Source organism: Ammospiza caudacuta, chromosome 1 (assembly GCF_027887145.1).
Source record: "Ammospiza caudacuta isolate bAmmCau1 chromosome 1, bAmmCau1.pri, whole genome shotgun sequence".
Taxonomy (NCBI): Eukaryota; Metazoa; Chordata; class Aves; order Passeriformes; family Passerellidae; genus Ammospiza; species Ammospiza caudacuta.
In genome coordinates, this window is record NC_080593.1 from 151,728,685 (window position 1) to 151,800,773 (window position 72,089).

The window sequence follows — 72,089 nt, forward strand, 5'->3', positions numbered from 1 at the left end:
CACATTCTTTTTGTGACACAGAAAAGGACAATTCACCAGCCAGAGTAACTGAACCAGTCCTGACAGAATTCATCCCACGTGACTCTGCACATCTTTGGAGAAAGTGTTTGACTTTGTGTCACCAACAGAGATAAGAGAGAGTGGCACTTGCAGGTAGCACGGACATCGGGGACAGCAGAGGTGGCTGTTCCTTCTCCCCTGCCAAGACTTGCCTCTGTGTTCTTCCTATTCCCCTGAGAGATACAGAATTCTGCTGACATTTCCTAGGAGGAAATCCTCCTCTTTTTGCTTTTTGCTGACAGCATCACATCAAGGCAAATCAGAACAGATCATGCTTTGTGGCAGAAAGATAAAAAGAGAAAAGGCTTCAATTAATGTTAAGATAGTTCAGAGAAGAGAAAAAGTGTGAGACTGTAGATGAAAACTCAGTATGTCAGTCATGGTGTGGTTTATGCATTGGTGCCACAACCCTTCTCTGATCTGGGATTTTGATTCAGTTAGCAGGTCATAGGTTTCTCTGATGAGGATGACTTTTAATTGTCACCCTGGATCAAATTCAAGATCTAGCAAAAACATTGTCTGTCTCCAGTTAACCTGACAGCAAAGAAAGTGTAGAAAATCCTCAGTGGATATTGATACAAGACTTCTGTGGTCAGGCACGGAGTTTTTTTCTGAGCAGCTAGAGTATAGTTTGACTTGAAGCCTGCAGGCTTTTATTTAGGCTAACGTTCTTTTTTATGTTTTTGGTTTTCATCTCAAAACTTTGGCTATTTTCCTTATCCATGAAAAATTATTTTAACTGGGGTTTACATCTGCCCACTTCTTACTTCAGTGGTGTCTTGTGAGAATCTCTTCCACTGTGGCAAGTGGTTCATTGTCTGAGAAAGCTTTTATTTCCTCTTACATTTTATTTTCCCTTTGCCTATATCAGATATCCTTTTGTTATGCAAAGGTCAGCAGAAAAACTCCCTGTTACCTTCATATCCCAGTTGGTTTTGAATAGGAATATTTAAGTGCTAAAATGAGGAGGAACAGAGAACTCAACACCTTCTACAGCAAACCCTGAACACTCTTTCAAGCTAAACTACATCTTGTGCTTCTTGAAAATCCTCTTTCTTTCTGCTGATCATGTCTGGTTCCCTCCCACTGGGATTTAAGCTCAATAATTTTGTTTTCTACAGTTGCTCCACCATCTGGTGCATTTGTACCATGCATTTATTGGTCTGATTGAAAGAACTTTGGGAAATTTGTTTCAAACTGCGCCTACCTTGAATAAGCTTCATTTAAACCATTTTTTAATATGTTTACAGGTACCTGCAGTTTCCTCTCCTTGTCAACCTGAAAGATTTGCACATCAAAGCAAGAGATAGGTACTCTGTTTACTGTGCTGTTTTGGACTATTAGCAGATCTTTAAAGGGATATATCTTCAAAAATGTATATAGTTATGCACTTACAGCTACTTCTGAAGTTTCCAGAGATTCACTTCACATTTTCACCTCAGGAAGATTCTGGAGTCAAAACTAACTACAGAACTTGATGAACTTGATGTCACTTGATTCATAACTCCCAGAATCACTGGGTTTTGCAGTTGTGATAGACTAATGTTAAATGCCAAAGCTCCCCCCCAAAAAAGTAAAATTTGGATCAGGTCTCCTCTGTGTGCTCTGTGCTGTCTGATAACCCAGATGACTTTTGTGTCTGTATCACAGTGGATGGAAGGACAGAGGTCTCAAAGATATTAATTTCCTGATATTTTATTAAAATAAGGGGAAGAGTAGAGATGTTCCTGAGCCGTTAGACTGAGCAGAGAAGTTCCATGAGTGTCCCTCCTAAAGTGAACACTGTCAGAAGAGCCCAGCCCTCAAAACTCATAACAGGACCTGCACAAACAATGCTCTGCTGGTTCCTCTGCTCACGCAACACACCATGAAACTTCTGGTTTAGAGAGTGGCTCACAAGCAGCCCAAACTCTAAATATGTAAAAATTTCAGACATGAGATGGCAAACAAGAAAAACCAACCCTCAGAAATCCAGTGTGTTTACCATTCATTTAAAGTCTCACGTTTTTTAGCCAGACCTGTGATTTGAGCTGGACTTTGATGATCCTAGTGGGTTCCTTCGAACTCAGGATATTCTAGGATTCTCTGATTTTGTGGGGAGGATGGGAAAAACTGATGGCTGGATGTTGAATTATGGGAATCTGTGTCATCAAATCTCTTTAACCGAACATGGAAATGCAATGCTGCATTAGTGTACTTTATGGCTGAGGCAGCCTAAAAATAGAATGTTTTGGGGAGAAAAGGGAAGGAAGACATCTCTGAAAGAAGAAGAAAAATGATGTAATAGTCCCAGGGCTACCCAGGGGCTCTTCAAATTAATCTGACAAATAATCCTACGTAAGGGCAAGATATTATTGCCACAGTGTGTAACAGAAAGTCTCTTGCTAAGATTTGCACAACTCACTGCCTGATCCCGGCAAAATGCTCTCCTACATGCCAGGAAATCAACAGGTATTCAGCAATGACTATCAACAATTTTTTTTCTTTCCCCAGCAGCACAATTAGAGGCTCATTATATTCTTTCCACTCCACTAATGAAGCAACCAAAGAGTTTGATCTAGTTACAGAAGGGCAGTCACATAAGCAGCTAAGTTAGGCAAAGTCCAATTCAGACTAAATTCCCAATTTATTTATTTGACTTCAGAGATCCCCCATGAGACATTTCCATGCCAAGAGTTCATCTCTTGGTATGACAGATGCTAGTCCATGGTGTTTTTTATATCCCTAGGATGCTGCTCTGTAAACTTGTGTTTTCAGTGGAAGCTAAACATTTAAGGAGAATTCTGTAGGGAATAGACTTTGGCTATTCTTCCACAGCTGCCCTGTGGAGCTGGGGAAATATTTGCAAGGTTAACTTCAGTAAAGATTGGAAAGCATTCAGATGGTGCAGGGATGGGAAATAGATAAATAAACTGTATAGAGAGTTGCACAAATTGCATTTAACAGCTGAGCCAATGAATCAGCGTTGTTAGAATACATTTGATTTTCTGTGTGCACAGCAATTAAAGGAAATAGCTTGCAGGTGAATATAGAGAGGATAGATTCAGGTCTCTGCACAACAATGATGGCTGATATAATGAAGATCTAATGAGAACAAAATTGAGATTCAGAGTTACAGATGGTGTTCCTTTCCATCACTATCTGAGACATTATTTTCTTCAAGGATCTCTGGTATCATTTTTCTGTGGTGCTTTAGAGCAGACCCAGCTGTCAGCAGAACTGGATGTATAAAATGGCTGGGGAGTGTGTTAGGTGGTTATATCACCCAATTTGAGCAGCCTAAAAGCTAAGAGATTTTCTAAGTCAGCTGCCTGGTCTCCCTGTAGGTTTGGTGGAAATAAAGATGCCTCAAGAAGACAATAATTTCATCTACTCTTAACACCCAAGTCACAGTTTTAGGTCCTGAAAACCCTACAGAATTTTTGCACAGCTTTGGAGACTCTAAACCACCAAGCTATCCCAGATTTTGTTAACAGTGTGTCCCATTTGTTTTATTTCTGTAAATGGGCACTTGGGATAATTTCTACAGGAAATCTAAAAAAGGACAGGACAAGAGAAAATGGCCTTCGGTTGCACCAGAGGAGATTTAGATTTGAGATAAGGAAAAATCTCTTCACAGAAAGGGCTGTCAAGCACTGAACAGGCTGTCCAGGGAAGCAGTGGAGTGACCATGCCTGGAAGTTTTCCAAAAGTGCGTGGATGTGGCACTGGGGGACAGAGGTCAAGGGGATACGTGGTGTGGTGCTGGGTTGGAATCTGGACTGGGTGATGATCTCAGAGATATTTTCCAACCTTAAAAATTTATGAATTGTTCAAGAGGATGAAGAAACTGGAGATTCTTTCAGCTGTCCTCTCTGTTGTCATTTATCTCAGAACATAGCTAAGCAAGTTAGAATAATTATTTTCTAACTCAGGGCAATGGTTGGATTATTTCCATGAGATGTCAGAGACAGGCTAAAAATTTATGTTTTTATAAAAATGTTATTATTTCCAGAGATCACAAACCTTGTGCCACTCTGATCAACAACAGACCTAAGCAAATACAAACTTTGGGTGGCTTCCTGTGTCTTTGCTATTAAGCTAAATTCTTCCTTGGCCAAGTACCTTTTCCTCACAAGATGTCTCCTCCTGGCCTGGTGTTGAGAAAGAACCAGCTTTCACTTTTATGAGTGAAAAGCTGTCTAAAACCCTGTGGAGATGCTGAACTCAACAGCTGTTTTGTGGTGGCCACTGTTTTCACCTTCTTGTAGCTGCTGCTCCTTGTTTTTCCTTGGGTCTTTTGGGCACTGCCATGCTGCTGAAGAGCTCAGAGATGCAAAGAGCAAGGTCTTGAACATCTCAGTCTACTTCAGTTACCACCTGGAGCTTCATTTTGGCTCCTTCTGCCTGATGGGAGGCTGTGGGTCCCAACCACATGCTGTGCACTGTCTGAATGGTGTCTCTGTACTGGTTCTTGTTGACTCAGCTGGTGGGAGTACATGTTTGGATCAGGGTGAAAAGCTGCTGTTGTTTCCTTTCTGGCATTGCAGGCATCAGTTTATTTTAAATTTTTTTTCTTTTTAAATATTTTAATTCCTTACAATGACGTCTCAGCAGATGCCAAATGAAGCACTGCAACATTTTCTGCCTCTCTCCTCCTCTGTGTATGTTCTCACTGTGGTGTTTTGGGTTCCTACCACGGCTCTGCCTCCCCCTCTCCCCTTCAGAGCTGCGAAAACATTTTTGCTGCTCAAGCCATAGCAGCAGATGGTTCTTTACTTTCATCATCATTGTTGTAGTGTGGTCTCTTTCCCTGATTCTGGAACTGTCAATTTCACACATCTTGTCCTCAATGTTAGGATGCAAAACCAGCAGCAGGTCTGAAAACTGTTTATGTCTTACCCATGCAGAGCTCACTGCCAAACTCAGTGCAAACCCTGGTAGGGTACTTCTCCTGAATTTTCATGTATGCTCCAAAAATATCTCCAAAACCTGTGAGGTCCAACCTTCTAATCATCAGTGTTTGGAAAACAATGCAGAATCCAATTGTATTTTCTTTTTTTTCTTTTAAGATTATAATCTTAAACCACATATTTTTTTCCTGTTTCTTATTTCTTTCTGCTCTGCCCCCAGCCTGTCCTTGTGCACACCCACTGATGTTCCAAGGTCTGTGTGATGCAGCATTGACTTGGCCTGGGGCCTCAAACCCTTCAGATGGATGCCTGCAGCACAGACATAGCCACAGCCACTTTGAGATGTACCTGCTCTGGTTGATCTGATTCATGGCCATGGACATTTCAGGGTGCTCTACTCTCATGTGGACTCATCCCAAAGGTCCCTGTCCCTTTGACTCCTCCACAGGTCACTGTCCCTCCAACTCCAGTTCATGCTGGAGCTCCAGCCTGTCCAGTGAAGCAGCACAGGAACAGCAGTGACTCCATGGCCACCTGCCTCTTATCAGGCCTGTTATCCACTCCCTGCTGCTGTTATCAGAGCATTGCCAGCACAGTCAGATGAGGAGCAGAGCAGCAACACAGCAAGCGGTGGAAGAAAAGAGCAGCCACTAATGAGGACTGGGCTCAAAGAGACAGGCAAACGAGTCCCATGACAAGCACAGGAGCTGTCAATTAACAGCTAAACAGAAATAACAGCTCGATCCAGCATATGCCAATCAAGGCTGTTGCTATCTGGAACCCTCCAAGTCCTGTGTTGGGTGCCAAGAAGGGCTGTTGTAGATTAACCCCAGGCAGCAACGCAGCCGCACACAGCCACTCGCTCATTCCCTGCTGGAGGGATGGGAAAAAGAGCTGGATGAAAAGTGGGAAAACTCATAGGTTGACACAAAGACAGTTTAATAGGTAAAGCAAAAGCAAGTGCAAGCAAAGAAAAACAAGGAATTAATTCACTGCTTCCCCTGGGCAGGCAGGTGTTCAGCCATCCCCACCTGGGATCCATCACACATAGCAGTGACTTGGGAAGACAAATTCCGTCACTCCAAGCATGCCCCCTATTGCCGTGCCTGAGTGGGTGCAGCTGGTGAGAGAGAGACGGTGAATCTTGTTTCTTGAATCAGAAGGCTGAATTTATTAATATAAGATATAATACATTATAGTTATACTGTAAAGAATAAGGAGAGAGGTTTTGCAGAGCAACTAGGCTAGGCTAGGAAGAGATAGAAAAAAAATCACAACAAAGCTGTGGCCAAGGACTCAGTCCCCCTGGCTTGCACTGGTGATTGGCCCTTAATTATAAACATAAAACATGAACCAATCACCAATCAAAATAGGTGCCCCTGTTGCATTCCCCAGCAGCTGATAATAATTGTTTACCTTGTCTTTGGAGGCCTCTGGCCTCCCGAAGACACAGAAATCTGAAAGAAAGGATTTCTGTGGAGAAATGTCTGCGACATGCCCCTATCCTGCTTCTCCCCTAGATTTACAGTCCAACGTGGTGCAGTGTGGTCTGGAATATCCCCTGAGTCACTGAGGGTCAGCTCCCAGCTCCCTGTGCACCCCCAGCCCACTCACCAGTGGGGTGAGGAGCAGAAAAGGCCTTGACCCTGTGCTCAAGAGCAAAACCAACTCTGTCTTATCAAAATTGTCATCAAAAATCCCTAACACAGTGTAGCCATGATATTTTCTGAAAAATCCTTTCCTTAGGATTTTTTCTCCTGAGAAGCTGAAAGACCTCAGGAACAAAATGTAAACAATGGTTATCTGCTGCTGTGGAATGCAACAGGTGGATCTGTGATTGGTCTCATGTGGTTGTTTCTAATTAATGGTCAATCACAGTCCAGCTATCCAGACTGTCTTGGTCAGTCACAAGCCTTTGTTATTCATTCCTTTTCTATTCTTTGCTAGCCTTCTGATGAAATCCTTTCTTCTATTCTTTTAGTATATTTTTAATATAATATATATAAGAAAATATTAAATCAAACCTTCTGAAACATGGAGTCAACATTCTTGTCTCTTCCCTCATCCTAAGGCCCCTGTGAACACCATCACAACATAGCTCCATACTATATGCTGTGAAAAAAATTAACCCTAGCCCAGCCCAAACTAGCTCAGGTTTGGGTTTCTCTGTCCAGGTTCTGATCTTCCCACAGCAGAACTGTCCTTCCCGAGGAGTTGGGTACCTGGCAGGCAGGAGAAAATCTCAGCTGCACTCCACTAATTGAAGGATGATCAATGGCCTGTGAACATGAGCCTTACAGAGATTTAATAACCTGCTAAAAGCTTGTACAGCTCACGGGAACCACCTCAAGGGTTTAGGATGCTGCCATAACATTTCTTTCCCAGGGAGGGATTTTTGCTCTCCCTTGTCCCATTCAACGATCCTTTATTTCTGGTTCTGGGCTCCCACCCACTGTGTGAAGGGGGTTGGCATCATCTCTATCTTCCCTCCTGGAAAGGTTTTCCCCTCTGTAGTTCCCTAATACCAATTATAGCTGCATCAAGTCTGATTTAGCTTTCAGCCTCGCTGTTCTGCTTCTTTTGGGGCAATGAGCTTTGCAATCTGTGAGCAAATAGCTGCCGTATGGAGAAGTATCATTTATTTAGAATAAAGAGTCTTCAGATAAAGCAGATGCTAAAGAACCTCAGTGAAGTGAACTGTTAAGTAGAGCTACCTTCCTTGGCAGGTTTATCAATCGCTGGTGGTGAGAAAACCCACCTCCATCAGATCAACCCACATTGTTGCTTTTTCCCTTTAACATCCTCCCCTTTAAAACAGATTTTCAGCTCAATATGTCACTTTTTTATTCCTTTGCTCACTGCTAATTTCAGGTTCTCAGGAGGGGTAACTACCAGGAATTCAACTTCATATATACTTGTTAAAATTCTTTTGCATTATGTGCTGTTTCCTTCCTGGTGCTGTAGGGATGGTAGTCTTATTTCAGTACTTTCAGTTTAAAAATACATCCAAAATTTAGACTTAGAAAACACCCAGGCCAAAATCACAGAGATTTTTCTAGAATATGTATGCGCTTTTCAAGGGGGTCAGGACTAAATCCAAACCTGTTAATACTGAGCATTTTTTACCTGTCTTAAATACCAACTTGTTCCTCATTGCCCTGTGTGAAGAGAGAGGATTTGCTTTTTGTCTGCTGTTTTCTATAGCTGGAGATTCTGGTAATACTGTTATCCTTAAAAAACCAGATTTACTCCTGATTTACACCAAGGTAACAGAGATCAGAATCAAGCTCCAAGTCTCCAGTGCTGGGAAAAACAAGCTAAAAAAATGAGCTTTGCATGGGAAAACAAGTGTTTAAGGGTTTTATCCACAAGCTCAGGAAAAAGCAGTGGGTGGAAATGTTGAATGTGGCAAGCTCCCTGCAGACCACTTCCAACACTGGGAGACCCTCTGGAGGAGGAACAAGCTGTCATGCAATTATTTACTCTGCTATTTGAGGAACAAACCACACACATTTTCCTCCCATAGCAACTGGTGCAGCACTTGGTGTTTGCAATGTGTACCCAAATCCTATGAATCATCATTAAAATAATAATCTTTGTGACCAGTGGACTCTAGCAAGTGACTCATTAAGAGAACCACTGGAAAATAATTAGCACACAAACTTGTTTATATGACTGCATCTCCACAGAGGTCTCATTCTTGTTGAGGCTTGCTTTAATTCCAGGGGAATTTTGCTTTCAGTGTAAAAACACTTGTTTCAATCAAGGTAATTACCTAGCAGTACAGTTTTGTGTACAGTGTTTCCATTAAACCACCCTATTTATCACAAGAGCAAATGGAACGCTTAGAGTCAGTTCTGGAGCAGCTTTTGGCAGTGGTCCAGGCCAGGTTTTTTTTTTGGAAAATGTCTATGCTGTTTTCAGCTTGAGCATCTAAAATTGTATCTCTGTAGAAGCCTCATTACCAAATACTTCAGGTGTAGAACTTGCTGCCTCAAGTGCTCAGCAGTTCTTTGAGGTCACAGCCATCTATGACTTACTATGGAATTCTTTTGTAAAGGAGCCCCTGACTGTTCCCATGCTGACAAACATGGGAATGGATCAAAGTGCTTCTTGTTTGTGTGTACAAATGCCAGTTTGGCAAATGATCTTTTTTTTTTTTTCTGCCACGTTTCAAACATTTTTTTTATCTGGATCCATTGGTAACTCCTCAGCCTGCTGTTTTCCAGGGTTTGCTTAAGAAATATTTGTTGTTTCTAGGAGGTATTTTTTTTGAGGAATTGGAAAACTCTTTGTATCTTCTGTGCAATGAAAAATCAAAGAGAGGAGCAGGATTCAGTTGTTGAAATATAAGTATTGGGTGTTGTTTGGGCTTTTGCAAGGTAAACTCCAGAAAAGTCTGACTTTCCCTTTGTCCAATATTTTGACTGTCAGCCCCAAATCCATGTTGGGTTCCTTACCCATGTGAACTGGGGCAGCTTCAGATCTCCACTAACTATGAAGAGAGTTCAGATGGCAAATACAGGAATCACTTACTCCTGTGGGCATCCAGTACCAGTTGAGTTTTTATTATCTCCTTTCTGGCCACTGGAAGCTTCAGAAGGGCTTCTGCCTCTGTGTGTCCTGTGAGATGTCTGCCAGCACTAGATCAGTGTTTAGGCTATCTTATTACAACTCAAATAGAATCCCAGACTCACAGAATGGTTTGGATTAAAAGGGACCTTCAAGATCATCTCATTCCATGGTCAGGGACACCTTCTATCAGACCAGGTTGCTCCAAGCCCTATCCAACCTGGCCTTGGACACTTCCAGGGGTCAGGAGTCCACAGCTTCTCTGGGTAACCCATGCCAGGGCCTCACCATGCTTATCATAAAGACTTTTATCCTAATATCTAATCTAAATCTACTCTCTTGTCAGCTTAATTTTATTCCCCTTTTATCACCATTTACCCTTAGAAAAAGTCTTTCTCCAGTTCTCTCATAGGCACTGGAAAGAGCTCTGAGGTCTCTGGAGCATTTTCTTCTCCAGGATGAACATCCCCAGCTGTCCCAGCCTCTCTCCATATCAGAGGTGTTCCAGCCCCCAGAGAACCTTCATGGCCTCCTGTGGATTTTCCCCAATAGGTCCATGTCCTTGTGCTGCGAGTCCCAGAGCTGGACACAGAGCTCCAGGTGGGACCTGATGACTCCAGATTTTTGCATTTAGGTGGCCGGATCACAACTGTACAGGGACCTTTCTTCACACACCTGAACTTAGGTGTCTCCTTCCTTCATGTAGGGTTTCTCCTTGGCTCTCTCTGTTACTTGACTGAGTGTTCCATTTTTTTTAATTTCATGTAATTTTCATGGTACAATGCTGATTTCTTCAGGGATGAATATTTTTTATGTGTAGAGGAGAAATTCCTGAGTACAGCATGAACACCCCACCTTCCCAGCATTGCTGAGGAGTTAATTCAGATACTGTGATCTGCATACAGAATTCTTTCAATTAAGAGAAAAAAGTATGCCTGTTATCTGTAATGAATTTGTGCAGACTCAAAACCATCCAGTTGCACTCAGTCTGTTTGATACTGGTCAAAGAAGTGACATAAATGCCTCAGAAATACAATTTCTCCTTTCAGCTGTACTTCTAGAACACCAGAGAGCTGCAGAATGTCTCTTGTAAGGTGTTAATTATTAGACTAATGAGCTAGATGGTCTCATTCTTTTGAAATACTCATGGGACACCCATGTTTGAAGGGATTTACAGACTAAGAAATGTCCAACTCTTCTACTTAAAGATCTGTTCCATGAACTGACCACATTTGCTGGTAATGGCTGGAACTGAGTGTGTTGATGAAATAATGGACCAGTTAAGTACTTAATGCAGACATGATGTAAGATAATAACCCCAGGAAGAGCAAATGATGTACAAATGATCAATTTTTCTCAGATTGAAGCTGCCATTAATTAGGACCTCTTAATTTGGATCTCAAATTGCTCCATTCAGGCACCTCTGCGCAGTGGAACTGCTCTAATCTACCAAACTGCCTTGAAAGAATTTTCTGGCTGATAAATCTGGTGTTAAATCAAGTCACTCAAGAGCCTGAAAGAGTTCTTTCTTTGTGAAAGATCTGAAGTATCTAGGGACAAAATATATGTTCTAGAGATCATAAAAATACTCTATAAAAAAGTAGTTGACACCAACAAGAGACCATGTCTATCCAGACACCAGTAGTGGGTTGAGGTCCTGCTTGTGCTGAGATTTCTAATGGTGGCCACTTGAATAATGGGAAGGGCAGAGAGGGTGAAAATTGTTTGGACAATTATTTCTTTTTTTTCAGCATGAACAACAAAAAATATTGATACATGAGAACATCCAAGTCTATCGACATTTTTTTTTGTTGTTCTTACCCCATTTAATGCTGTCTTTAGTCCTGGGAAATTTGACCCAGACAAAAACTGAACTTTTTTATTTTTTGTCATTTGCCATTTATTGCCACTTCTATAAATTACTCTACTGCTAAATGTATCCTTTTGGGCCATCCGAAAAGTGCATTTATTGGCAGATAATATTTTCAACAAGGAGCATTCCTTCATTCTGATTACAGCTCTAAAGCTCAAGGAGAAGAATCATCTCACAAATGGACAATAAATAGTGGCATCAGTCACTACAGAAATCAAACTTTGTGTTTTATGAAATATAGACCTATTACAGTCCTGCAGGAGATAACCTGAGATAAAATAATGTGTGAGATATCAGGACTAGAATAGGCTGAGTGACTGTCTAAAAACATAAACTTTCAGGAGCTGATGTCTTTCCCAAATCGTGTCCTGAAGGAGACACTGGATTTTATGTTTCCAAACTGAAAAATTGTGTAGAGCAGAGATAAAAACATAGTTTCCCAATACAGAAAACTTATCCCTCAGGAGCTCAGAACCAACATAAGTCTTGGTAGCTTGTTGTTTCTCAGCTGCACCTTATTGTGGAGGATGCAAATAAATATTTGTAGAGGCATTTTTATTTGGAAGAGGTGATAAAATTTACTTTTTACTACAGCTGCAAAATGCTGTTAACTAGCACCCTGAGACTGAAAAAACCCCAAACTTCAATTATGAGTTTAGATTTCAAATGGTCAGCAGATATTGGAATGATGCTGCATGAGAAGTAAGTGACCAAATATTGTTTGCATTTGTAAGCAAGAGATAAATCAAACTACTGAGCTCAGTATGTCAAAATTGAAACTCAGTTGTAGATTACTCTATTCAATAGTGAAAGATTGTGTTGACCTTAAGGAGTGAAAGATTGCCTTGACCTTAAAATTAGTAATTTCTTTTGGTTAACTCAACATCAGTTCCAAGACAAGCACTTTTAGTCACAAATAGTCTTCCCGCATAACCATAACTTGAACTAAATGTAATTTGTTCTGGGGTCAGGGGATGCAGTTGCTTTACAGGCAGCCAGGTTCGGTTCCTGGAAAATTATATTTGAAAAAAAAATAAATTAGAGCTTCAATTCACCTTTCTATTCTGTTTTCTACACTTGTCATTTCTGCTGTAGTCACTGTTTAAAGCATAAGCTGAGTGAAACCCACAACTTATTTCAAGCAGCAAAGCAGCAATATTTTATTTCATAATGTTTATGTTCTGATTTATGCTGGTGCCATAATGTTACACTCAGTTGCATATCCAATTCCACTCTTTATGTTGCTTCTACGATTTACAATGTTGGCATCTGAAGATGTAAATTTTGGACTCCTGCTCATTTGTCCTGTGGTAGATTCTGCTCATGGTGAAGCTTTGCCTTTATGTGAAAAAATTTTTGGAGATTTTCATCAAAGTCCATGAACTAAATGCTATGAGATTACCAGCTGGAAGTTGTTGACAGAGAACTAAACAGCTTTAAGGAAGAAAAGATTGCTTTTGGAACAGCAGAATCTTTTATTACATTACTGTTCTTGTTAATATTTTGTTCGGTTAATTGAAGCCAAAATCTTCCTAGAATCACAGAATGGTTTGGAAAAGACATTAAAGATCCTCTACTTCCAAACCTGAACATCAAAACCATGAGCACCTTTGTTCAAATTTATGCCTGCTATGGTTTAGCTCTGAAGAAATTAGGAGTTTAGTCAAAGTTCTTTGTCTGGGATCTCTTTACGCTCTGCAAAAAGAGAAATGTACTTCCACAGCCAGATCTATTCATGCACATCAGGAACACTGGGGAAGGATTCAGCCCCCTGATTAAATAAGTGATGACAAATAAAATGTCTGAAATCTCATTATAAGCAATGGGCATTACAAACAATGAGTATTATAAACAATGAGTATTATAAACAAATAGTATTAGTGCAGTTAATGAAATAGGAAAAGCTGTTCTGCTGACCAGGACATTGGTGAATTATTCAGTTCCCTGAGCATGGACCTCTGGTGCCATTCAGGTGCCCTATGGTGACACATGGGCTGGGAAATATGACTTGATCAGAGGAGATCACACCCTTCTGAAAGCTGTGTGGGATGTCATGTAATGCCTGGAACACCAGTAAGTTCCCATGATTGGGGAACTAAATTTGCCACAGACCCCTCCAGAGTGAAATGAGCCCACTGCACATGAAAACATCTCCATTTAGGCCTTTCCCCTGGAGCTGATTCTCATCCTGGTTTACGATTGCAGGAATGGTGCCCTGAAGATGCTCCATTCCTTGCATCAGATAAAACACAGATGACTATCTTAGATTACGTGGCTAATTTTTAGATAGCTGAGATTAGGTGACATAAATTTCTCTTTCCCTTTAGGGCTTAAGGGAAAAACTTTGCTTTGAATGTTGGAAAGACTGTGGAGCTATTACATTTTACGAGCCAGGCACTAAGCAAGGAAATGTGATGCACCCTTAATAGCAGTTTATATTTGCGTGTTTAAAAGCCTGAAAAGCCTGGTTGTAGTCTCACATATTTTTGTGTGACCAGTGCACAAACAGGCAGAGGAATGAAATCATATTATGTGATTTTCATGCTCAGGGAAGGAGACAGCAGTTCAGTATGTCTTGAAATAAAGTGGTTTTGTGAAACGTGACTTGGATGGGAATTGTGACATTCATAATACACAAAGTGATAGAAAGGTTAGAGCTGATCCTGCTGAAATTTCAGCTCCAGCCCCATCACTGTGCTGAAGACCTTCTCTGTGTTCATACAATCACATAATAATTTGGGCTCGATAGGATCTTAAAGATCATCCAGTTCCAACCCTCTGCCATGGGCAGGGACACCTTCCTCCAGACCAGGTTGCTCCAAGCTCCATTCAGCCTGGCCTCAAACACTTCCAGGGATGGGGAGTCCACAACCTTCCAGGTCAACCTGTACTAGTGCCTCACCACTCTCACTATAAAGATATTTTTCATAATATCTAATCTTATCTTGCTGAAGGCTCAGATCCTTTCTAGATCTGGTGGCTGCTCCAACCCACCTATGCCCTGGAATAGCTTTATTTTGATTTAGTAATTATGTCTTTAATTCAAAATACACTGAAATCTTTCCATCAAACATGTAGGACCATGGAGTAAGTGCAGGGTGATCAGTTCCACCATACATGCTGCTTTGGTGATATTTCCATGACTTCTGGTGACTTTTTTCCCAAGTTAAAAGTCTTCCAAGAATTGCCTCAATAAGTGAAAATGATGGTGGCAGAGACCCTCAAGGTTCTTCAGGCACCATCATTAAGGGTGGGAATATCCATTTGCATAAGTGAAGGCATCAGGCTCCATTTGACTTTGGGAGCAATGGAGTTGTCTGTGATTGGGCCACAGAGATTTACATTAAATTTCTTATGGTTCCTTGCTCAGTATCCAACTGCACCCCCCTGTAAATGTGCTTGTTTGTTCTTTTTATTGCAGCCATCTCCTGCAGACATGGAAATGGCTGTGATCAAACACCCCATTGTACTCTGGCTGGCCAGATGGCTAAAGGGGCATTACTGCTCACTCCCATAAACTGCGTGCTTTGCTGCAGGCATTAACAAGGCAATATATTTTTTAGGAACCATTAAATACTTGAGGTTTAGGTAGTAGCAGGTATTGCAGTCGTGGGCTTAAAGATGCTTTTAAAGTCCTCCGCTTTGTCCTTAAAACTCAGCTCAAATGAGGCTGCCTCGGGAGACAAATTAAAATAAAAATAACCCTCCAAATACAAAATTTGGTGGTGCTGCTGAGATTAGCTCCTGTTACGCATGGAATTGTGCAAGTTGTGAAATGCCTTTGAGCTTTCCTTGTGAGATGCAGATCTGGATTTCCACGGGCACAGTAACGATGACTCCGTTGAAATTGTTATGCTGCTTCCTCCACCCCTGTGTCTGTTCCTAGCACCTCAGAAAATCCAGTTACTTGGAGCCCAGAAAATCCAATTATTGAAACAAAGCAAAGAAACCTGTGACCCTGTCATATTTTTTGTGAGAGAGGCCAGGCTGCCAAATCTTTACTGAACGTTTTACTCCATCACATACTCTGTGCTGGGTAATAACAGAAGAGGACTCTGTGCCTGTAAAACTAAACTGTTCTGTAGTTAGAGAGCCATTTATAGCTGCACCTTCCAGCCCTTTCCACTTGTACTATCAGCTCCAAAACCTTCTCCCCTTTCCCTCCTCCCTATTTTCTTTTGTCCTTCCAAGTGGTGCTGTGTTTCTCCTGAAGATTTTTTCCATGAATTGCAGTGTCCACCCCCAAAGAACCTACCTGATTTAATATGCATAGGTGACAAAATTTTCAAGTAAATTGCTACAAAATATGAAGATTTCATAGAATAATAAAATCATTAAGGTTGGAAAATACATCTAAAATCATCAAATCCAACCTTTGACTGAATAACAACATGCCCATAATATTGCAAAATGTCATGTCTCCTCAGTTTTTGAACACTTCCAGGGATGTCGACTCTACCAGTTCCCTGAGGAGCCTTACCCAATACTTAATCACTCTTTAAGAAAAGGTATTTTTTCCCAATATCCATATTCTGTTTGTTAGTGTTATGTGTCCCACTCACAGCTTTCCTCTGAGGAAAATAACATTATCCCCATTGGACCAAAGAGACACTGGAGCAATTAAATAATTATCTCTATGACACCTAGTGCTTTCTTCACATGCCTGTGAATCAGCCTTGGGTTTGTTTCCAAAACCTGTAAAGACTATGCCAAACCCATCAGGCTGTCAGAAAGCTTCTTTCCTTGAAACCATGAGGCCAATGATGCTTTTGCTGGCTGATTTTTAGGTTCCTTGAAGGCAGCTTTTTATCTGCTTCCAAATGTCTCACCCTTGGAGGGAGATGTCTGTAAAATAACCATGGAGCCACCTTGCTCTTCTTTTCTAATCCTTTTGATTCACAATTGGATGATGGCAGTGAGGCTACTGAGGAGTGAATTTGGAAAAACCAGGGATATTCCTTCCTCACTTCTATGGATATTAGGAAGAAATTCTTTACTGTGAGGATGGTGAGGCACAAGAAATGTTGCCCAGAAAATCTGTGGCTGCCCCATCCCTGAAAGTGTTCAAGGCCAGGCTGGATGAGGCTTTGAGCAGCCTGGTCTACTGGAAGGTGTCCCTTCCCATGGCAGAAAGTTGGAATGAAATCATCTTTAAGGTCCCTTCCAACCCAAACCATTCCATGAGTCTATGATCCTGCAGCACCCACCTTTTGTGGCTTGTATGTTAATTTGCTTGGGGAAGTGCCTGCACATTGTCTTTGTTTGGATTTCTGCAGCTGGCGAGTCTGCAGGAATGGGGACCATGATTAATGATGAAGTGTTGACGCAGGATAATGATAAAAATATCAGCCCTAATGAATTTCTGATGCTGTGACTCCACCACATCCCCCTGCTCTGTTACCCTTTGCAGACTATCAGGATTCTTACATTCAGGCCTGGGTGGATATGAAATCTGGTATTTTTCAACTGGAGAAGGATAAAGTGAGTCCAGGGGTTTGTTCACCACCCTGTGCCCTGAGTGGCCTGGTCTCATCTCACTGACAGACATCTTGAGCATTCCCTGCCCACCTCACCTCCTGCCGGCTCTGCTGGGATGCCTGCACTGCTGTGCATTGGAGTAATGAGGAGAAAAATAAAGATTTTGGACAACATTAATCAGGGAGCCAGAAAGAAACTGCTTTAGCTCACTTTTAGTGCCTGTCACCTCCTTTGTGCTACTGACATGTCCAATCCCTAATCTGCTGCCCCCTGATGATGGCTTTCCTACCCTCATTGCCTAATTTTCAACAGCTTCTCTGCAGTTTCTTTGCTCATATGAAGTTGTTATCATCAAGCAACCAAAAAAACCCTGAACTGTACTTCAAATCCTCCTGAAGATTCTCTTTTTTACCTAGATCTACATAAAATGTTCTGCAGTCAGCTTGTTGGGGTCACTTACCATATTTGTGACTGCATTTTCACTCCTTTTGTATTTGGAGTAGGCACCAGGGCAGATTTTTATTCTTCTGCATCCTGGACAGCACACCAAGCAGAGTGAAGTTTCCATGCTTACTTTTTGATATAATAAATCAATCACAGGAATTAGATTATATAGAGATAACAACACTTGCTGTGCCTACCATGGCCCATCTCACATTTTATGCCTGTCCATTTAGACAGGAAATATTTGCAAAGCAAACTTGAAAGTTTCACAGTCATCATAAGCACTGCCAAAGAATGTGTGTTGACCAAATGCACAATGAAATAAGTAAATTTACTAAATTCAAGGTCATTACTGGTTTCTGAGAAGTCTGCCAGAGCCTATTAGTCCATATTTGGATCAAATAATTTTGAGTTACAAAGAAATTTGAAAAAATCAAAAGCTGTTAAATGCAGTTTGCAGATATGAAGAAGTTAAATCCTTTTAATGAATTACTTAAGAAATACTTTGCTTGGCCTTTTCCCACAATTTTAACAATAGAAACAGGAAAATTTGCAGGCAAATTTAATCAATTTCTCTAAGATATAGTCATTCTAGTTTGAGATTATGCAAATTCAGAATTATTTTTCTTTTCAAAACCAAATTAATGTTTGGATTTTGATAGCTTCTGTTGTCTTTGCTTCTCAGCATGACATTGATTTCACCTTATTTCCTTGATATGAATATTTTCTGTTCACTTGGGCAACTCAATCAAAATGTGGATTTTGGTCTTAGACTTTCCTTGAGCCTGACAAAAGCAAGAGGGTCAAGTCAGGGCATCAGAGCATTAGAGAAGAGTGATAATTATTGTCTGTAATGCTTAGAGTTCATTTTTATCCAGTGGATCTGTTTTCACAATGCTTAATGATTTCTCAGTTCTATTTTCTATTTCATCTAGTGTTTGTTGTTACAGTGGTGATATTGCTTTTGGCTGATGATGTTTTATTATAATTTTTTTCTTTCAAACTGTTGGTAATTTACAGACTTCTGCATGTCTTTAGACCAAACCTTAATGAGTCAACATATTCATACTCCTAAAAATTTGTCTGTCTGCTCTCAGAAGTGTTTCTGTCTGCAGAGGTGGCATTGACTGAAGGCGGCTTTGAGCCTCATACACAAAAAAGAAATTTTGTGAATTCTGACCCCATGAGCTTTCATCCCTTATGGAAACATCTTGTTCATCCTCTTTTGTGGAGACACTTTCTGCGAGTGGTGCAACTTCACCCCTTGGTTTCTCCTGATCAACACAAATGGTGACTCTCAGGCTGCACTGCTGATATAATTCTGGACTTTATCTGTCTGTTCTAAGTTATCTTTAAGGAAAAAAAGTATTTTTTATAATGCAGAAATATGCCTTTATATTGTTATCTCACTCCATTGGAAGTTTTTCTAGGGCAGAATGGAAAGGGGACAGAGAAAAAGAGGGCTCAGGGAAATGATTTAACTTGGGCATGGACCAGAGCATCCTCCTCTAGTCCTGACCCCCCTGAGCCAGCTTAGCCCTTGCCTTGTGTGGAGCTGCACTGAATGAGGGAGATAAACCTTCTCCACCTCTGATCTGGCTCACAGATGTACTTCAGACCTTAAGGAGCTCACTCCATCACTGCTGTAAATAGTGCAGCTATATTTCATTTTAAGGCTTTTCCCTGAAGAGCCTCTGCTTAGACAGGGTCCACAGTGAATATTTCAGCCAGATATCATTTATTTATCAATCTCCATCCAGAAATTTTCATCAAAAGTAATTGTGATGTGAGAAGAAGAGAGTAATTCCAAGTAAGGCTGAAAAACTGATGTTCTCTGATTGTTTTTTGTAGAATCAGTTTGTTTTTCAAAGGTGGCAGGTCTAGGGGGATGTAATAAACTAAGTTTATTTTTGTTTCGACACAAGAAAACTGTGAAATAACAAAATATAGTTAAATCTTCAAAACAGGTATTCCATGTTAAAACAGAGGACTTTTTTCCAATTAAATGATTTCTTTTTTCTGTGCTATAGTGACAGCAGAGTGCAGACAGAAAGCAATAGTAGAAAAGATGTTCATAATGAATTTCAAATATTTGTCTCCATATAAAGAAACCTTGTTGGAATTGTCACTTTCCTTAATTCTGAGATGTTTTTTTAAATAAATGAAGCTCTTTCACATGAAAAACCATAGAATGGTTTGAGTTCAATGTCAACTTAAAGATCATCCAGGTTCCACCCTGCTGCCATGGGCAAGAGCAACTTCCACTAAAGCTAAAGGTCAAAGACCTGCCTTGAGCACCTTTGGCTGTGATGACCAGATCTCCTTGAGTTATGAAAGCTCCATACAGAGATCTCCTGAAATTTCCACACTTTAGACAGCACGGGATGCTGTGCTGCTGCAGCCAAAGTGCGAGACGTGAAATTGAAACAACCAAAATGAGAACACTCCCCATCCCACTCTGATATTCCTCTCTTTGCCCCAGCTGCATTCCAAAATCATCCTGACTGCCAGAGCTGTGAGATCCACGTTCAAAGTACTCCTTGCAAGATGACTCTGTAGAGGAACAGGCCAATACTTTTCTCTCTGCTCCTGGAGAAATTTTTAAATGGCTCCTGGAGCAATTTCTGAAACCTGATATTCCATGAACACTTTTAGTGACAGGGACTTATGGTTTACCATTCATGAGGTGTAAGAGGAAATGGTTGTAAAGAGGTTCAGGTCAAATCAAAAAGGTTAGAAGAATTTACTTTCAATTTAATGAATAAAAAACCTAATCAAAATGTTTATATCTGACAGCAGAGATTTTTTAATATATTAAAAAAAAGAATAATCAAATGAGTAATTATGACCTGCACTGTTCATGATGTCCATATTTAAACAAATATTGCTTGTGTTTTTTAAGTCCAACACTGAGGCAGAAAAAACCATTAAAAATGCTCAGTACTGCAGAAATCTCATTTTTTTATCCATTCTAGTTATAAATCTTACTATCCACAAATAGTTTCATAGTATATAAACATTTTTTCACACTTTTGGACTACTTACCTCTCTTCAATGGATTATTTACTTACAATCAAGTTAAGTAACTCTCAGTCTGTAAAAAAAAGAGCTAGAAAATAATAGGTAAAGCCTTATTTTTTTTCCACTTGTGGTTGCCAACAGCTTTGTCAAAAGATAACATTTTTTGTTGTGAGGTGCCTGGAATGACGCATGAGGTGGCCATTAATGGTAATTATGACCTGGCATCTGTTTAGGGAGCTGTTATTTTTCTAATCTTCCACGGAAGCTCCTCCAGTCAAGGTCAAATTCCTTCAATGTTTTCATCTTCAAGGAGCATGGACAATGTGCCTCCTCTCCCCTCTGACAATTGATATTGTGACTTTTCTGAGCAACCTCCTGCAATGTGTGTGTGTGGTGGAAGGAAACAACCACAAAGAAAAGAACTTTTAACATTCAGAGGAGAACAACATGTCAAAATTCCTTAAACCATGATAAATGTACCAAAATCATCCAGCTCTTTCCAAACAGTGGTGAGTGATGGTGATTTATGACTGTGGAGATTTTTCTTAAACTGGTAGTTTTTGCAGAAGAAAGGAAGGTCACTGAGTTAGGGTGTGCCTAGTTTATCTTGTTCTCTGCAGTCTGGTGCTCCCTTTGAAGGGGGCTGTGCCAGATTAGAGTCCTGCTCTGGGGAAGCTCCATCAATAATCATCATTATTATCCTAACCTAAAGGAAAGGGACACATACACACACACAAATCTTAACAAGCTTTGTATTTGTGAACTCTTTGACACTACCACATAAATAAATTTAGTAATTCATAGATGAGAAAAGCAAATCCCAACAGGAGAAAGAATAACTGATCCCTAAATTGAGCAAGAAAAAAACTGCATCAAAGAAGCTGAATGAAAAAAAAAACTGAACACAGTAATTTGCACTGTGCCAAAGAGACTGGGCAATCTTTTATGGGTAATAAACAGCAGTGCAAGACCCCTCAAAAAAGGAAAAAAAAAATCATGGAAATTGTACATGAGTAGGAAAATGGGAAAGCATATTATTCAGCAATTATTCTCTATTTTCTACAGGAAACAACACAGCAAGCTTTGTTTTTCCACTGCTTACCTTGGGGAATTCTTATCTGCACCAAGCAGTGGGAAAAACCGTTCTTAAGGTCTGGGGCTGAGACTTTGTTCCACAAAGAGCTTCACAGAAAACCTTACCATCTGCAGATGGTGCAGAAATTAAATACAAAGACCATCAAAGCACCATAGGTCAGTCCAGCCCCTTGTTTTGCTTTTGACAGGTCAGTAATAAGAAAAGTTAAATGACCAGAAAAATGTGATTTTCCTGAGAAAACTCACTTCCCAGTAATTTCCAAATTCCTAAGCAAGAGGTAATTTCAGGTGGACGTTTCAGTGAGAATTTAGTGCAATTTCCTTTGCTGCCATCCTACTGACAGATGGAAAGATAGTCCTGGCTTAAACAGAGGTAGAGGGCCAAGGAGAGATTTAAAAGATGGTTTTATGGAGGCTGGGAGGGGTGGCTGGTAGAGATCTATAAACCTCTGGCTAAGCCCTGAGTACACAAATCTTGTTAACTTTAAAGGTAAGTGAATGACCAGAGATTTGAGGTTATTTGGAAAAAGAATCACTGTGTGAGTTTTAAGTCACACAAACAAGTAAATAACTACTAAGAAATTGTAAATACTTTCTAGATTCAGAATTAAATCAACTAAAAAACTTAGTGCATTATCTGCTGGCCCAAGCTTTGTTACTGCCTTTTAGCTCACATACAAACCTAATTAAGATATTGCACAGAATGGACTCAAAATTTACTTAAGGATTTTGGGAATAAATTAAATTTCTTTGCCTGAGGATGTGTGTCTTGTGGTAGATTGGCTTTGGCTTTAAGCAAGGTTTAAACTATGACTGAAGATTTTCTTGTGCTTGGGGCATCTGTAAAAGGCTCTCTCCCATGTGGATTTTCCCATCTATGCCAAGATTTACGCTTGTTTATTTTCCTGCAGTGGAAATGCCTGTAAGATCTGTCTTCTGCCTTCATGAAATGTAATTATCTATGAGGCTTCAGGCTTTTCTATCATTTTGTTTAATGAGGTCAGAAGTTATTGGCAGTGTACATACAGAAATGCACAGTAGGAGTGAGACCATCTAGGCTTCATTTCCATGGGAAAACAGGGTAATAATTGAACAGTTAACCAGAAAACACACAGAAGGGTCCTCTACTCTGAGAAAAGCCAGGAGATTGGTTTGAAAAGGTTGGTTTAAAAGGATGTTTTCAAAGAGAAAGTGAGAACTTCAAGGCAGAGTTAAAGGCAAAATATTTCCTATTAGGAAGGAAGGAAGGAAGGAAGGAAGGAAGGAAGGAAGGAAGGAAGGAAGGAAGGAAGGAAGGAAGGAAGGAAGGAAGTGACGGAAGGAAGGAAAAGAAAGAAAGAAAGAAAGAAAGAAAGAAAGAAAGAAAGAAAGAAAGAAAGAAAGAAAGAAAGAAAGAAAGAAAGAAAGAAAGAAAGAAAGAAAGAAAGAAAGAAAGAAAGAAAGAAAGAAAGAAAGAAAGAAAGAAAGAAAGAAAGAAAGAAAGAAAGAAAGAAAGAAAGAAAGAAAGAAAGAAAGAAAGAAAGAAAGAAAGAAAGAAAGAAAGAAAGAAAGAAAGAAAGAAAGAAAGAAAGAAAGAAAGAAAGAAAGAAAGAAAGAAAGAAAGAAAGAAAGAAAGAAAGAAAGAAAGAAAGAAAGAAACCCATGAAAACCTTCAGTTCCAATATACTGGAGAAACTAATGAACTAATGTAAAGAAGTAAGTTTCCCCCATCTTTTCTCTGCTAGAAGCAATTCTAACCCAATCAGTTTTTCAAAAGTATAAACAAAGCCATGGACAGCTCACCAAACTCATCCAGCTTTTGTACATTTTGCTCATGAGAATTCTGGCCACACATACATAAGTAAATTTTTAAATTAGAATCTGAACTCCAGAATCTCATGAGGAGAAGGCAGTACTTGACATGCATTAAAAAATCATAGAAAGTTTGGGTTGGAAGAGACCTTAAGGATCCTCCAGTTCCCACCCCTAAGCCATGGGCAGGGACAGCTTCTACTATCCCAGGGTGCTCCAAGCCCCATCCAACCTGGCCTTGGACACTTCCAGGGAAGGGGCAACCACAGCTTCTCTGTGTAACCTCTGCCAGTACCTCAGCATCCTCAAAGGCAAGGATTTATTCCTAATATCCAATCTAAATCTACTCTCATTTTATAGCCCCATAATCTCTGGACACAATTGTGACTATGAAAATAATTTCCTCACATCCACAAATTCATGCCCTTAATCAGCCTTGTGCAAGGATAGGATCAATGAAAGCACTGTCCAGGCTCAGAACTACTTTTGACAGAAAAGAATGAGATAAAGTCAGTATTATTTCAAGACTGTGATTTTCAGAGCAGTCTGCAGATGACATGAGCACAGAGGAATCAGTCAGTCTGCATTTAAATAGTAATTACAGATATTAATGTCTACTTAGCTGCATAAGGAAAACAAATGTAATGGCTTTTCCTGCCAGGAGGATGCTTCACATGATGGATCACTTTGCTGATGTGACTAAAATACCTTTCTGGTATTGACTGGCAAAGAGAAGGAGACAAAACATAAGGAAACTCTTCAGGCTGCTGTAAAACATCCAGAGAGAGAGTTCAAGGGATGTGGAAACACAGAGCAGAATTTGAACCTTCAGAACTGACACAAAGAGCACTTGTGAAATGGCCAAGCCTTGTCAGCAAGAGCTGGCAGACAAAGAAAAGGAGTTGCTTCTTTGTCTTGCAGGTGTCTGCGGGTCCACATGTCCTTCTGGAACAGACAGATGCAGGAGTGGGATAAATTTAATTTCATTGTTTTCTGCAATATACTGGATTTCCAAATGTGCTTCATCTCACTCTGAAATAGATGGGTACATTTTTCTGCTCTAAGATCCTCAACCTTATTAACCAGATCTTAATTACTGCCAAGGAACCCTGGGGTGACTTAATGAGAAGTTTACCCTGAAGTCACCTAAAGCTGGATAAGGTGACTCCTGCCATAGGCTACAAATGCATTTAGTGTCTGAACAAAGGTTTATTATCCTTGGTTAATCTCTGTCCATGGATTGACAATACAAAATAGGTTTGCAGGAAAAGCAGAGTGGGAGTATCTAGGGCTCTGCTTTTGTGTTTTTTGCTTTGTTTTGTGGGGGTTTATTCATCAGATGACGCTGTTTCTGGTCCTGTTGATGTCTCTGCTTAAAAACTGTGTCTTGCTGTTTTCTGTACATCTTTATGCCTGAGACTCCTCACTCCACCACCTTTCCACTGTTTAAACTACAAACCTGGCAAACTAAGAATATTTTGCAGAGCAAAATCCTCATTCATCATCTGATGCTTTAATAACAAGCTTATTTTATACTCTTTATGACTTTCTTCTGGTGAGTTGCCCTGCAGGTGATTTTTTTTTTAGTGACTAATTGTGATCCCCTTAGAGCAAATTGTGCCCTGGGTGGTGGAATTAAGGAAGCCCTGATTTGATTATCAGAGAACAGGGTTGGGAGCTCCTGCTTTTGCATTCTCAGATGTTTAACACGAAGCTACAACTTCTGAAGCTTTAGGAACCTTTATAACATCTCTTTCTTGTGTAGGTTCCATGTGTCTGAGAGGTGATGAGCTCATATCACAGATCCTGGTTTCTATTAAACTTCTGACAACTTGATAACTTTGAGACCTCTCCCTCTGTATCAGATTGGATGGATTCTGTCCAAAAAGGGGAAAGATCAGCAGAGACACACAGAGCATGGAACATAAACTTTGCTTCTTAAAGAAACCATGCAAAAACTCTCAGTCCCTTTCAGAAATATTCTTGGTCAGTGCCCAGCCCAGTCTTTTTCTCTTTCATACTTTTTCTGGTTTAAAACAACAAATCCTTATGAAATTACACTGAAGAGGTCTGGAAAACTCTGTTTCCCTGAGCAAAAGAAGTTGCTATAATTTATAATCCTCTCAGGATCATAATTCCAGTCTTTTAGATGCACAGAAGAAGGTGCCTTGCCTCTCAGGTGGAGAATACATTAACTATTATCATCCCTCTGGCTTTAGAACAGTCAGACTTCAATTAAAACCAGTGCAGGATATAGAAATTAGCATTTCCTTTTTAGCTTGTTTTAGCTTCTATCAGGCAAAGCTCTTGGATGCTTGGAGAATATTTGCCAAGATGTCTCTTGGGGACCAATTTGCAAATCAATGGGGATGCTGGTGGCACACACCTGTGTGCTTTTATTATCCAGCCCCTACAGCACAGGTCTGCCTGGCAGAATGTAATTTGAGCTCCACAGGTTTGCTATGAATCAACAGGATGAAATGGATTGTGATGCACTAATTCTTCAGGTCCCAATTATCTGACCCTAGTGCTCTGAAAAAATGGGGAAAACAGAAGACTGAGACAGACACACACGGAGATGTAGGGGGAATAAATGAATTTGTACAAAAGTGTTGTTTTATATAAGGTATGAAATTAGGTGGTTGTAGTGATGGGGTTTGGAAGGTGGAAGCTTTGTTACCAGTTAGAGGATGATGATAATGTGTCTTTCATCCCCATAATGATTCAGTCAGCTGCCCATCTTCTGAGACCCTGATTTCAGGATTGAATTTATATTTTATCCTATAGAAGGCCTAGGGAAAAGGCTGGCTAAAAATTACATGGAAGTTGAATCTTAAATTCTCCTATTCTCTGTGAATAGTAAGGAAGATTTGCTTTCCCACCTGCCCTAGTATTCCTAAATTTTTGTAATACTTGGGAAGACTCATTTCCAGTGGGAATAAATATGACTGAAGTTTTACTGAGCTAGCTGAACAGTGGAGATGTCACACAAGATTAGTTTTGATATTGTCCTTTTTTATCCAGGTTCCCTATTTTCTCTCACTGAACACCTCTTAAAAATGTTGTTGCTTTTCAACCTACTGTGAGTCAGGTATAGAGATTTCAGGGGTAATTAAATTCCTCCATCATTTCTAAGAGCCCATTAGAGATGCTCAAACTGATGTTTTCCCTGGAAGTCTGGTAGAGCTCAGTGCTGCATCGTGTCCTGCCAGGACAAATGATGGGAGCATATGTTAAGAAGACAGAATTCCTTATTTTCACTTCTCTCCTCACAGGTTGTTCATGCTGCTGGTGGAGGTGCTCCACAGAGGCCTCATCCTGCACATGCTGTGGAGCAGTCAGGAAAGTACAATTATTGGGTTATTAAGAATACTTTTTTCTCCATAGAAATACCCACATGAAATCCAACTGACCTTTTTTCACCATCACAATCACTCTTCATGGTGTTGTTTATATGGATGTCCTTCAGCTTGGGACCCAACTATTCTGGGCAATGCTTCAACAAAAAAACCAGAGACTCCAACCTCCTGGCCTCGGTAGTTCTGCCCATATTCTTCAAAGGCACCCTCTTAACATATAACTCCCTTCTAAAATTATGTTTCTTACCCCCTTTTCAAAGATAGTTGTTCAATGACCGTGGTTGACTTAGGAGGATTAAAGAAAATTTTATATATGCATCTGAAACTCTCTGACATAGCTGCTTATCACCACTCAGAGACCAGCCATCCACAAAGATAATTTTGGAGTGACTGAGAAATATTTTAGCTTTGTAAGGAATAGCTGATCCTTGTTGCTTACTTTATGTTTCTTTGATCATATAATGTCTGTGGCCAGAGCTTGTTAAAAATATTCAGAAGTCTGCATTCATAGAAGCCAAGCCTATTATTCATATTTTCAAGTCTCTGAATTATCTCTCCACAAAGTGTAGATACAGAGTCTAAGGTTTTTTGTTCACATTCAAACACTGGAACCACTGTGGTTCTTGGAGATTTTAATTCCTTTTATGTTCTTGGATGAATAATCCACTCTAAATCAATGTGTTTGCTCCAAACCAGAAACCAGTGAGAGAAAGTCTCTTTCTGTGAGACAACCTCAGCTGTGCAGTGTGGCAGCCAAATTCCATTAGATATGCTCTGTGTAGCCTCTCCCATTAAACAGAGCCAATGGAATGGGAATTATCTCCCCAGCTAAGGGTTAAAACCTACCGTTGGGTGAAGATACCAGGGACTCAAGAACTCCTGGACACTTTTTCCTGGAACCTTTCCAGAGGAAATGTAGTGATACCTCAGTCACCAGGCTATGAAAGTAGAGGATGTGGATGTACAGATAGGACAGCAATCAACAGCCTAAATCCTGGGTTCTGCTGCAACTTGAGGATCATTGGAGGATCCACTCTAATTTTAAACACTCTCTATTACATAAACTCAACTATTTAAGATGGGCCTGACAGATATGCCAGAGGACATGAGAGATGTGGTTTTCTGGAATAAGAGGTGGAAAGAGGAATTAATCCCTTACAGCATCTACAATGGCACTGCACATGTGTGTGTAAGGCCACTGAATTCCATGCACTGGAGCTAGGCAGGTTATTCTGGATGTGGAATCAAACTCAAACTCCTCCAACATCTGGCAGCTGGTTTAGGTCAACTTTGCTGAAGATTTTTACCAGTCTGTGCTTGGAAGATGTCAGCAGGTTAAATGTGTCTCCCTGCCTTCTGTGGGCAGGGGTGCCAGGAAAGTCTCACCTGACTCTGTGTCATGGGTTGTGAGATGTGTGTAAATTGCCATCTGTTAGAGGTGGGGCGGTTATCTTCTGCTCATTGGGAAGTCTTCTTTATCTATTCCACAACCAATCCTCCCTTCAGGAGATCTCTGCTGTTCATGGGCCAATGAATATCCCTGTATGGCTGATAAAATTCCATCATCCCACTGGGAGATGCACTGCCCAGGGGGAGGAGCCAAACATTCCTTACTGGATATAACCTGAGCTTTTTGGACACCAGGGCAGCCTTTTTCCCCCCTGGATTTCTGGAGGAACAGCTGCCTTTTCCACTGGATTCTCAGAGGAAGACCAGGCCCATCTACACTACCCCTGGACCTCCAGAGGAAAACTCCACCCTTCTCCAGGATCCCTGCTCCTACAGAACCACAGCTGCACTGCAGGAGGGCTGAGCCACCATGGAATGGAACTGCTGCCACCACCCTGACCCACAGGGTGTCAGCTCCTATTCTGACTCTGTCAGTGTTGCTTTGTATTAGTGTATTTTAATTTTATTTTTATTTTCTTCCCTAGTAAAGAACTGTTATTCCTACAGCCATATCTTTGCCTGAGAGCCAGGCAAAACTTAACTTCAAAATTATAATAATTCAGAGGGAGGGGTTTATATTTTTCCATTTCTGGAGAAGTTCCTGCCTTCCTTAGCAGACACCTGTCTGTTCAAACCAAGACACCCTGGAATATATTTTAACTCCCAAAGATCTTTAACATGATTTTTATTAACTTCAACGTTTACAAAGATTTCTGTTTTCATTATAGACTATTCCCTAATGGATGATGTAATAGCAATATTATGGACAGGCCTGATCTTATGCAACACAGACCATTCCAAAATATTGGCAGATGACAGGAGAAATTAAAGAGCACTGAGAGAAGCCCACATGATGCTTAGAAGAACAGACTGTGAGACTAAAGAATTTGCCCACAGAAATGGTGTAGAAATGAGTGAAATCTTAATGTATCAGGAATTTAGATACCAGGGTGGTAAGTGCAGTGTAAAAATGGAGCCAGAGCACACAAAACTGTAGCTTTTCATGAATCTCTGAAGTCTTCTACTAGACTTGCAAGCAAAACACATACTAAACTGCATTTCAAAATTGTTATTTACAGTAAAAAGTACCAGAGGAATTTGGCTGTTAGTTGTTGTAGATGCACTATGCTGTGCCAATTTTCCATATTTTTTTGAAAATAAAGAAAACTTAACCTTTGACTCCTGACATTTTTATGCTGTATCTTGCCAGATGTGTGACTTATACATTCATTTTTACCTCCCACCATCAATAACACAAGACTGTGACCTCCTCAGATGAGAATTATATATTTTTAATTTTTTTTTCTGCTGTGGAAGGATTTTTCTTGTTTTCCTTCCATGAAGGTTGTAGTTATAGCTTAGTCCTTTCATGCTAGTGCTGGCACTTGTAATGTGTGTCCCCTGAATTTATGTGGATCTAAATGAACAATTGCACTGAAGCATCTCATAAGCTTCTATATTTTCATTTCAGATTTACTACTGGTAATTACATGCCATGCATATAACAGAGGATCTAAAATCAATTGTGCGCTTTACATTTTACTGGGTACTTATTAATTTCAATATCTATCTCAATTTAATCAACATTTCCTGCATAAATAAATGAGCTTATTTTTTTAGGATGCAGCAATAATCCATTAGTGACATTTATGAATATTTTTAAATGACTGGTGGTGCCATGAAGTGAAAATATAAGGAAATATGGAATGATTGATGAGGCACTCATTGCCTTTGAGAATTGACCTGTCCCCTAAATTTCTTACTTCCACTATTTTTGCGTTATGAGTCACAGAACACATGAAATGCATAAATGATGTTTTTTTTATCAGGGTGTGGAGTCCCCCCCTTTGCTTTCCTTTTGCTGTGTCTGAAGAGTTTTTCTTGATGCTACAGTGGCATTGCTGAAGGTCCTGATAAGTCAGGAGGAGGATAATGTGTTTCACCACAAGGCCAGGTGCTTTCTGTGCAGTGCATGGGACGTCTGGGGATGTCACACACACTGGTGACCACTGTCCTGCACAGGACACCCCAGCAATCCCACCCTGTGCCTGAGAGCACTGTCCAAACACTTCTTGAGCTCTGCTGGGCTTGGTGCTGTGATCACTGCCCTGGAAATTGTTCCAGTGCCCAACACCATCGGGATGAGGAAATTTTTCCTAATATCCAACCTGAACCTCCCCTGGCACAACTTCAGGGCTTTCCCTTGAGTCCTGCCACTGTCACTTCAGAGAACAGATGAGTGTCTGCCCCTCCTCTTCTTCTTCTGAGGATGTTGAAAACCACAATGAGGTCTCCCCTCAGTCTCCTCCAGGCTGAACACTCCAAGTGATTTCAGCTTCTCCTTGTCCAGTTTCCCCTCCAGACGCAATTCTGAGTCTGCTCAAAGTTTAACTCAGTGCCAATATCAGTTGCCAGCAGTAGATGGGGGTGGCATTCCTCATTTCATTGTTGAGGTGTGTGCCTGTTTGCTGCCTTGGGAGGATGGATGGATCCATCTGAACATAGGTTTGGATTTGTGTTCAATTGACATTGAGAATATAAATGTGATTCTTTAAGTCTCAGTTAGAAGAGAAGCATTACAGTGTAGTAGGAATTGTAAATCATTAATAACAATTGACTCCAAGAGCCCCTGAGTGAAGTGTGTATTTCTTTCTGGGCACATTTTTTTTTCATAGATTCAGAGAACCATAGAATAATTTGGGTTGGGAAGAACCTTCAAGATCATTCTGTTCCACCCCCTGCCATGGGCAGGGGCCCCTTCCACTAGACCAGGTTGCTCAGATCCCCATCCAACCCAGCCCTAAACACTTCCAGGGATGTGGAATCCACAGCCTCTATTGGCAATCTCTTCCAGGGCTTCACCATGCTTATAGTAAAGATTTTTTCCCTAATATCTAATTTAAATCTCCCATCTGTTAGTTTAAAACTGTTTTCCTTTGTCCTATCACTCTCTGCCCATGTGAAAAATTGCCCATATGAAAGTTGCCCATATTTTTCCTAGGAACTCTTCAGCTATGGCCAAGGAATGCTATTACTCTTGCCAAGGTCTTCCCCCAAGTCTCCCCTGTTTTTCAGAGACCACCACACCACTGAAACATGAGCAATATCCAGCCATGTGGCACCTGAGAGACTGGTGTGTCATGGGAAACTGTGCCATTCACATTCTCTGAAAAAATCCCTTCGCCCAGGATTTTTCTCCTGGGAAGCTGAGACGCCTCAGTGAAAAAGGAAAACAATTCTTATCTCATTTGCTTCTCCTGTGATGTGCTCATGTGGAGAATGTGTTTGGAGATTGTTTATCCACAGGTGATTGTTTCATTGGATTCTGGTGTGAGGAGTTTTGACTCATTGCCCAATTATGGTCAAGCTGTGTTGAGACTCTGGAAAGAGTCGTGAGTTTTCATTATTATTTTTTTAACATTCAGTAAGTATCCTTTCTGTATTCTTTAGCATAGTTTAGTATAGTATTCTTTAATATAATGTAGTATAATAAAGTAATAAATTAGCCTTCTGATAAGATGGAGTCAGATGCATCATTCCTGCCTTCATCAGGACATTCCCAGCAAATACAATAGGAAATCATAGTGGGCTTGTCACACTGAGTAACCAATTATCCCCTCTCCTCAAGTGTGTAGATGTAGGACCACTGGATGTGGCTTATCTGCTTTAGCACAAATACAGTGTGGAAACGGAGTCTTATCACACTCCCCTTCTAAACACTTGTGAGGAAAAACTCTCCAAGGTCCATTTTAGACATCTCCTCTTGATAAAAAGCTGAATGGTGCTGTTGAGACACCTGAAGGAAGAGATGCCACCCTGAGGGACCTGGACAAGCTGGAGAAATGGGCCCATGGGAATCTCATGGGGTTGCCTTCTGTTCGCTTGTCTGCAAAGATGGTCTGTGCAGGTAAGTCAGGTATAGACATCCATATTTAGCAGACAAATCCTGGTCTAAATGATGTAAGCAAGGGCACCCCTAATCCTGTAACAGAGTCAGAAACTGAAATAATTTGTTCCACTGTCTAGATCTGGAAAGTTACAAAAATAATTATTTTATGTTTTATTCCCATGTCAGTAATTAAGAAATACATCAAATATGTGAATAATACCTGCTTTTCTAATTAAGTTGTCACAGATGGCTTTAACTCTACCCTCTCTACTCTTACACAAGATCAGTGAGATGATCTTTCACTCTTTTCCTAAGTTATAGCTGTTCAGACTTTCACCTGCTGTTACCAGGAGCAAGGGCTAGAACCTGTGAATTTTGTGGGGGGTGGAAATTCAAGCACTCAGATTTTGGAGTGGTTATTCTCAGCCAATTATAATTTTTGGCTCTTATTTCTTGTGGTTTTGTATTTTAATTTTTCAAATATTTGAACTCAGTTGCTTTAATGGCTGCAGAACACTTGCCACATACATTCTGACGTCTGGTCTCCCTACAGAAAATTCAGTAATGGCTGGCAATCCAAGCAAGCTCAGCTGAGGAATTATTAAGTTACATCTCAATTAGTCATTCATTAAAAAGCTGTCCTTGCCTCTCACATAGCAGAATTTACAGAAGTCATTAGTTTCTTTCAGCTGTGGCCATATTTCCCAGCATATGTGGATGATACACAGTTGGTTTCAGAGGGAGCTCAGCAATATGAAAGTCAAGAGAAGGAAAATTTTTCCTGCAAAAATGGGGCAGCATCACACACCAGACAGGTCACATTTCCACTGACAGCAGAGAAGAGACTGAGAGAAATGGGGAATTTGTGGGTGTTAACCCTTATCTGCAAATTCCCCCTTCCCATGTCCTGTTCTACCTGTTCTTTTTCCAGCCAAAGTTTGGGAAATCTTCACTCAGGGGGCTGAGGTGGGGAGCAGCAGCACTTCAAACACAACAGGGATAGCACCAATGCCTGTCTCAGCTGCTGGCCCTGCTTTGTGGGGTGCCCTGCATGGGCCAGAGGGGTGGCAGGACATGTGTGAGCCTCAAGGCCAGGTACAGGGAGCAGGTTACTGCCACATCTGCTTGCTGGAAGGAGGGAAACCCACAGGGAATGCTACATCCTGAAAACCATCGCTGCCTGGGCCACATGGACTGCCCATGTGGTAATCTCAGACACTTCAGCAATTTGTGTGTGCGAAGTTCAGGAACCCAACTTGGAAGGCATTATGGTTCTCTAGACAAAGCCTCAATTTTTTTTTTTTTTTTGGTGAGGGGGATTAAGCTCTCAAATCTGTATGATGCTTTAGACAACTCCTTAAAATTGCTCCTCCCACGCCTTAATCTCAGCTGAAACAGCTCAATATTGTGATCAAAAAAAGCCATAATCAAGAATGTTTCACTCCAAACCAAGATGTCAAAGCCTGGTCATTCACAGGTAGTCTCCAGACAGTACCAGGGAGCTTCTTGGAGTATGACAAATACCACTGTGATTTCAGGAGCTGAGATCTCATTTATTTCAATTTACTGCCCAGCTCCTGAAGATCAGACACTGCTTGACTCTCCTCACTTTGTCAGGCAGCTTCTCTACTTGAAATTGTCCAGTGAGGCTTACCACAGGTTATCCAAAAGTCACTCTCTGAGGCTTTCATTTTAATCTTGATTTAGACAGAGAGAGCATTGTCTGTGACCCACTTTGCTGAGTGGAGAGAGCTGGAGTACCCTTCATTGTGGAGGGAAGTGCAAACGGAATTGGGGACAGAGAATGGTTTCAAATTGAAAGAGAGTAGGGTTAGATTAGATATTAGGAAGCAATTTTTCCATGTGAGGGTGGTGAGGCCCTGGCAGAGGTAGCCCAGAGAAGCTGTGGATGCCCCATCCCTGAAGCTGTTCATGGCTGGATAGGGCTTGGAGCAACCTGGGATAGTGGAAAGTGTCCCTGCCCATGGTAGGGGGCTAGAATTGGATGATCTTGATGGTCTGTTCCTACCCAAACCATTCTGTGATTCTGTGATTTTGTGTTTCTGTGATTATGTGTTTCTGTGATATAGACCTACACACAAATATGTTTATATATAAATATACAGACATATTGCTCTGCTGCAGGCCTGAAAAGTGAATGACACTGGTTTAAAGCTGTCACTGTTGCAACTCGAAGCTGTCACTGATTAGGAAGTTCTTTTCTACTCAGAGAGAGCAGAATGACTTCTTACTGGAAAAACAGGGCACCAAAATGAGGCCTTTCCCTGTGTATAATGACTTTTGTCTCTGTAAAGCAGGTTGCTATTTCTGTCCTCCTGCTACATTGGAAGCCAAAAGTATTGCCAGGCATTGGGCTTGGTGTTTTTTGTGTGTCCCCTCCAACTGTGGATATTCTATCCTCTGATTAAATGATCTTCTCTTTTGGAAGGCTGACAAGTGGAGCATCACAAAACCCAGAGAAAGATATACAGCCAAGGGTCAGACACCAGAACACAAGATATTTGCTGCGCTCTGGAAGCAGAACACAGAGAAAACCAGCCAAGTCATTGAGGGAAGGACTTTGTCATGGCTTGAGATGTTGAACTGGTGGTTCCTCCATTTTAGTCTTATTTAGCTGTGCAAGAGCATGTCACAATTGCCAATGGATGCAAAAATTACAAAAAGAATGTAGAATCACAATGGAGGTTGCCCTGGTGCTGTTTCTGTTGGTGGGTACCTCATACTTTTTCCTTTAGGACTTGCCACCAGTTTTCACATTTTTATTTCCCTCCTGGGGCACAACCCCAAACTTTTGCTGCCACCAGATCCAGGTTTGTTTGTGCTGCTGAGCAACTCTGATCTGTAAACAGCTCAGTCTGGGGAGAATCCAAGCTCAGCTGTGGTACCAGGCAGCCAAACCTCCACCAGAGGAACATGGCAGGTCGTGGTGGAAGATCTCAAGAGCAGGACAGGGCAGGGAAGTGAAGCAGTGGCTTTGAGTAGGCCAGCACTGCAGGACTGACAGACCTTTGGGAATATGCTGACTCACAGGATTGTGGTTTTACAAGGTCTTTTAGTTGCTCTCATCACTCTCACTTCCAGGAGATTCATGGATTTGTCCTCACAAACTCTCAGTGAAGGCTGTGGCATGTGCTGCTACCCCTATTCAGCAGGGGCACCAGGAGAGGCATTTTGTGGTGGAGAGATTTAACTGAGGTCACAAAATTCATTAAAGCCAAGCCCTGAGATAGAAGATGACGTTTTTGCATCCTTTTAAAATGATTCCTATAGGCTGACCCTGCAGAATGTGTTATCAAGGTTGTAAAATTATATATTTAAACTTTGTACTGAAATGTTCCTTAAAAAAGAGAATTGTCACCAATAAATAAATCATCTTTCACATCAAGACATGCACGGCTGAAGACACGGAGCTAGTGCAAACATCAGGTGCCCAGAATTTTGCAAATATAGGTACTTTAATAAACTGAAAAATATGTTCTCATTATAAACCTAGGTGTCTAAGAGTTTCAATGTACAAAATATTTCCTTTTGGGCAAAAAGAAATTTTATGAACAAAACCCCTTCCATTTTCAAGGCAGAATCTGATAGAGTTATGAGCAGGACAAAATGACCTGATGGCAGATTCAGTGGGCAAGGAGAACATTTCCACTTGGAATGATTCCTGTATCTGTGCATGCCTCCTACTGTTTCTGTGATTTGCAGAAAAATAAGGAGAGGTACTTATCCATTGGCACCCCAGTGCCTCCATTCTTAAAGATGAAAAAAAGAAAAAAATTTTGGAACCTTTAAAAAATGTATTGTGAAAAGTTGAGATTCACTTCTGTCTATTTTTTCATTCAGCTAATTTAGATGTTGGAAATTTCTGAGAAAAAAGCAGTTGTATGTGAATCCTATTCTAAAATAAAAATAAAAATAAAAATTTTAAAAGTACAGAATAGTGCACTTATTTCACTAGAAAAACACAAATTGTTTTAAAAGTAGTACTTTTTTTGAGTGTGTGTCAGCTTGAAGATGAGAAATGGAGAAATCTTTCCTCTTTCTTCTTTTGGGTAGCATGGAAAGCTCAACTCAACAAGACTGAGTGCAGTTCCCAGCTTTGTGCATCTTTTGACTCATCCCTTAGCACTTCTGGGTGTCTTTTCCCATCTAGGGAATTAGAAAAATACCCCCTACCCTTCTTTCCTTGATGTATTTTATCTGTAACCTCCTCCAGGCAGGAATTTTTCTTACTTCTGTGGTTAAGTAGGAAATGGGTGGAGTTGCTTTCCCAAAGAGACATTTTTAACCCAAAGATTTACCTTCCATTTTGTACATTTCAACTCTTTTATATAATTATTTGATGATATAATTCAAATATAAGTCCATGGGAGGAAAAGTCTGTGGTGGATGAGCCAGGCTGTAGCTGGAATTTGAGGGTATATTTACCAGTCTGTCCCAGCATGGCAGCACCAACTTTCTCCCAGTCCAAGATGTCAGGCATGAAATGGGCATTAACAATTTGAAGATGAAAAGCAGACAAAGCAAACCAACCAAAAATGTGGAATGAACACGGAACAGCCGGGTTACACTCCAGACTAAAATAAAATTTCACCTGCTTTTCAATGAATTACAAAGTCAAGCCATTCCAGTAGCAGTCAGGAGTGACAAAGAGAGAGCATCTCATGTTTGTCCAGCAATCTTGAATTTTATGACCACAGCAAATTTTTTTTTTTTCCAGATGGAAAATGAATGTTTTTCCATAGAGCTGATGGGACCCATCCTTCCTGCAGAGATGCTGGGGGTGCACAAGAGGCTCTGAACACAACCATTCCCTGCTGATATACCCTCTGCTTCTTGCCATGCAGTGACTCACGCTGGGATTTGCACTCATCAGTCCTGGCTGGTTTCACATCCATCTCTGGATGGGAGAGGGAGGGATCCCTCTGACAGGTTGATTTTGAATTGCTTCCACAGCCTGGGCTGACACCCAGTTCCTGAGCTGATTTATACAGTAGCTCAGTGAGTGGAAGCAGGTTTATAATGCAATGTGGTCTAAAATGATTTTGCTGCATCTTGAGGTGAGCACCTGTCCATCAATGCACTCAGAGTCACTCTGCTGGCCACTAAAAGTGCTCCTGGCAGGTGTCTTTGCTATGAGGCTTCTCCATCCTGTTCATACATATTTTTTCTAAACTGTTGAACTAGAATTACTTAGAATGCCAAGTTTTCAGTTGAAAAAGCTCATCACAAAGGAGCTTGGCCTCTGAATCCTTCTGGAGATGCATATTTTCTTCTATGGAAATCACTGGAATGATATTTTTTTGAAGTGTTTTAAGATATCAAGGTGCCTCATGTTTGTACTAATTTCTCAGATGTTCTCACAGGGAGAGATGGGCACAGAGTGAGAGTGAGCAGGGACCTGGCTCTCAGAAGTGTTAAAACTTCTGCAAAGCCCAATGGATGTTTAACACTCGAGTCTATATTACATCTGAATGCATTTTTTACAGACTTCTCTTATATTTTTCTTCTTTCAAAGAAAGATAAAAGTGAAATCAATATGTCTGAGCATGAAGATTGTAAGGTTACTTCAAAATCAACCAATTTAGAGTGTGGTTGTTCTGCAATGATTACTGCCTGATGGAGTTCTTGTTGGCCATTGCTTTCAAGTAATTTGTGAGCATTTTCAAACTGAGTGTTTTCTAGGAAGGCATTGTCATGACAGAACATTGTCCTTGAACAGAATGACTTAGAGTTTAAAAAACAGTGATTAAAGGAGATGGAATAAAACAATAAATAAATATTCTCACTGTAAAGGCATCTTGTTTGAGCAAGTCCTGAGACTATAAAGATTAGAGGGGTCGAATTCCTTTCCCATGAGGAAAGACTCAGAGGTTTGGGGTTGTTCAGCCTGAAAAGGAAAAGGCTGTGGGGAGACCTTGGAACCCATTTCAGTGCCCAAAGGGTTTCGAGAGCTGGAGAGGCACTTTGGACAAGGGTCTGGAGTGACGGGAAAAGGGGCAATGGCTTTAAACAGACAGAGGACAGGTTTGGAATAAATATTGGGAAGAATTTCTCCCCTGTGAGAGTTGTGAGGCCCTGGCACAGGTTTCACAGAGAAGCTGTGTCTGCTCCATCCATGGAATTTTTCAGGGCTGGGTTGGATGGGGCTTGGAGCAACCTGGGATAGTGGAAGGTGTCCCTGTCCATGGCACGGGGTTGGAAATGGATGATCTTGAATGTCCCTTCCAACCCAAACCATTCTGTGACTCTGTTATTTCTATGGGACACCTGCCCTGCCAATGCTCATCTCACTGGTACGGGATGCAATGGAATTTCTCTTTCTATCACCAAGATCTGCACATGGCTCCAACCACAAATATCACAGATTCCTGTCATCCTCACTGGATTTCTCATGCCCACTGAAGACTGGCATGACTTTCTGATTCTTTGGGATCAAAATGCTCCTCCAGACTTGGCACTGAGCACACTGAAACTCCACACTTTAACTTCAGTTTAAAATGTGATGGTGAAAAGGTGAGAGGGAACCTGGATAGTGTGAGATGAGTAGGAGAAAATTGTGCAGTATCTCAGTTTACCAAGAATTGTGGATGGGAGGAAATACAGATTAAAGCAAATATTTTTTATAGTGCTTGAGAAATGTTAAAGCCCTTGTTGAGGCAGGTACTAATTTGCTGTGCGAGGCTCTAATTAGGGCAGAATTACATCCTCTGACTGTGTGGAGAAGAAAGTCACTTTTCATGCTTGTGCATCAAGGGTTTCAGACTTGTGTGAGTAAGCACAGGAGGTTTACCTCTCTCACAGAGCTTATTTTGCACACAGAAATCCCTGGCTGGGGCTCAGTGCCTCCCTCCATTGTTACCTCAATGGGAAGAATCAGGGAAATATCCTTGTTCAGTTTTGTAGAGACTTTCACCAGATTGTAAGAAAACCTTTCTCAGGCCCTTTCTGAGCACTGTGGCTGTTCAGAGAGTTGATGATTCTTCCTGAGAGATGCTGCTCAGTTTATTTTGAAGATGAGGGGCATTTTATCTTTTATTTTTTACATTATTAGATATTGTTGGCTGGGGGCTATGTACAAATCATGAACAGGATGGGATTGCTGAGGAATGTGCCTTGAGCTGTTTTATTTTCTAGCATCAGTCTCATTACATGGTTATGACAATGGGAAGATGCCATCAGCTCACATCCCAGGCAGCAGACAAAGAACTTAATGTTATAACTTACTTTATAAGTTTTTTGACCAAATCACACAGAGCAAAAGCACATTGACAGTAGTTCTATCCAACCACTATAAGCACATGTACCTTTGGTTAAAACAATGCTTGCTTATTTCAAATATAATACCTGCTTGTAAGCCTTAAAACACCATGCACAGAGCTCTATTATTAAGCTTAGAACTTCCTAATATCTCACTAGATAAACTGTTCTGCACCCTAGGGATTTGTTCTAGACAAGCATTAATACACAGACCGTTGTTCTATTTGTCCTTACTTTTCTACTTTTTAAATAATTTTTCTGCTGACCTATCTCATGGCTACTGCCTTAGCTCTAATCACAGTTCTGCTGTCTCTGAGTCCTGCCTTTTGCAGCTTTCCCAAAACCCTCTAATTTTATGGACTCTCACATTAGGAAGACTGGTGTCCATTCACACTTACAGGAGATAGTTTAATCAGCTGTTGTTGGCTGGGTAGGTAAGATTGACCAGGGTGTCTGGATGTCTTTCCCTAAATAAACTCAGATCCAGGGGAGGATGTGGCACAGTCACATTTTTCTCACTTCAGTGTTTCTGAATATAAGGTCACTGACCCCTTTAATTTATCTGTATTCTCCAAGGTGGGTAACCCCAGGGAGCTGTTTGTACTTCCCACAGACTGAACACACAACTGGAAATAGAAAAGACAAAAAAAAAAAAAAAAAGGAAAAAGGAATAAACATCTCCCCACCAACACAACAAGACAGTCAGGAAAAGAAAAGTCAGGAACTCAAATTCATATGGCTAAAGCTCAGAGTCAGGACCATGTGTGGGAACAGACAAAATACTCAACTGCCTTGAGAAAACACTGCCAGAATGGCAGTGAAAATGAAATCTCTCCCTTTTTCTCCCTTGTGGGTGTCTGAAGGGGCCATTTCTGCAGCAGATGTCTTTTTAGTCTTCATAATTTATCCTGTTCCTGGTCCCTGTGTGGACACAGCTGGGAGGAAGCTGAGCTCAGTCCAGTTCCAGGGTAGAAAGGGCAGCTGTCACTTGGGATGATGCCTGCAATTATTCCTACCTCCACAGCTCTGTTTGCTCATGAAGAACTTGCTTGAAAAATAATTTGTAATTATTCTTCTCCTGGCTGCTTGCGCTGTAATTATTAATCAATCTTCATTTTTATGTGATCTGTTCTTGCTTCCTCGTTAATATTTTAAATTGATATTGTGTTGTTTTTGTAATTATTAATAATGATATTGTTATTTGAGCATGATGATTGTGATTAGAGGTAAATGCAATTTCCCAATGGAAAACTATTAGGCTAAAAATACCAGCTTCATCAATTTCTATAATTTACAGTGACATCTTTGCAATTAATTCAGAAAGCAATACTTCAGATTAAAAAACAGAATTTATGTTCCAGCATTTTTCCAAGCACAAACCTCCCAATATATTCATAAAATCTGGAGGAATGGTTAAGTGCACTGTTTTAAAATCAGTTAATTGGTCAAACTTTGACTCACTGTTGTTAACTGATGTGCCTAATCATATTTCTTCTTCAACAAAATAAGTTTCTAAAAGAAGGATCAGCATAGAGAGCAGAAAACTTTGGTGCACACAGCTCAGGCTCCGCCTTCTTTCAAATTTTTTACTGCACTCTGGACCATCTCTGTGACACTCAGCATCAGGCAGTGACATCTCGTGTCTGGAACATGTACTGCAAACAAACCTCCGACAAATGTCTGCCCAGGACATCTGGAAAAGACCAGAATAATCACGAATCACAGGATGGTTTGGGTTGGAAGGGATTCCTTCAACAGAATCTTCTTCTATCTCTCTGTCATGGGCAGGGACAACTTCCACCATCCAGGTTGCTCCAAGCCCTGTCCAACCTGGCCTTGGACACTTCCAGGGATGGGGCAGCCACAGCTTCTCTGTGAAACCTGTGCCAGAGCTTCCCCACCCTCACAGGGAAGAATTTTTTTCTATTATCTTACTTAACCCACTCTAATTTTAATGGTATTCCCCCTTATCCTTCCAGTTTGCATCAAACTTGCCATGAAAAAGGAGAAAAGCTCAGAGCTCAATGCTCTAAATTAATGTTGCCTCCTAATACTTCAAAACTTTTTGTAAAATACCTTCCACCCATTGCAGATGCTATTTCAGGTGCAATGATTTACTCACCTCTAAGTCTCTGAGATACACAAAATATGCTTCACATTTTTGGGTTAAAGTACCCAAAGCTGTGGACAGCCCACACTTGGAGGAGTAATTAAAAGTAATTTTGAAGAACCTTTCTGGGTTGCTTGGAAAAATGTGATTTAAAAGGAAGAAGAGATGCAATATCACAAAATTATGGAATCACAGAATCATTTAAATTGGAAAAGACCTCCAAGACCATCAAGTCCAACCTTGGACTGAACACTGTCAAAGCCCACTAAACCATACTGTGAAGTGCCACATTGTCACCATCGTATTTTCTGAAAAATCCTTTCACCAGGATTTCTTCTCCTGGGAAGCTGAGAAACCTCAGAGAAAAATGGAAACAATAATGATCCGATCTGCTTCTCCTGTGTTTTGCTGCTTTGGAATGTGGTTTGGACATTGTTTACCAACCGGTCATTGTTTGATTGGTTTAATGTGAATTGTTTTGACTTAATGACCAATCACTGTCCAGCTGTGTTGAGGCTCTGGAGACTCACGAGTTTTTCATTAATATCTTGTTAAGCCTTCTGTATGTATCCTTTCTCTATTCTTTAGTATAACTTTAGTATAATATAATGTAATATAATATAATAATAAATTAGCCTTCTAAGAACATGGAGTCAAATTCATTATTTCCTTCCTGCCACAGGGGACTCTGAAAATACCGCACCTCATCTACTCTTTTTTTGAATATTTCCAGAGTTGGTGACTTCACCACTTCCCTGTTCCAATGTTTAAATGTGGGATCTCAGCACCTCAGGACTGAGGTGCAGAATGACCGAGACCACCCTTGGGGGGCTCGGGAGTCCTGGAATGTTGCCAGAAGTGTCTGGTGGCTGGACTTTGATCCTACACGGGAGACGACACCTGTATGAGGATGGGAGGATTTCACTGGGGTGAATGGTGAAGGGATAAGTTAGTTAGAGTGAAACACAGGGTTTAAGATTTCTGTACAGGGGGGTCTAAAGAAGTAAGATGGAGGAATTGGGGTGTGTCCTGTCCTTCTTCTTCTTCTTCTTCTTGGCCTCCATCTTCTGTGGTGATGTTGGCACTTTGGGATTGGTTATTACTAAAAGTGCACTGGTTAATAAGGGTAAAAGGTATTGGGGAAAAATGATAAATATTGTATACGTAACTTCGAGTATAAAGATAGGTGACCGCCCTGGGGGCGCTCAGTGTGCTGATGGCTGGCTGCTGTGCAGACCTCTGTCAGGCCAAGAGAAAATCTTTTAGATAAACAATTAATAAACACCGAGAAAGAGAAAAGATCTGAAGCCTCTTCTCGTCCTTTGAAGCGTGGGCTGTCCAAGGCCACCCCGGGCCTTTCCAGGTCACCTAAACAGCCGAGAAACCAACATTTAAACACTTTTTCAGTGAAGAAAATGTTCCTAATAGCCAACTTGGACTTCCCCTGAAATATGTACACCCGTGAATATAATTTAAATATTTAGAAAGTAGCAAAGACATCTGGCTGTTCTTTATATTGTGGAGTAGTTCTGCTGCAATATGAAACAAAGATGAGGACTCACTTGGGACCTCTTGCAGAGACAACTACATGAGTACAATGTGCAGCTTTTCACATTCTCAGAGGAGTTTGGAATTGAAATGGTGAGACTTAATTAGTAGGCAAAGAGAAATCATGGTTCACAGCATAAATTATGTGCCACATATAGAACGGGCAGATTGTTTTTATCATTTGTGTGTAAAGATTAAAGTTTAGTTGATGTTTACTGGTAATTAGACTTAAAAAATTCTTACATATTTCAGATTTTGTGGTGTCTTTCATAACTCCCAGGCTCTAAGTGGCTATCTTGGCCCATTCCAGAGATCTGGTTCACTTGAAGATAATCCTTGTTCTCTTCTCCTTCTACTTCCATATTTGTGTTTAATATTTTACAACAATTGACTGTGAGCAAGTTTAATATTTCCCCCTGCCACCAGCAGAATATATTATGTTTTCATTTAATGTGTCAATTAGCCAATTCTTTGCTTCATCAATATGCATTTGTCATCAGGGACGTTCATTGAGCCAGACCAAAACACAACAAGGACACCAAATGTCTAGAGAGTCTTTCAGCCTTGCAGCTGCTTGGGTTTTTTTTTTTTTTCAATTCCCCTGTAGGAAGCTTAGACAACATATTAGAGAAATTGGTTAATTAAAACATAATTCCCAGATCCATGGCAATAGATACTCAGCCTTGCTGTGCTACTTGTGCTCGTTGGGTTAATAAATCACTAAAATGATATAATTGTTTTCCTCAGCATGTGCAGAGCTGAAATGACTTCTGTGGTAGATTTGCTGAGAATTATTGCAGCAGAACACAACTCGCTTCCTTCAAATCCCAGGAACTTCCATTTCCAGGCACTGAACAGGAATAAAGGAAATTATGAATCTCATTTGGTCTTGTGAATGGAGGCAATATCTTGGAGAGGGGTTGAGGTTGAATTTATTGTGTATAACCGATTGTGTGATGCAACTACTGACACAATTGCTTTTTGTCAGGAGAGGGTGGTCTGGCTTTATCCACCTAATCTTCATTCAGAAACCTGCTGGAAGGATCCCCAGGATGCACAAGTAGCTTTTTACATGACACTTTCAATGTTTAAATCACTCATTTACAATTTATCATCTCCTTAACCCCCCCCAACAAGTGAGTAAAGACAACGTCCACCCTTACAGATGAGAGAAATTAGGGCATAGGAGGCAAAACAAGGACCCTAAAGTTGTTCACTGCTTAAGCAGGAGAAAAGAAAGCAACTTATTTTTCTTGCTAAAAAGTAAATTCTCCAAAACCCCCCACCTTTTGTGGTGACCATAATTATTAGTGAACAGATTGACTTCGGCAAACATTACAGCATTCAAAATGTCTAAGGAGTAAAATAGATAATACAAATAGATAATACATGTAATTTTCACAGCTCCTGAAAGAATCTTTACTCTTACTTTTTAGTCAAAAATTATGTTTTCACTTAGGAATTGATTATTTTCTCTTAGAAAGAAAGGAAAACAGTAAAAAATAGTCTGAACATAAAATGCCATATTCCAATTTTGATCAAAAGGAACATCTTGTTCCTTCTGGCAGAAGAATATGTCATTTCATTTAGATTTTGTTAAGAAACAAAACAAAAGCTTTCTTATCCCTAAACATCAGCTTGAAAACAACATTTCATTATTTTTCTTCTTGTAACAACTCTTGCTCCATCAAAAGGATTGCTGAATGACAAGTTCAATGCTTGCTGCTAACAGCTGAAAAACAGATAATTCTCTTTTTATTGTAATCTTCAGCTTGCATCATAGAATCAGAGAATCATTAATGATGAAAAACCTCTAAGAGCACCGAGTCCAACCATTGACCCAGCACTGCCAAGCCCACCTCCAAATCATGTCCCCAAGTGCTGCATTTACATATTTTGTGAATGTTTCCAGGGATTGTGGTTCTGCCACTTCCCTGGTCAGCCTATTCCAATGTCTGACCAAACTTTAAGGGAAAAAAATTATCCTGATATCAAGAGAAGAAATTTTTTCTAATATCCCAAAGTTGAAATCTTCCATTGATGCAACTTGAGGCCATTTCCTCTTATCCTATTACTTGCTGCTTGAAAGAAAATACCAATTACCTGGCTAAAACCTCCTTTCAGGGAGTTGTAGAGAGCAATAAGATGCCCTCCAAGACTCCTTTTCTCCAGGCTGAACCCTCCCAGCTCCCTCAGTTGCTCCTCATCAAACTTGTGCTCCAGACCCTTTCCTGACTTTCCCCATTCTGAAATGCAGAAGTGGATAAATTATTTCCACCTCTATCCTGTCCAGATTATCAGTTTATAGAGATGGATAATTCCAAGTCCTTCCTCTTGGGTTGCTAACCCCTTAATTGCAAGCCATGTTTTTGTGTGCTGCCCTCACCAACCCCATTCCTGCCCTAGTCCACAGCAAGGTCTGTAATTCACAGATAAAGGTGTTCCATAATTCAGAGATAAAGATGTTCTATAATTCAGAGATAAAGGTGTTCAGCTGAGTTAATATCCATGAAGGAGGCAGCGGGCAGATATTCATCTTGGCACTGACCAAGTGTGCAGCTGGGCCTGGCTGATCCAGCAGCATGACACTTTATTATTATGGATGAAACATGAATTATCCATCTTTCCCCTTCCTTCTGGTTCACAATGCAGTAACAAGGCTAGTAATGTACTAGAAGGGCTTGTAATATTTGCATGACCAGATGCCTTAATAGCATTGTGTGCACCTGCCTGGATTTTATGTTCATCCTCTTTCCTCTGTGCACCTCTGGGGTATTGACCTAAAAATATATATCTTTCTCCATCTTCTTTTCACCCTTTCTTTCACCCATGCTTGGTTCTGCAAGAATGTGATTGTATGGGGAGATCTCTCCTGTAGATTAGTAAAGCTTTTCCAACATTTATTTATTGCCTATGACTAGAAGTTTCACAGATTAACCATGTGAAAAGCTATGTGTTGTTGTTGGATTTTTTATATGTATTTTTTTAAATCTTCCATTTACTATCTAAATTGGATGCTTCCTGTTGCTTTTACTGAAAAGAAAAGTGAACATCTCATCCTTGCTCTCCCTCCCCATGTCACCCCTGATTTGAGGGGCCTGCAAGCTGGTTGATTAGGAAAATAAGATTGGGTCTGTGTTGTTCTACACACAAGTGGTGTGTAATAGACCTATCATCCCAGGAGTGTGGATCTTACACCTCTAAACATCCTTTTAACCGTCGACATAAATAATGCAAAGCCTCAGAAGCTGCAGCCTGCTAAAGGAACAGCACAAGAAACTCTGTAAATACATTAATTACTGAGCTATTTTGCTGATGTTATTCTTGACAGTGTGTTTTTTTCTGGGAGTTGCCACACGAGTGTGGCTGTGGCAGGGAGATGTACAGAATCCCTGCTAACCTGATTAATCTACCACGATTTTGTTGACAGGAGGTTTATTTGATGCATTTCCTGTTTCTTCCTTTTCCATTCCCCAAAATGATAGATATAGAACTAACCCCATAGACTGATGGATGCTGTAACTATGGAGTGACCGTTGTTCATTTTGACAGACTTATTCTCAGTTTATTTTTATAAACTCACATTTCAAACCCATCAATTAAAACCTGCTCTGCCCAGGGAGCCCAGGTTTAGCACAGTGGGTTCAGATTTACCAGCCAGGCAAAAGGAGATGCAAGATGAAGAAAATGTTCCACAGATGAGCAGTGGCTTTGTGTGGTCAGAAGTTATAACAAACTTTGAGCAGCCATGCACAGCAGAGCTCCTTCACAGAAGCTAAGGGTGTAAAAAAGCCTCATGACTATGTTACAGATTACTGAGGGACAGGAGAGTTTTGAGCATTGGCCCAGTCCTCCCATATAAAAGATGGACTCTGGTTGTGATTTGCTCCTTTCTTGCCTTTGGGCATCACTTTTCTCTTCCTTGTAAGCTCTTCTTAGTTGTCAGAAGTTTTAGTCAAAACAGTTTCTGTATGATTTTGATTTTATATATCCCTTGCCTGCAATTTTCTCTGGGAGATTAAAAAAGGCCCATGGGAAATAACAATTCTGGTCACAGGCAGAGTGGTGGGGGAATTGCCAATGTGAAGCTTCACCTTGAGTATGCAGATGACTAGGGGAGACATCACACTCTGTCTTACTACACAGAGTTTCAAAAGAACAGCAAAACTCCTTCTAAAATGAGGGAAATCCAGCAAATGGTTTTCTTTGGGCTAGGTGACATTTTCCAAAACAATGAAAAACTTCATGTTTGTGTTGTGCAAATGAGCCTCCATAGTGTTTCATTCTGAAGCAGCTCTTTTTCATGTGAAAATATATTGAAAAAAGAAAACAAAAGAAAGGGGAGGAGAAAAAAAGGAAGTGGCGGAAGGAAGTGGCGGAAGGAAGTGGCGGAAGGAAGTGGCGGAAGTGGTGGAAGTGGCGGAAGGAAGGAAGGAAGGAAGGAAGGAAGGAAGGAAGGAAGGAAGGAAGTGTCGGAAGGAAGTGTCGGAAGGAAGTGTCGGAAGGAAGTGTCGGAAGGAAGTGTCGGAAGGAAGTGTCGGAAGGAAGGAAGGAAGGAAGTGTCGGAAGGAAGTGTCGGAAGGAAGTGTCGGAAGGAAGTGTCGGAAGGAAGTGTCGGAAGGAAGGAAGGAAGGAAGGAAGGAAGGAAGGAAGGAAGGAAGGAAGTGTCGGAAGGAAGGAAGGAAGTGTCGGAAGGAAGTGTCGGAAGTGTCGGAAGGAAGTGTCGGAAGTGGCGGAAGGAAGGAAGGAAGGAAGGAAGGAAGGAAGGAAGGAAGGAAGGAAGGAAGGAAGGAAGGAAGGAAGGAAGGAAGTGGCGGAAGGAAGTGGCGGAAGGAAGTGGCGGAAGGAAGTGGCGGAAGGAAGTGGCGGAAGGAAGTGGCGGAAGGAAGGAAGGAAGGAAGGAAGGAAGGAAGGAAGGAAGGAAGGAAGGAAGGAAGGAAGGAAGGAAGGAAGGAAGGGATTAGATGGGAAGGTGAAAATTTTGAAAGAGAATTGAATGAACTGAAAATTTTACTGTGAATGAATCAAAGAAGGACAGATCAGGTCTCTAAGCTGTCCATTGTCCCTTATTTTTCATTTGGCTCAATGAATTGCCCTTTCTCTTCTGCATCATCCTTTGCTCTTGGCCAAGGATCATGACATTGTTTCCATTCCTGCATGGCAGTGTGAAGACCCAGAACAGGACACAGAACTCAGCTAAAAAGCAAGACTCTGTGCATGATTTTGAGCTACAAACTTCTGTCTTTTTCTCCACTGTAACTCAGTGAGCCACCAGAGAATCTGATATCCAATATCAGCATATGATCTGACATTTGGCATCCCACCCACTGGAACTCCAGGAAGCTGAGAGGCTTTTCCAGCTCTTCATTCTTCTCAAAAAGAGGTGCTAAAATCATAAATATGTGGTAAAGTCAGGGAAAATACAACCATGAAATGGCTGGGTTTGGGTTTGTAAGCCTGGGGGAAGGGTCATAACTTAATCCTGGAACATGATGCATATTGGAAGGTCCCCCAGATCCATCAGCAGAAAACACTCATGATGTTAATAAACTCCTGTTTTCTCCTTGTCAATATGGCTTCAGCAAAACCAACAGCATGGGGCATGGAGCTCCAACTGTAGTGTGTAATAAGGGGGTTGTACATTGCATAAACATTATGATTTATTTTCAAAAGGAGAGAGATGCCACAGATCCTTGTGCTCTCAGGGACTCTAATTTATTGCCTAATTAAACACTTGCTGCCAAATTGTCCATCCTGTCATTTTTAATTCCTGGTCTAATATCCCAGACAAGAGAACACTTAAGGAGGCTCCCTTCTACAAGTGAGGCTTTAATGAGGAAAGATGTTGATGTGTGTTTCCTAATCAAAGTCAATAGGCTATCAGGAGCAATTATTCTTCAGCAGGTCTGTTCTTCTGACACCATGCAATGTGCATGAGTCTGCCAAGGTCTGGTGACACTTTATCCCCTTGCTGTGGAGGCAGAAGGCAAAGCCAGCAACTCAAAACTGAGAGAAACCCTTGGGAAGACATGAAGGCAACAGGGACAAGCAGAACATGCTTCTTTTTAGCCTAAAACTAGATTTTCTTCCTTCTAGAAGTGTTATTTGGAATGAATGCCAAAGCATCTTGTGGCAAGGGAGACCTGAGGACATTTTATCTTAGACTACCAAGTGCTCTCACTGCCTTGTACATTTTCCCTTTCCTCATTCCTCTGAGATGGGAATGCTGGGCCCTGTTGCTGGTAAAATGGGGCCTAACCCTGAGTTTTACAGATTCACAGGTCTTCTCAAGGTCTGTCCTAGAAGTCTTACACAGGACTACAAAAAAGTAAAATTTGAGAGAGAAATAGATTTGAGAAATTCAGCCTCTCTTGATTGGAACCCCAGCTTTGTCCCTGTAGGTTGCTGACATGCTGCTTTTAAGTCCCCTCAAAGTCTTGATTTCTCCAGGATAAACCATCCCAGCTCTCTCACCCTCTCCTTAGCAGCATATGAAGATCTTTTCCTTTTGGTGCCTGGAAATAAATTATATGAAGCTTTATTAAGGAAATAATGCTGATCATCTTGTAACTCCCCGCATCCTCCTTCTTGCCTGTTTTGAAGGTGGACATAAGATTTGACAGCCTCTGGTCTTGGCCTTCCCTTCACTGCACATCCCTTTGCCTGGTGTCTCAGTGAGTAATTGGGTTGGATTTGCCATGGTTTTGGTGGGAGGGTGGCTGCTGTGGTGTCCTCCTTGAGAACCTTGCAGAAGCTTCCCTTTTGTCTGACATGGCCATGGAGAAAGGAGCCCATGCCAGGTTTGCTGGCAGAACTTGTGAATTTGTGATGGATCTGTGCTCCTGAAGGACTGATCCCATGGGAGGGACCCACAGGGCAGCAGTTTGGGAAGAACTGAAGCCCATGGAGAGGGCGTGTGTTGGAGAAGTTCCTGGAGGACTTTGTCCCATGGGAGGAACCCCACATGAGGCAGAGGAAGAGTGTGAGAAGTTCTCCCTCTGAGGAGGAAGCAATGGCAGAGAAAATGGGATGCGCTGACCATAACCCCCCTTTCCTTTCCTCTACAGCACTGAGGTGAGGTTAGGTAGAGAAATCAGGAGTGAAGCTAAGTCTGGGGAGAAGGGAGAGATAGGGGGAAGGAATTTTTAAGGTTTGGTTATACTCCTCTGCTCTGACTGATAATAAATTCAATTTCCTTGAGTGGACTCTGTTTTGCCCATGACAACAATTGCTGAGTGATCTCTGCCTGTCCTTAATCTGATCCAAAAGTCTTTGTTATAATTTCTCTCCCCTGTCGACCTGAAGAGGGAAGAGAGAGAAGTTTTGGTGAGTACCTGGCATCCAGCCAGGGTTCACCCAGCACAATACTGCCTCGAGGGTGTTGGAAAATGTGTGCTGAGTTTCTGTGCCTCCTGATGTTGGTTATCCACTGTGAAAACCTCTTCACAGATTCTCCCACCTGAGCAGGAAAGTCTGGCAAGGTCATGGCCATGGCCTCATTTCTGTTTGGATCCAGCAGAACGCAGCAACAGGGAAAAAAAAAATTGCAATGCTTATGAAACTGTCAGCAAGTTCAAGGACAGCAGAGTTGCAGGTAACTACTCAAATGTTAGGTTTTTGTGGGGCATTCATCTCCTCTCTCTTTTTTCTTATTCATTCCTCCCTTCCTATTTAGCTTTTGCTGTTTTATCCCCCAAATTAGTGACATGATGCTTCCTGTCTCTGCCTGACAAGCCAGCATGAAAGCTGAGAATATGTAGATGTGGTGTAAGCTGTTATTATCACCTTTAGATAATCACATGTCAGAATTTATATCCCTTTATAACCAATGTCTTTTCATAGTACCTCTTAGCAATTGCTGTCTGTAGATTTTTTTGTCAAAAAGGTAAGCAAAGTCATATTTATATATATATATATTTATATATGACACATATATAAATATATATATTTGTGTCTGTCTATGAATTGTATATGTGCACATAAATACAAGTTATTTATCAGGTTTTTCTTTCCTGTAATGACAATTCATTATATAATAAATTACCCCTAATATTTATGCTATTCTTTGTGACTTTCCCAATAAAAAATAGTCTCTTTTTTTAATCTTTTTTTTAAAGCAGTATCAGGAAAAGTCAATACCACCATTACCTTCCTCACTAATGTCATACAAGGAATTTTTGAAATAATTTTTCTTTAGCTGAGAACTTTGGACATCCCTTTAGGTTGTCAGTCTTGGTGGTCTCTTTCTGGAGTAGAACTCTGCAGTTTGTCCTGGCCCATCCTGTTACCCCACAACTCTCTCCACCCCTACAATATTTAGATACAGACCCTTGTGTTTGGACCTCTGTTTTATTTATGGATATAAGGTTTATGATTATGATGTTCTGTTCTACAGAGCTGTGGCACAGCAGAGCCTTGACTTTAGGTGACATTTCTGAAATAGACACTTCTGTGCCCAACTGAGTGTTTGTTCTTGCCTGTGTCTTCTCTGTCTCAGTGCAAGCTCCTCTGTTTACAATGAGGAGATCATGAAACAAGACTTGACTTTTCTGCCTTGGGGACAAAAAGGGTCTATTGAATGAAAAATAGATTTTCACAGGGAATTTGTTTTAGCTTACTTTGGGTCAAGTGAATAAAAAAAACCCAAACAAAAACTCTTTTCCCTCAGCCCTGAGGACCTCATCCAGCAAGTTATGGAGAGAGACCAACTCTAAGGACATGCAGAGGAATTAACTGGGGAATTGTAAGGGTCAAGGTGAAAGAAGGGGTGCACATGGGGTTGGAGATAACCAGAGGAAGGTTCCTCTGTCACTGTGTGACTTTATAGGAGCATTTCCCTTTGGATCAGCCTGCCATTCATTGAAATTTCAGTAGCTGAGTGCTCTGTATGGTTTGATTGAACCATTGCCTGTGCATCCCAACCAGCCCCTTGGCAAATGCTCCCAAAGACACCTGTGAAGTTCAGATGTTTCCTTCTCACTCCTTTTTCATGATTGTTGCTGAGAAATGCACTGAGCAGACACAGAGGTCCAGCCCTAGAATGGATGGATGGATGGATGGATGGATGGATGGATGGATGGATGGACGGACAGAAGACTTCTGTGCCAATTTTTGCATCTTGCTGAAGTTCCAAGCTGCCTTTAAAGCTGTTCCTTTTCCCACAGATGGTTGTCTCTGTGTTTCCACTTGCTGTGACCTTCCTGCCTTCATCCTTCCCAAAAAGAGGTGGTAAAATCATAAATATATGGTAAAGTCAGGGAAAATACACCATGAAATGGCTGGGTAAGAATATTTGAGCAACCCCATCTGTGTCTGAAAGGTGCTGCATTACTCCATGAACACGAAGATGTGAATGTGATGACATTTATGTTCCCCAAATTCAGGTGCTTCCAAAGTGTACATCACATCATCCTAAATTGCCAGGGCTCCTGTTATAGTCAATAAAAGGACAGTTAAAATACTGAGTGGAGTTTACCAAAAAGTGTGTCAGTGTGAGGATCAGGGCTGATGTCACTCACTCTGCTGGATCTGTTGATTTGCTGTCAGATTTCCTCAGGTGGAGGAGCCAGCATTGCAGATCCCTGCTTTTAATCAGTCACATCTTTCATAATGAGCACACCCTGAGATTTGATTTAGAAGGTGATGAAGACGTGAATTCACCTGGAAAAGCCAGATGAATTTTCCTGATACCTGGCTAAACCCTCACAAGAGGGCTTTTCCTTCCCTTTATTGCCAGGTTGTGCTGGAAGGCCAAGAAGATCTGCTCCTGCTGTGCAGTCCCTGGAGCAGAAAGAAATCCTTGCAGTGCACTGAGAAAACCATCTTTCTTCAATTTAGCCAACTCTTTATGGTGTAACTGTCTTTTTTCTTCATTCCTCAGACACAGCAGCTGGAAAAGGAATGCCTAAATTGCCACTAGAGCCTGAAGTTTGTTTTTGTCTGTGCAGAGACAGGGAATGCTGCAGGCACCAGTTTCACTGTCTTATAAATGATCACTATTGAGAACTACACATTTTCCCTTGATATTTTTACCTAAATGATGGTCTTGAGGATAGGGACAACAGTTAATATTCTGGTCTGTTCCTCTAATGGCAGAAACGATGCTCCATAGACTTACAAGAAATAGGATAACATGAATTTTATAAAACAGCCAGAGTGCATGAAAGAACTGTGAAAACAGGTACATTAGGAGTTGTGAGGTACTCAGGAAAGCAGCCATAGAAAGCCCCAAAGAAAGAAGGAGGAGGCTAAATTAGAATTGTGGTGAAACCTTTTTTTTATTTCAGGAACCCAACTGCCTAACAGTGAGAAAACTGGAGTTATTAGTTTAACTTACTTTTGTTTTATCTGTCCAAAGGCAATTCTTTTGTGCTAACAGATTGTTTACATTCGGGGCTGCTACAATAATTCACAAAAGTTTTAAGTATTAAAAAGTGATGATATAAATGAGATAATCAGAAATATTAATGGGGTCTAGAGATAGACATACAAAAGCAGGAAGGAAGGACTCAAGAGACAGAAATGTGACTGGAGAAATTAAGCAAGGGTATGGAAGTCTGCAGAAAGGGTAGAAAAGAAATTTGAAGCATTTGATTTAAGATGCAGAGTGAGTAGCAGTAAGTTAAAAAAACAAAACAAAACAAAACAAAACCAAAACTGTGTGTAATTGATAATTTTCCTTGGGAAATGCTGATTCTCTGAGCCACCCCAAAGACTCTCTCCCTCCTTCCAGTGCACATTGAAGTCCATCATCATTGACATCTCCTCTCCTCCCCATGGAGTTTCTCTTTCAGGATTCCTTCCTGATCTATTTCTTCCCAACAGTTTGAATCACTTGGCCTTTAGAACTTGGTTCCATGCAGACTTTGGGGTGAATTTTTAAGGATGTAAGAATGGCACTCTCACACACTTCACATCTTTGCAGTGACATTTTTAGACAGAGCCTCTCCAGGAGCTTGGCCAGGCACACTTGCAGGGGTAATTAGCTGATAGCCAGGCTGGAGAGCTCAAGTGCTCATAAACTCTGTGCTGACACAGTTTTGCCTCTTCAAGTCTGGAGTTAATTGGCCAGACCTTTCCCAGTGTCCTTTGGATCCCAAGGCTCAGACATCTCTGCAGATTCCTTTGCAATTGAAATGACTGCATGGTGAAGATCTATTCCATCCCTTTTTCTTTGGTAGGAAACATCAGAGTGTGAGAAGTACCAGACTGGGCTTAAGGCAGTGGTAGTTTGTGCTGTGTCCTAGACACAGATTTCCTCCTAATTTCTAAACCAGGAGGTGGCCTTGTGTAGGCTCTTGATTTGTGGGCATTAATGATGATGATTTTCACTCATTAATTGAAGGACTCCTGAAGTACCTCCCAGAGTACTGCTAAGACAATAGAAAAACTTACATTTATTGTTTACAAATCAATGTAGAGAAATTTGAAACCTCAACTGGCACTGCAAGAGGAACAAAAAAGGCCTTCTGGCACTTTTCCTCCTGACTGGCAAGTGCAACTTTATGATTCTCCACACAATAACTCTGGATTTCTCAGTTTTAGCAAATTCTCAGTGAGATCTTTTTTTCCACCATGGACTTTTTCAGGTCACTCTTGAGCAGTGTTATATGAAGATCCTGACTTAAGAAAAAAATCTCTTTGTCAGTCTATTATGGAAGGAAAGCAGGTTTTGAGGCTTGTGGATTCAAACCACGTCCTACCTTCACCTGAAAGCCCCATTTGGGAAAGCACCAGCTTGGCTCCCAGCAGCCCTGGGTGCAAGCAGCCTTTTGGACCTCTCCTGACAAGTGGAGGAGAGCAGATTTCTCAGGTCTAAACCCCATTTCTCTGAAATCACTGACACGACAGCCCTGTGATAGCTGAAATGATGGCTAACCCCAATTTTGCCATGAAAATGCCACTCATTACACTCTACCAACTTCAATTTTGTGCTTTGTTTTCAGAGGCACCATGTGCCAGGGTGCATCTCTGCTGTGAAGAGCAAACAGTGCCATTACCTCCTGGCTGAAAATGAGAAGAAAATGAATAGAGGCTGAAATATGAAGTGCCATTATAGGAAATTGGTTGGTTATTAGACTGTATTTGCTGCTGCAGTTGCAGAGCTCAGTTCTGTACAAAAACAAAACCGACAAAGCCCAGAAACAGCTCGTGGCTCGATTTTCAGATGCATGCTGGCAGCCTTTGGTACCCCTGTCATTGTCAGCCATGTCCCTGTGGACTTCCAGCCTTGGACTTCCTTGGCAATAACTTGGCTGACCTGCAGGCACTGTGGGTTGACTTTGATTTATGTGACTCTGGTTCAATCCTTAACTTCGTAAAATAAACATTTTCTTTCTTTTCCCTGCAAAGTTAAAAAGAAGCTCCCTCTTTTTTTCAGAAGTTTTTTGGGACAAAGAGTATTTCTCATTGTGTACTGAGTGCCACAGGCATTGATCTCAGATGCTGACTTGCTTTAATACAGTAATTAATGAAACAGTAACGATATTTCCTTTGTGCTGAGATCTGTGAGCAGGTTTCCCTGGCAACAGCCCATGCACAAGCTTCTTGCCTGTAGCAAATGTGAAGTTATTTGAATCATTCACATTTTTTTAAAGAAAGAGGGCTGCTGTGACTCAAATTAACTCAGATTTACTGCAAGATGAAAGTACACACAGGGGCAGCTACCTCAGGTCAGCTGATGCACAGGAACATTTTGCCCTGCACTAACTCACTCATGTGTTTGAACCTTCCATGCTACCATAGGAGCTTTTATCTCAGAATCATAAAATAGTTTTGGCTGGAATTATCTTTCAAGGTCATCAAGTGCAGTGCAGGAAATATATGTATTTTCACTAACTTTGTTTTTCTCTCTCCAGCCATTTTCTGCCAACAGAATCCGTTCCATTTTATACTAGGATAGCATCAGATCTTCGTCTTTATAGTCCTAAAGGGAAGGAGAACATATTCTGGCCTGTATTCTTTTACAGCCTTTATTTCCCATAGCCAGCTCCAGTGATAACAACCAGTGATGGAGGTTAGGGATGTGTCTGTGGTGATGGATCCAGCTCAGAGTGGCTTTGAGAGACACAGATAACAACACAACAGCCAAGGATTGGCAATGCTCCATCACCCTCCCAAACATTGTGCTGGTCAAGGTCTGGCTCAAGGCAAGCGTGGGAGAAACTAAATTCTGTAGTCAGTGTGCAAATGTGTAAATCAGTTATTTTCTGCCACAAATAGTGGACAGCTCAGAGCTTTTGGGGCTCTCCTGCACATCAGCAGGGTGCATGTCTTGACTTTCTCTTGAACAGGGACTCTTCTCAAGGTTACTCCCCCAAACTGGAGAATCTTAATTTTGTGAGACACTCAGTGAGTTCAAAATAAAAGCACTGAAACTTTGAAATCTTAGCTGAGTGATGTGAAGGCCTGATTATGCACAGGTAGTTCTTCAAATGTAAACAACTGATCCTTCTAGAACATAAGGGAGTCCTCTCTGAACCTCATGGTCCAAGGAGAGAGTGTCTCTCACAGTTTTGTCTGACCTTGTCCTCTGTGCTGTAAAAAATCAAGAATACCTCTTCGCCCAGTCTTGTTAAACCACCATCCCATTTACTATCAAGCTCTGTTAAATTTCTGGTTTATAAAGATAAATATATTGCTATTCCTGTTAGTGATGTGTGTCACAGCATCCATGACAAGGACACAGGACCCCAAGCAGCATGATCCTTTTTGGTTGCTGGTCCCACATTTCTCTTCTGCCAAAAGAGATGATCCTTTTGAGCACATGGTGGGGCAGTTCCAAAGGAGAAAGTTTGGAATGGAGAGAAAATATTCTAGACCAAAGCTTTTTATAATTTATTTGCTGTATCAGTGAATCCTTGAATAGTAAAAGAGAGTCAAAGAAGCAAAAGCCTTCTGGAGCAAAGGAAAAGTATTATTAATCTTGCAAATCTTTTAGGTTTGTTCTTTCTAATACAGGAGGAGGTGCCTCAGCAAATCAGGAGACAGACAATATCAATAATCCCTTGCCTTCCTTTCCAGGGGGAAGTTGTTGTGAATTAATCTTTAAAAGGCTTTGCTACCAATTTTTAAGGAAAAAGACTAGAGAAAATATTTTATTCCAATGATATTTGGAATATCAAGCAACACCCTAGAGCTGTTGCTTGGTTTTATGTTTAAGGCCTGTATGGACTTTACGTGATTCTTTGTGCAAATCCAAACTGCAAGGATGTGAAACATATTGGAAGTGGAATATTAACAAAATTCATAATTGGGACCTGGTCTGAAATAGAATATTAGACTTGGACAGTCTAATACTTTTCATTGGTATCTAAAACAATAATGTTGGTTTAACACCTCAGCAACTTGGTGGAAGAAGGTAGGGACATCTTCAGCTAGGTATTGAATTTAAAGACAGATTTAGAAGGGATCAGAGTGGGACTTTTAAGAGTATCAGTTGATTTCTCCTCTGTGAACTGTCAATGTCTCTTTTACACCTCTGTTGTCCCAATGTTTGAGTTCAGATCACTCCTAGGGACAAGGCAGTGGGATATAGAAGGACAGTGAAGCCAAACTATTGGTTTCCTTCTTCACCTATGCAGTCTGGAAATGTGGCCTACTAAATCTAGGCCTGGAGAAGATCCATGCTGCGGAACCCCTAAAAACCCCAGAAACCTGAGTTACTAAAAAGCTCAAGCATTCTTTGTTTTTCCAGTCTAAAAATACTTTTATATAAAAGACTTCAAACTGTTTTCTGTGCTAAACACACAAATGGAAATCTCACTGCACTGCACACATTATATCACTAAAATAAATATTGTTGTCTTTAATATTTAAAGAGATTTTTGAAACAGCCACTGAGGATGAAAAATACAAGCCAGCAAAACCTTTCTGTGTCTCAGCGCCCTACAGAGGCGTTATTTCAATTCTCCTGCTTTAATTTCTTTAGCTCTCAAGGAATTCCAAGGCCTCTGAAATGGCATGCTGGGCAGGGAAACAGAGCTGTTCTCCCCAGGGTTCCTGTGGCTCTTTATTATTCACCATCACAGGAATTTTTCTCCAGTATGGGTTGAGGACCTGCATCATGCCCACCTCAAAGCTGTTGGAGTGACAAATACACAGAGCCCAGTGCATCCCAAACACCATCAGGTACCTAACGTAGAACAGGGGACATGGGGTTTCCTTAATTCTGACCGTGCTACCAGGGCTGAGTTCAGCCTCTTTGGAAGTTTTAGTAGGAACTTTGCTGTTGGTTTTTTGGGATGAGGAGAATTGATGTGAGCAGAAACTCTTCCCTCTGATTCCAGATGAAGTTCCTTGCCTTGTCCCTGTCCCAGAGCTGCGTGTCTGACCCTGTTCCTCCATTACACTCAGGACAAAGTCCTGTCATAAACAGCAAACTTGTGTTCCAAACATCCCTCCCTCCTTCTAGGTGGATTCCCTGGGACACTCAGATTTTCTGAGTGTTGAATTTTACAGGTGCACGATGAGTTTAGAAAGTTGTGAAGGAAAAACACAAACTAATTCTCAAGCTGGAGATGCCAGGCCAAATCCAGAGTGATACCAAGTGCTTTTGGTCACAGTTAGTGGGACCAGAAGTATGAGGAGAAAAGCAGTCACTTGTTCTCTGTTGGATGCCTTTAATTCATTTAACCACAGTAATTCTTTTGCCTGCAGTAAAGGGAGGGAGAAATTACCTAATGATGATTCTGGAGAGGGACTTATTGCAAGGACATGCAGTGACAGGACAAGGGGGAATGGTTTTAAGCTGGAAGAGGGTAGATGTGGCATTCACATTCTCTGAAAAATCCCTTCACCCAGGATTTTTCTCCTGGGAAGCTAAGAGGCCTCAGAGAAAAAGGAAAATAATTCTTATCTCATTTGCTTCTCCTGAGTTTTGCTCATGTGGGAGTGTGTTTGGAGATTGTCTACCCAAAGGTGATTGACTGAGTGGATTCTGGTGTGAGTTGTTTTGACTCTTTGGCCAATTGGGGCCAAACTGTGTTGAGACTCTGGAAAGACTCATGACATTTCATTATTATCTTTTTAGCATTCAGTAAGTATCCTTTCTGTATTATTTAGTTTAGTATAATATAGTATTCTTTAATATAATATAGTATCATAAAGTAATAAATTAGCCTTCTGAGAACATGGAGTCAGGTGCATCATTCCTGCCTTCATCATGGCATTTCCCTGCAAATACAATAGATAGATTTAGATTTGATATTAGGAAGAAACTCTTGCCTGTGAGGGTGGTGAGGCCCTGGCACAGAGAAGCTGTGGCTGCCCCATCCCTGGAATTGTCCAAAGTCACTCTGGATAGGTCTTGGAGAAATCTGATCAAGTGGGAAGTGTCCCTGCCCATGTCAAGGGTTTGGAACAACATGGTCTTGAAGATCCCTTCCAGCTAAAACAATTCTATGATTCTGAATAGGTGAACTATAACAGCTTCTAGCATCAGAAAAAATCTGTTATATTGGAGACTCATCAAGTCAGGAATACTCACATGGCTCAAGTTCATGGATACATCCACATTTCTACATGTGCCTGGCCATTTCTGAATTCTGCATTTCTGGATTAATATTTTGAGATCTGACTTTTCTCCTGCAGGTATCCCAATATAACACTGGAGTCATGCTGGGATCAATCAGATCCTTTCTGTGCACAACACACACAATCAAACATAATTCAGGTGTCATATCCAGTGGACTTAGGGCTGCAGTTCAATGCCCATTTAAAGCAGAATTCAGATGCCAGATGTTTATTCCCCAATTTTTGCATTTAATTGTAGCAAAGATTATGTATATTTCCTATGTCTGCCATCACAGTCATTCCTAAGGGTCATTTTGTATTTTCCTCTCCTATTCAACTGGGAAAGTTTTACTCTGTAGACCAGAGGAAAGATTGTCAACAAAGGCTCATGGGGACTGTTCTCCTTTATTTTCAGTGGATTTACACTTTTACAAAATCTTATCTTACAGCCAGAGAAAAGAGGGTTGACAGGCTCCCTCTGGCATGATTATCTGCTCCATCACCCTGCCCTAGGGCAGGGAAGACTCTTTATGGACTGGTTAACCACCCTTTAGTGTAAATTTTTCATAGAGCTTCATCACATGGAGCCAAGAGTGCCAAGCACACACTCCCTAAGTCATTCCACAGACACCTTCACCCTTTCCAACCCTTTGTGGGAGCTCCAGGCTACAGGAACACTCAGAAATCACACCTACCCTTCTAAAAGCACAGCTGGGCAATGGCTGATACCCTCACCATGACCTGTCCTGCTGCCCAAAACAGGGTTGATGCAGCCAAGCTGCCTGTTGGGAACACAGTCCCTGTCTTGTGCCAGTGCTTCTGAGCTGTTTGGGAATTGTGCAGGATAATGAGCTGCTCCAGCTGCAGCAGCACCAGGGGCTGGTTTAGCAGAATAGGTAATTAACTTCGAGTGTTTAGCAGTGGCTCTGCCACTGTCTATTGCTAGTAGAGGTCCAGCTTTGGAATTTTCCTTCATTACATGCTGAGCTTGGTCCTCACATCATCATGCTTGGAGCAGTGCTGAGCTCACCCATATTAAGTCAGTGTGTGGCTTGGAAATGCTCAGATTTGATGGCTTCTCAGCTAATTTATGTTAAGAAATGCTAGTTTTCTTTATAGTTCTGGCCACGTTCAGCTGATCTGATTTTTGTTGTGGGGAAAAAAGGAGAGGTGTTCACTGTAAAGCACTGCTTGAAAGGAAATTCTGTGGTTAAAAATCTCCTGTTTATTGAGCTAATTGTGGCTGCCCTGTTCAATGGTACAACACAAAGTCTGATCTGATTACCCTGCAAAGGAGTATTTTTACTGAAGATGTGACAGAAAACCTGGCCTTTTTAGGGCTGGAGATGTCCAGGCTCTGTCCCTTGTGCTGCAGCAGCAGCAGCAGCAGCTCTCTGGCATGCAGGGTGCTCACTGAACCCTTTCTCAGTGCTTCCTGTATTACTATTTATGCTTTACTATTTATACAGCAGGCATGGCCCTGTCTCCTTGCCATTCTTCAATCCTGCTGCCACAAAATAATGCCAGAGTGGGGCTCAACTGGTTATTAAAAATCCACTTCCCAGTTTTTTCTTTCCCAGCCTTCACCTTTCGTGTTAAAGGGGCCCCTCTGCTCTTGCTGAAATGCAATTAAACCTCCTCAGCCATCTCCTGACTGGCCTCTTGGTGGTACTCTTAACTCAGCATATTCACCAGCTGCTCTGGCTGCCTTTAAAGGCGCCAATCCCCACCCTGCTCTAGGGAAGGTTTTTAAGTAGATACTAAATATATACAAACTTTATGGACACAAAGCAAGATTTTTTAAAGGATTTGCCAGAGATACAGAAGCTCAATTCACTGATCCACGCTGACCTACTTCAGGGGTTCACCTGTTACACAAAGCCCAGTGCTGAGATCTGATATCCCTGGAGCACAGATGTTTGGATCCAGTGCTTACACTGGGCAATGAAGGCAAAATGAAAAGGGAGGTTGTCATTTGCATTCCCAGCAGTTTTTCTGGTGCCAGGCAAAAGAAAAGGGTCTCACTGCTGTCAGGAATGTGCTACAGTGAATATTGAGGCAGGTTTAATTCAGTGTCCGTGCTCCCAAATGGCCAAGGAACATCCCCACAGAGGGAAACACTGTGGGGAGTCTGAGAAATTCAAGGTGCATGAGCTTTCCTGCAAAGAGTGACAAAACAGGGTTAAAACCTATCATCATATTTAGAAAATCCCCAAGAAGCACTTAATTAGGGGGAAACTAAGGATACTTTCAACTGGAGTGGTTAGAGTCTAAATCTAAGCCTGGGATCAAAAGTAAGAATCCCAGAATCATTAAGGGTGGAAAAGAGCTCTGAGATCATCCAGTCCATCCAATAACCCAGCACTGCCAAGCCACCACTAAACCCTGTTCAAAAGTGCCACATTTACACATCTTTTAAATACCTCCAAGGATGGTGATTCCTCCCCTCCCCTGTGCAGCCTGTTCCAACACTTGTCAACAATTTAGATGCAGAATTTTCCCCCAATATCCAACCTAACTCTTCTTTGGCTTTATACAACTGACCCAAGCTTGGGCTCTCGATCACCAAGAAATTATTGGCAGATAAGCTGACCTCAAAGGTTAGTTCATTAGATCAGAAATAAGTAGAATTATGCATTGAAAATTAAATTTTCTAGTAGTCAGAATGAATTAATTTTCCCACTGTAGATCAGCCAATAAATTATCCTGCAAATAATTTATTTTGGTTTTGTCAATGGCTTTAGAGCCAATTCATAGCATGGATCTGCTGACAGCTCTCTTTGCTGACTGCCTTGGGTGCTCAGACTATACACAGATTCTGCTCTGCACTGGGTTGAATGAAGGATTTTTGAAACAGGAAACAGTTACTAAGGAGATAGCACATAAAAAAATATATACAGATATATTTGCTAAATACTTATCATGTACTGAAGATATTTATTGCAGCTGCATTTAGGCAAAGGGAAGAAGAATAAAAAGAAAGACAAGGTGGTGGCAAGAGAGAAAGGAATGAAGTAAAACATGACTGTAATGAAATAAAGTCTTCACAATTACAGAATTAGAAGCAGAGAACACTACAAATATACTGCAGTTATGTCCAACCCCTTCTCTATTCCCACTGTCCCCATCAGGCAGAGGTTTAAATGAAGATAAGTGGTTCTTATATCCTTTGCCATTCTCTGAGACCACTAAAAGAGAAAATGTCCAACACCTGCTGCAAGCATATTAATAATCAGATGAAAAATTAATGCCTGCAAATCCTCAGAGTTAACTCTTCCCTTCAGCCATCAGCAGTTAATAAGAAAAAAGAATGCTGCAGGAAGGAAACAGATACAAAATACCTGCTCTGGGAGGTCCCCTTAGGGATCAAAATTGCTGGGTAATGATTAGGACAGGTAGGGTAGTTAATAGGACATAAGGATTTTTGCTGGCTCCTCAGTGGAGCTTGGAGTGCTGTGTGTGAAAACACTGCCCTGTCCCTAGGAGAGGGACCAGAAGTGCAAAGGGGCTGCAGAGGGGCTGCAAAACCCCTTCTTCTTAGTGCATGGGAGGATAGGCCACCTCAGTGGCCCAAACATCACAAGGGGAAGCCAGGTGACCTGGTTCTTGTCCTTGTTTTGTCCCTGGCTGGGTCAGGTTGATCGGTTTGTCATTTTGTCACCTGGGTCAGGTTGATCAGTTGTCACATCCCATGTCTGTGCCTCAATTTCTTTTGCTGTAAATGCCTCAACGAGGACATAATTTACTGTAAATGTCTTGAGTAAGAGAGATTAAAACTGCTCTCTCTGAGGCTTTGCCTCTATTGTTTATCATAATCTATAAAAAGAAAATCAATATTTTTGCTGGTCTTCTGTTGATTCTTCATTCTTCAGCCCATCTGAGCTCACTCTTCAAGTCTGCAATGCTTTAGCATGAGGCCAGCCCAGAGAGTGGCTGTGCTGGTTCCAGGGAGGATCAGGCTCTGTCCCCCAGGTCTGTTGGACACAGCAGAACCCCAAACATCACCTCCCCGCTCAGGATCCTCTTTCCTTCCTCCCACATGATCGCTGGCTGCCCACATTTCCCCTTGGAGAGAGAAAGAACCATGGTGAGGAAGGAACAAAGCCACCAGGATTCCCCAAGGACCCTTCCTTATCTGCGGCCTGCAGTCTGCCTCTCCTGCCTTGGCACACCTCAGGCTGTCCAGAAATCAACAATGGCAGCAGGAGAAGGTGCCAGGGAGGCCTTAGAGCCCTTTCCCATTCCTGAAGAGATTCCAAGAGAGCTGGAGAGGGATCTTTTACAAGGGCATGGAGTGACAGAGCAAGGGGTATGGCTTCAAACTGTCAGAGGGGAGATTTAGATTGGATATTAGGAACAAATTCTTCCCTCAGAGGGTGGTGAGGAGCAGGCACAGGTTTCCCAGAAAAGCTGTGGCTGCTTCATCCTTGGAAATGTTCAAGGCCAGGTTGGAAGGGGCTTGGAGCAACCTGGGATGGTGAAAAGTGTCCCTGCCCATGGCAAGGGAGTGGATTAGATGGCCTTGAAGTTCCCGTCCAACCCAAACAATTCTAGGATTCTGTGATCCCATTGGAGAAAAAGAATAATTTTGACTCCATTTTTTTCTGAGATAAATCTCTTATTATCCTTTCTATGTCTCTGAAGCATAGAAACAGTTTGGAGAGGAGTTTAAAAGTACAGCCCAGCTTTCTTGGCTTTTCCCTTGCAAGGACAACAGGGCAGCAACTCTCTGGGGCATCACTGGGAGTGAGAAAGGGCCTTTTGCAGAACTGGTTTGTGAGCAATATGGGACAGGATGAAATCCAGGGACTTTGTCCAGTTGAACTGCTACAGAAATGAAAAGTTAATCACACCTTTTTTCTCGATTCTCCCCTTCCACTTCCTTCTGCTGAAACCTTGGAGCTGAAGAAAATTGGAGCTATTTTGTGCTTCAGGTGATTCACAGTGACAGAAAGGAAGGGAACTATCTATTAAGGGTTACAATTGCTGGAATAGCAGAATAACAAAATGTTATTTTGCTCAGGTACCTGCTATCCCTCACTTTGTGGCAGAGGTGATGTGGATATTTCTTTGCAGACTGTCCCATCAAACAGCCTTTCTTCTCCATGGGCTGCAGAATTTTGGTACAGGGGAGCCACAAACTGGCCCTGGCTGGCGTGGGATGCTGCTGAGAGCTGCCACTTGCATCTGGGCAAAATTTAAAAAAAAAATTTAGAGTTTCTTTAATCAGTGGGTGACTGCTTTGCTGTCTGCAAATGGGATGAACTGTCCACATTTAGTTCTTGTCAGTCCTACAAAAATCTTCCTCCAACTTGGTAAAGGCAAGGGCCTCAGTTTCTGTCTTCTGCAGCACAGAAGTTCCTCCCTTAAAAAAAAAAATGAAAAGAAAAAATGAAAAAAAGAAAAAAAAAAGAAAAAAAGAAAAAAGAAAAAAAGAAAAAAAGAAAAAAGAAAAAAAGAAGAAAAGAAAAAAGAAGAAAAGAAAAAAAGGCAATAGTTCCCCCACAATTTGTTGGAATGCTTTTGAAAATGGTTTCAGAGCATGAGCTGTGACTGTATCATCACAGGACTCCCTGTAACTGAGGATTTTTTGTTGGTTTGCTCTGTACTAGTTTTTGACTACAATAGTAGGAATTTCACATGAAGCCTGATTCCAAGAAAAGCATTATTCCAAGAAAAGCATTATCTGTGATTTAGTTCACATTGGTTGGAAATGCAGTCTTGGAAGGTTCTGCCAGCACTGTACAGTTTTTAAGTATTGTTATTTGGATGGATAAAAACTTTGCTGAAGGTAGGTGCAGCTCTGCCAGCAAGGTAGGGCCCTTAAACATTGCAACACTATTTTATTTATTGTTCCTCAGCAACACTTAAAATTTACATTTTGTGGCCTTGGTTATGAGCTGCTATTTGAAAGAAAAAAGAAAAATATTCTTATCCATGGAAATATAATTTTAAAAAAATCAAAATTAAATTAAAAAATCAATAGCATAAAAAAATAAAATATGCAACAGACTAAAACATTCAACAGTGTCCCTGCTTAGTGATCAGCAGAGAAATCTCAGTGATGATAAGTCTTCCTTTTATGTTTGGTCTACTGCACTCACTGTATACACACACATAACTATTACCATCCAATTATAATCCATTAAATCAATTAAATCATCTTCTCTGGTATTTCCCATTCAGGGAAGTAAACCACTTAATCTGCCATGTTAACTGTTGAGAATATTGATCACCCTGTGCAGGGAAGACATTCCCTTATTTAAAAGATGGAAAGATTGTCACACTTCTGAGACTCACTCGCTTCTTTATCCCATTAATTCCCCCACTTTTGTGCCTCCAGAGGAGGAGGGTGAGTCCTTGCAGACTTCTAGGAAGGGATAGATCAGAAGAGCAATTTTGGCTAAGATTTGTGCTTTAGTGTGGGACGAGCCCTGGCTCAGTTGCTCGGTTGGTGATGCCCAGCCCAGCAGAGCAGTTCTTTCAGCAGGGTCCTGCTGCCTGATGTCAGAGGCAAACACAACGTCCTGGGCTTGGCTGGCAGTTCAGGAGAAGCAGAACTGAATGACATTCAGGTTTCTGATATCTGGCCCAGAGTGGGAGCAGCCAAACTTTCTTCTCCCATGCACATTCCAGTGACATTGACAGCCCTTCCTCCTGCAGACAGACCATGATGCCCAAACCTGTTCCTGCCACACTCTGTGACATTTCTGTCCATCTTGACTTTGACTGCAGTCAGGACTTCCTCTTTTAGGTGGAGGACTTTTGGATGAACCAAGAAAAATTTTATTTTTCCTTAGTGACATTGTCAGCCCCTGCTGTCTCACAATGTGACCAAGAGGATCTGAGCCCTGTGATGTCTCCTGCTTCAGCTCTTTCTCTGTGCCCTTGTCCAGCCATGTGTGAGGGAACCTGGGTAAGAATTTTTTTGCAGGCTTGATGACCAACAAATTGGAGAATTGTCATCAATGGCACAGCAGCTCCTCTCTGCATGGGTGGTGAAAAAGTCACGGCAGAAGGTAATTTGGATTCCATCCAAGTGTCCCATGTGCTGTATGACCCTACAACCCTCAGAAGGAGCAACAACCTTTCTAGACCAAAGGTAAAGAAGATTATAAAGTGTTTCAACTCTAGCATGGAAGATTGAATGCAGCTTGGCCCAGAAATGCATGTCCTGGCAAATTGTTTCTTAGGATGGGTTGGGATTCCATGGAGATAATGAACTTTATGTTCATCCCTCATCCTGACTACTGCACGGACAATATCTGTTTTAAATTATGAGGGGTTCTGGGACCTCTCTTCCAAATATTTATCTGAAAAATTATCCCTGGGATGGCCCCACAGATTTAGCAGTGATGCAGTGACAAGCTGTATTTCTGTCCTTACAGAAAGAATTTTTGTGATCCAACATAAAGAGAGATCAGTATAAAGTGTGACCCAGTCTAAAGTGTCTCCTGTTGGACCAGAACATGGAAGATGAATTCTTCAATTTAAAAGGCTGATTTGGCACGAGCCAGTTCAGCTATATTGGACACAGGAGTTTTTTTCTATAAAAATGTGATTATTTCTTCACCCAAAGATTCATAAAGATTTTAGAAGAGAATAATCTTCCCTGTGGAGACATCCACTTGTCTCACTGACCGTGGCAAGGAGCTGAGGGCAACTTTTCCAAGAGTCTATTTCAGGTGAACCCCCCTTGGATGGCAGGGTTAGATATGTGCTAAAATAACAATTTTAAAGCCTCATGGCCCCTAATTGTTGGTACTTCAGGTGATGTTTAGATGGCATCTTCTGAAGATAAAGTCTAGTTCCTCAGCTCTCTTCTTCAGGGTTCAGATAGGAGTGATTTGTTCCCTCTGCCCATTCTGATCTTCTTTTGGGTTAAGAAAAGCCTCCCCCTACAAGGAGCTGGGAAAATGTCTCTTCAATGCTCATGGCCACAGCATAGAGCCCGGGAAAAGGAAAAAACCCTTACTCTTGGCAAAATTACAAAATCTGGAAGGACAGGATTAGGTCTGTGTTAAGTAATGCAGGCCTGGGTCCAGCTGTCTCTCATGTGCTGCTTTAGCTGTTTCTGGGCTATTCTTTGCTTTTAGGTGGCATGCTGGTTATGACAAAGGTTTATCCTGTCAGCAGTAGGTAAAACTCCTGGAGCTTTTAAGTGCTTGGGTTTGAGCAACTACCAAGCTGCTCATTTGCTTATGTCCTTGTATTCTGCTATTTTTAAAAAATATTTCTGCAGTCTGATGAATCTGTTTTTATTGCAGATGTCAGTGATTTCTGTGATAGTTGTGTGTCCTGTTTCCCCCTGAATACCACAAAGCCATGAAAAGTGGCTCCAATAAATTTTCCACATGACACATATGCAGATAAACTGGCCTGGCCTTCAACACAGGCAAGGAAAGATTGTGTAATTTAAAGGAAACTCTGAAGTTACTTGTAAACCCAGATGGATGCAATAACCACCAGCTAAAAGTTCATGTGCTGTTTGCACCTGGGAATTGTCAGTCACCACAGGCTGCTGGTGGGGTCACATGTAAGAGGGCTGTTTATATGCTATTTTCTTTTTATAGCTTAAATCAATAAGCTGATTGAGCTGAGCTGGATCGATCCTCTTGAGCTTTATTTACAATTATCCTCTAAGGGCTGATACAGTGGTGCTCTGCACATGCTACAGCAATTCTTTTTTGAGGCAATATATCTTCAGCTCAGTCTGAATCCTGCTGGACTCGAGGTGTTTGGACTACTGTAGCTGTGCTAAAGATCTTGCTAAACTGGGGCTGATGCAAGGATTTGCAAGATGATGAAGGTTAGTAACAAAGGCTGTGTTAGTCAAGGGTGAACAGAGACATGATGTTCCCCCAGTGGATGGAGAAACAGCCTCCTGCACAGGGCAAAGCAGTGCAAAAGTGGTTTTATGGAGGGAATTCCATTTGTTATTGTGTGACTCTCAGAAAAATCCCCTGCAGCCAAGCTTGGCCTTTTGTGATCATCCTTTTTACCAGGCAGCCTCTCTTTAACAGACAACCTCTCCCCACTTGCTGTGACCACCTGCCCCATTTACCATAGAATCCTAAACCAGTTTGAGTTGCAAGGGGTCTTTGAGATCATTTAGTTCCAAACCCCTGCCATGGGCAGGGACACCTTCCTCTAGACCAGGTCACTCAAAACCTTTTCCAACCTGGCTTTGAACACTTCCAGAGATGAGGTGTGACAGTGTTCACAGGGGTTCTTGGATGAGGGAAGAGACCAGAATGTTGACTCCATGTTCAGAAGGCTTGATTTATTATTTTATGATATATATATATTACATTAGAACTATACTGAAAAGAATAGAAGGAAAGGTTTCCTCAGGAGCTAGCTAAGCTAAGAATGGAAAAGAATGATAACAAAGGCAGCTCTCTCAGACTGTCCGAGATAACTCTGTCCTTGATTGGCCATTAATTATAAACATCCAAAATGGGCCAATCACAGGTGGACCTTTTGCATTCCACAGCAGCAGATAATAATGTTTTACATTTTGTTGCTGAAATTGCAGCTTCTCAGAAGGAAAAATCCTAAGAAATGATTTTTCATAAAAGATGTCTGCTACTATGAGGATTTTCCCAAAGCCACCCATTCCTGCAGTGCTGTGTGGAGAAGACAGCAGTCAGGGACAAGAGTGCTGATGAGAGAAGGGCAGCAAGAAGCAGATGCCCTTTCCAAAGGTCCCCATTGCTCTTGGCACCACAGAAGAAGCTGTCCAGGATGTTTCTTGGAAAGGCTTTGGTGGAAGGTCTGGTGGAAGGTGTCCTTCCCCATGGCAGGGAATTGGAACAAGATGATCTTTGAGGTCCATTCCAACCCAAGCTATTCTATGGTTCTTCCCATCAGAGGTCTCTCTTTTAAAAATTATCTTAATGTAACCTTTATTTAGTAAAGTGCTAAGGCAGTAATATATTCCAAATTACAAAAAATTAGGTTCTGATCTCATTTCTGTGCATTTAAATCAGAGATTCACCCACAGCTCTCAGTTCCATAACCATATCCTAGAGATGGGAACGGTGTCTGAACTCTCTAGAAGAGTGAGGAAGATAATGGCCTAATGAATTTAATTAATATGAAGGTTTAAACCAGTTTATTCACCCACGCTGTGAAAGCACAATAGCACTGAGATATCAGGTATCAGAACCAGAGGGTTCCCTCATCACAGAGAATGAAACTTCAGTCTAATGGAAATAAGAAACAAACCTCTTTAAGCTTCCACCTGGAATCATCTTCCAGGTCTTCCTGTTCCCTTTTCCCAGAGACTTTAAGCTCCTTGCCAGGTACAACTTACAAAACAATGTCAGCCAAGAAGAGACTCAGAAAGCCTAAATGTTGGGTTTTTTTTCCTTTTTTCATTAAATGTGATGTATCTCAGTAAAGGTGAAGCGATTCTTTATTTTTAGAGTGGCAAGAGAGATCAGTCTAAATTACAATTAAATCAAAAAAAGTCCAACACTCAGTGGAAAAGTTCCTGGTAAAGCCCAATCAAATCAACAGATGAGGTGGCTCACAGTGGCTAATTAATGTTTCTTGGCAAGTGTGAGGCCAGAACCAATCACACTTCATGGCTTTGTATAGGGGAGGACTAAAAGAAAATCAATCTTGGTCGTAGTCCTGATGAATTCAGTGAGGAGAAGAAAAATCCCACAAAGGAGAACTTTCCCTTCTGTTTCCTGAGAATCCTACAAGAGAATGTCTTAACTACATTAAAGTTTTCAGGATGTTAATAAAGATTTACAATAACACAGATACATTTAATTTTGTCTTCATCGTGCCATATAATACTTGAAACTACAAAATCAGGGCTAGAAAACAGCAACTCCTTTTTTTTAAAGAGTTGAAGCTTCACAGTTTGTTTTCAATTTTGCATCTGAACAGATGGCAACTTTTGCTGTTACAATTTTTCATCACAAAAGACTGATTGATTCTCTAGTTGTAGGGGCACTTACCTCTTATGGGGAAAACTTAAGTTCAGATTCCTGCTTTGAATCAAATATGGCAGTTTATTTTCTATGCTAACTCTAACTATCATTTTTTAAAATGCTATTGATTTTTTTTTCTGAGCTGGCATCCATCTCTGTTAAAGTTCTGCCCTGCATGTGAAAAATATTTCTTGAGAAAAATTTGACTGAATGTTGTCATATGCAGTCTGAAATTCCAATAATGGCTTTTTCTGATGAGAGGGTTTTGTTTTGATGATTGTGATCCTCAGACCTCTCCACCTGTTTAATTGAAACAAAATCAAAATCAAAAGTCTGCTCAATTCTATCCCACTTTTCCTTTTCCAATATCCAGGAAATAATTGTTTTCAATAAAAATGAATTTAAACATGATAACTATATAGGAGGATTTCCCGGCAACAAGTAAGTTCCACTCCTTAATGTCTTCCAGCTCCTAAACCAAGGTCTGGAACTTATTAAATTTGGCAACCGAAGCTGAAAGAAAAAAATGGAAAGACCATAGGCAGCAAAATCTACAAATGTGACTTTTTAATTTCACTCACTGTAACAGTTTCTTGGCTGTTATTTGGCTTTTAACATGTGAAATATCTGGTATTTAAGACCTAATATTACAAGAATACTTTTGTCTGATGTTATAGCAAGTATTGTTGTCCTGCTGATGTTTTTCCAATATTCCTCTACTCTTTCCCTAGAATTTCCTCAGCAAATACTGAATTTTCAATTATTATTGTGTGCATGTGTGCATGCAGTGACATTTTCACAGCTAAATATCAGAAATTTACTTCAGCTCTTTCTTCCAAATACACCAGGAAATATTGAAATCATTTGCTCTTTCTATCTGCTTCATATTTAAGCAATTATTAATTCAATTTCTGAGTGTATTTGCAATCAGGAGAACTAGAAATAGATTTTTTTTCTTATTTGTAAAAGATGACAGAGATTCTTTTATAGCAATGTGGTTCATGGGGCCTGGCGTTTTATGAAAGTAATAAAGCCAAAGCCAACAAGGTAAGTCTTTCTACTGAGCTAAGAAAGATGCTAAAGCTGCAGGAATCTTTTCTTAACTGCCTTGTAATTCCTCAGTATGTTCAAGATCCACTCTTTCTAAGAGAAGTTGTGTTCTGTCTTCTGATGCCTTTTACATAAATTGTCTAAAAATCTCATCTATTGAGGAAGAGCCAATGGAAAAGCCATTGGCAAAATTAATCCTTAAGGTCTGCTTTTTATTTTATTTTATTTTATTTTATTTTATTTTATTTTATTTTATTTTATTTTATTTTATTTTATTTTATTTTATTTTATTTTATTTTAATTTTTCCCCATCCCTTTGCTTTCTGGTAGCACAAGGAGTAAGATACAAACTTTCCTTCTAGAAAACAGCATTTAAATCTTGGATCATGTTTTTAAACCACGGGGGACTGGTCTGACATGCTGAAGTCAGATTTTTCTTTGACTGAGCCCCTCATTGATGTGCAGTTGCTTAGAAGCTGAGCAAAGCAGAGTCTGCCTCAGAGCATCTCCAAGAGGATCCTATTTCCTGACAATCTTTCAGGACACTCTGGAGGAAGCAGTTTTCTTTTTGATATCCCTGTTTTCTGATATTTTCAACACCATGCATAAACTGCCATTTGCTTCCTTGTTTATTTTTGGAATCTCTTGATGCATAAACATGAAACAGGACTGAGCACATGTGCAGATAGAAACCCAGTGGGGTAAAAACCTGCCATTTT